Source organism: Hibiscus syriacus, unplaced genomic scaffold (genome assembly GCF_006381635.1).
Source record: "Hibiscus syriacus cultivar Baekdansim isolate YM2019G1 unplaced genomic scaffold, ASM638163v2 tig00110482_pilon, whole genome shotgun sequence".
NCBI classification, from domain to species: Eukaryota; Viridiplantae; Streptophyta; class Magnoliopsida; order Malvales; family Malvaceae; genus Hibiscus; species Hibiscus syriacus.
The window spans coordinates 4937333-5009421 of NW_024062758.1; the positions used below are offsets into that span (position 1 = coordinate 4937333).

General features: G+C 35.8%; 4 protein-coding genes and 3 long non-coding RNA genes across 7 annotated transcripts; 4 read left to right on the top strand and 3 right to left on the bottom strand.

The window, feature by feature from the left end:
* Nucleotides 1-7362: 7362 nt before the first annotated feature.
* On the bottom strand, nt 7363-9059 carry LOC120128861. The gene is made up of 3 exons (XM_039146479.1): nt 8873-9059; nt 7680-7947; nt 7363-7630 (listed from the first exon to the last, which is right to left on the bottom strand). Exons 1-3 carry the CDS (start codon nt 9057-9059, stop codon nt 7363-7365), a joined length of 723 nt encoding a protein of 240 aa, XP_039002410.1.
* A 206-nt stretch (nt 9060-9265) lies between these two features.
* LOC120128862 lies at nt 9266-15736 on the bottom strand. Its single transcript, XM_039146480.1, has 3 exons — nt 15332-15736; nt 9529-9904; nt 9266-9450 (listed from the first exon to the last, which is right to left on the bottom strand). Exons 1-3 carry the CDS (start codon nt 15734-15736, stop codon nt 9266-9268), a joined length of 966 nt encoding a protein of 321 aa, XP_039002411.1.
* LOC120128730 (style cell-cycle inhibitor 1-A-like) lies at nt 14915-19501 on the bottom strand. Its single transcript, XM_039146360.1, has 5 exons — nt 19380-19501; nt 19092-19211; nt 17994-18049; nt 16665-16906; nt 14915-14925 (listed from the first exon to the last, which is right to left on the bottom strand). Exons 1-4 carry the CDS (start codon nt 19444-19446, stop codon nt 16673-16675), a joined length of 477 nt encoding a protein of 158 aa, XP_039002291.1. The 5' UTR covers nt 19447-19501; the 3' UTR covers nt 14915-14925; nt 16665-16672.
* Nucleotides 19502-26084: 6583 nt separating this feature from the next.
* Nucleotides 26085-28862, top strand: LOC120128817. The gene is made up of 3 exons (XR_005516666.1): nt 26085-26308; nt 28290-28499; nt 28748-28862. It is a non-coding gene; the product is annotated as an uncharacterized LOC120128817 (long non-coding RNA).
* A 599-nt stretch (nt 28863-29461) lies between these two features.
* Nucleotides 29462-30052, top strand: LOC120129011. Its single transcript, XR_005516685.1, has 3 exons — nt 29462-29617; nt 29748-29845; nt 29977-30052. It is a non-coding gene; the product is annotated as an uncharacterized LOC120129011 (long non-coding RNA).
* Nucleotides 30053-32785: 2733 nt separating this feature from the next.
* LOC120128863 (myb-related protein 305-like) lies at nt 32786-33585 on the top strand. Its single transcript, XM_039146481.1, has 2 exons — nt 32786-32903; nt 33005-33585. Exons 1-2 carry the CDS (start codon nt 32786-32788, stop codon nt 33583-33585), a joined length of 699 nt encoding a protein of 232 aa, XP_039002412.1.
* An 18967-nt stretch (nt 33586-52552) lies between these two features.
* On the top strand, nt 52553-53284 carry LOC120128727. The gene is made up of 3 exons (XR_005516652.1): nt 52553-52679; nt 52777-53052; nt 53145-53284. It is a non-coding gene; the product is annotated as an uncharacterized LOC120128727 (long non-coding RNA).
* Nucleotides 53285-72089: the final 18805 nt, after the last annotated feature.

Genomic DNA, 72089 nt, shown 5'->3' on the forward strand with positions numbered 1-72089 from the left:
GCATTGAAGGGATGAAAGGTGCTCTTATTGCGTGCCATAATCATCCGGCATGTCCTCAGCCTGAGTTGACCTTAGGCACGTCTAGCCATACTGATGCATCGTTTTTAACTGTACTTTTGGAAGATAATATCATTGGACTCCAAATTGTTCATCAGAATCAGTGGGTTGATGTGCCTCATCTCCATGGATATTTAACTGCAATATTGGTGACATTTTGCAGGTATATATTCAATGAAATGGAAGGTGGATTTCTAAAGATTAATATATATATATATATATATATATATATATATATATATATGTATATATATTGAATAGAAAATGCATTTTGCAGATTGTATCAAACGACAAGTTCAAAAGTGTAACACATAGAGTATTAACCGGAAGAGTGTGAAGGAAATGAAACACTCACACAAACAACTTTTATTTAAATTCAAACAAATATTACAAGAGCACTCTCACTCAAAAACAAGAACTACAACTCACTCTTATAAGATTTTGCTTCTTCACTCACTTAGAAGCTCTTAATTTTTCTTGATGCTTAAACTAAAATGGGGAGAGGTATTTATACTACTTAAGAACAATCATACACCACACAAATAAACCATTAAAAATGAGACATGCCTAACTCTCACCTAACTAAATTGATGTACGCAATGACATCTTCACCTAATTGATGTAAGCAATGACATCAACTTAGTTTGGGTTTGGGTTTAGGCTCCCATAATGGATCAAGTTTATGATCCAACACCCTCCCTTAAACTTGATCTTGTGACCCCTAGTAAGTTCCTTAATCTTATGAAGTCTTCGCTTGTCAGTGGCTTGGTAAAAACGGTAACTTGATCTTGTGACTTCATGTATTCAACTTCCACATTGTTTCTTGCAATACACTCCCTTATATAGTGGTAGCGAATATCGATGTGCTTACTTCGATCATGGAATACTGGATTCTTTGCTAAGGCAATGAATGACTTGTTGTCGACACAAACCTTGGTAGGCTCTTCTTGTATCAAACCTATCTCCTTCAATAGATTTCTAAGCCAAATTGCATGACAAACGCATGAGGTAGTAACAACATATTCCGCTTCACAAGTGGACAATGTGACAATCGGTTATTTCTTTGACATCCATGTGAAAGCAGTATCTCCCATGAAAAATACGAATCTCGTAGTGCTCCTTAGATTATCTATGTCTCCACCCCAATCACTGTCCCTATATCCAACAAGCTTGTAATCATTAGAAACTAAATAGAACAAGCCAAAGTCAATTGTACCTTTCAGATAGCGAAGAATTCTCTTTGCGTCTTTAAAATGGGTGGTTGTTGGAGATTCCATGTAGCGACTAATCAATTCAACTGCGTGAAGAATATCGGGCCTCGTGCAAGTTAGATAGCGTAGACTTCCCACCAAACTTTTGAAGAATGTTAGATCTATATTTTCGCCTTCTTCATGTTTGGACATCTTGATCCCATATTCTGTCGGTGTGCTTATTGGCTTACAGCTCTCCATCTTGAACTTCTTCAGTATCTTCTTTGCATAACTTCCCTGTGAAATGAAAATTCCATCCTTTTGTTGCTTAACTTCAATGCCAAGGTAGTACGCCATAAGCCCCATGTTTGTCATCTCGAATTCCTTCATCAACACATCCATGCATTCATTATACATCCTTGGGTTGCTTCTGGTGAAGATCGAATCGTCCATGTAGAGGCACACGATCAAAATATCTCCATCTTTGATCTTGATATATAGAGCATGGTCGTAGGGACATTTGTTGAAGTCATTCTCTTGGAAGTACTTGTCGACTATTCGGCTATTCCATGCCCTTGGTGCTTGTTTTAGCCGTAAAGAGCCTTCTTCAACTTCAACACCTTGTCTTCGTGCCCTTTGACTTCGTAGCCTGATGGTTGCTGAATGTAGACTTCCTCTTCAAGAACTCCATTTAGGAAAGCAGACTTTACATCCATATGTTGTATCTTCCACTTGTTTTGAGCTGCCAAAGAAATGATTAGTCTGATAGTCTCTAATCGAGCAACAGGAGCAAATACCTCATCATAGTCAATTCCAGCCTTTTGACTATAGCCTTTAGCAACTAGCCTCGCCTTATGCCTTTCAATCTCTCCTTAGGCATTTTGCTTTGTTTTGTAAACCCATTTGACACCTATCGCCTTATGTTCCTTAGGAAGTGAGGTAAGTTCTCATGTGTCATTCTTCTCGATGACCTTGATTTCTTCGTCCATCGCATCTCTCCATTTCTTTTCTTGTATTGCTTCTTGAAAGCTCACTGGTTCACAATCGACAAACAGACAAAATAATGTAATATTATCTTGTCGTTCAGTTACCACATAAAGATCTCTAAGGCTTCTTGCACGTTGCACAACTCTTTCACTTTGACTCCTACTTGACGATGACGAAGGTGATGAGCCTCCTTGAGTGGTTGATGTTGGTGAAGTGGGTGGGGTTTCAAGCTCTTGTTGAGGTTCACCTAGTAGTTCCCTCATTGTCTGCTCATTTTCTTCAATCTGAGGAAAGAAATTGAAGTCATCTGCATGAGAGTTAAAATTCCATTCTACTTCTTCATTGATAACCACATCTCGACTAATCACAATATTCTTATTGTCTGGATTATACAGCTTATAGCCCTTCGAATTTGCATCATAGGCGATGAAGATAAAACTCTCGCTTTTATCATCAAGTTTCGTTCTTCTCTCGTTCGGTACGTGAACGTGGGTTATACTTCCAAAGATTCTCAAGTGGGAAATGCCAGACTTTCTTCCACTCCATGCCTCTTGCGGTGTCTTTCCCCATACACTTCTTGTTGGAGATCGATTTATCAAGTAGACTGCACACGCTACTGCTTCCGCCCAAAATTCCTTGGGTAGTTTCTTGCTTTTGAGCATGTTTCGTGCCATTTCAAGGATTGTTCTGTTCTTTCTTTCTGCCACACCATTTTGTTGGGGGGATCTAGGAATTGTCATTGGTCGACAAATTCCATTTGCTTCACAGAACTCTTGAAAATCACTGGAAGTAAATTCTCTACCTTAGTCGGATCTCATGGCTTTGATCTTTCTACCGTTTTCTCTCTCCACTGCTGCTTTGAACTTCTTGAAGACTTCAAAAACTTCTGACTTTTGTTTCAAGAAATACACCCAGGTTTTTCTTGAAGAATCATCAATGAAGAGAAGAAAATAGTTATTGTTACCGAGAGAACTTGGCTTTATCGGTTCACACACATCGGTGTGGATGAGCTCAAGTGATTTTTTGGCTCTTGTCTCTGACTCCTTTAGAAAGATTTTCCTGAATTATTTTCCGACTAGACACCCTTCACAAAGCTGGTAAGGATGGTTTATATGAGGTAGTCCCTTCATCATCTCCTTCTTAGATAGCAGCTTTAGACCTCCAAAATTGAGATGCCCAAATCGAAGATGCTAAAGCCATGATGCATCTTTGTAGCAAGCTTTTAGGCACTTTGCAACATCATTTTGTATGTTGATCAATAACATTCTATTCTTTGACATCGGCACTTTAGCAATGAAGTTATTCTTATCATCTTTTATATAAAGATTATAATTATTCATATGAATATCATAACCTTTTTCTACCAGTTGCCCTAAACTTAAGATGTTACTTTTCATATTGTGCACATAGTAGACATTTGAAATAAATTGATGTCTCCCATATTTCAAACGGATAAGAACGTTACCTCTCCCTTTCACTGCTATTGTGGAATCATCTCCAAACGAAACATTTTCGCTTACTGACTCGTCTAGCTCCACGAACATATCTTTCCTTCCACACATGCGATTGCTTGCACCACTGTCAAGATACCAGGAATTTGCTTGGCCACCATCAGTTTCCTTTCGTTCTAGAAGAATAGCTTTTTTTCATCTGTCTTTTCCTCCACGTAGTTGACCTTCTCCTCAATTTTGTTTTTGGGAGCTCTACATTATGAAGCATAATGCCCAAACTTCTGAAAATTATAACATCGAACTTGAGATTTGTCATACTTTGAGTTCGGGTTGATTTTTCCACGGCTTCGTGTTGAGGTTTCTCCTTTCTCATAGTTGTTTTTGGAATTGTTGTTGTTGTAATTCCAGCTTCGTCCACGACCTCGACTTTCACCTCGTCCATGACCTCTACCTCCGCCTAGGCCACGTTGGTTTCTATCATTGCGTTGGCTTTCATGCATATCCTTGAGTTGCAGCTTGAGGAGTTACTCAATAAACCCATGCTTATTCTTATTCTTCTCTTCGTATGCTTGCAATAATCATTGGAGTTTCTCGATCGTCATTTCTTCCAAGTCTTTAGTTTCTTCAATCGTCACGACGATGTGCTCAAATTTGGGATCCAACGAACGGAGTATCTTCTCTATTATCCTCACATCTTCTAACTTTTCACCATTTCTTTTTAATTGATTAGAAACAACTATTACTCTTGAGAAATAATCTAAAATAGACTCATATACTTTCATGTGTAAGGATTCGAATTCACCTCTTAATGTTTGGAGACTTCTTCACTTGCTCGGATCCTTTGTAAGAGGTTTGAAGCTTCTCCCATGCTTCCTTGCTAGAGCTTGCACTCGAAATCTTTTCAAAACCATCATCATCTAATGCTTGATAGATGAGGTAGAGAACCTTCTTGTCTCTATTTCTTGAGTCCTTCAAAGTTGTCTTTTGATCTGGTGTAAGAGTAGCAAAAGCATCATCATCCGCAGGCTCGTTATAGTCTTTCTCTATGATATCCCACACATCTTGTGATCCAAGAAGTGCCTTCATTTTGATACTCCAATTGTTGTAGTTGTTGTTATTGAGTGTCGGAACTTGGAATGGTGTCATACCACTTGCCATATCTCTCAATATAATGAGAATTTGGAAAATCCAATTGCACTGATGAATCCGGAATGCCGAAAAACCTTGGGAGGGACTTGGACAACTCGGTCAAGGGGCTCCAACTCGGCTGACTCGACTCAACTCGGTGAGTCAACTCGATTTTTTGGCAGCAGTCTTCTGGTGGTGCGTGGCGGTGCGTCAGAACTCAGATTGAGAAAATTCTGGCGGCGACAGATTCCTCTCGTCGAGACCTTCGATCTCAGATTCCTCTCGTCGAGACCTTCGATCTTTCCAACTCACTCTAATGCCACTTTATTGGAAATGAAACACTCACATAAACAACTTTTATTTAAACTAAAACAAATATTACAAGAGTACTCTCATTCAAAAACAAGAACTACAACTCACTCTTATAGGATTTTGTTTCTTCACTCACTTAGAAGCTCTTAATTTTTCTTGATGCTTAAACTAAAATGGGGAGGGGTATTTATACTACTTAAGAACAATCCTACACTACACAAATAAACCATTAAAAAAATGAGATATGCCTAACTCTCAATTAACTAAATTGATGTAAGAAATGACATCTTCACCTAATTGATGTAAGCAATAACATGAACTTAGTTTGGGTTTGGGTTTAGGCTCCCATAATGGATCAAGTTTATGATCCGAGGCATTAGGGCTGAGGAGAGATTACTTGGGAAGCATTGAAGGGATGAAAGGTGCTCTTATTGCGTGCCATTATCATCCACCATGTCCTTAGCCTGAGTTGACCTTAGGCACGTCCAGCCATACTGATGCATCGTTTTTAACTGTACTTTTGGAAGATAATATACTCCAAATTGTTCATCAGAATCAGTGGGTTGATGTGCCTCATCACCATAGATATTTAACTGCCAATATTGGTGACTTTTTGCAGGTATATATTCATTGAAATGGAAGGTGGGTTTCTAAAGATTAGCACATATATATATATATATTGAATAGAATATGCTTTTTGCAGATTGTATCAAACGACAAGTTCAAAAGTGTAACACATAGAGTATTAGCCGGAAGAGTGGGTCCAAGAATCTCAGCCGCATGTTTCTTTGCTCCTACACATGCTCTTAGAGATAAACCATATGAAGCAGCCGAAGAACTTTTATCGGACGAGAATCCACCCATTTATAGAGAAACGAGCTTCCACCATTATGTTTCTTATTTCAGGTTGAATGGAAGAGATGGCCGACTAGTCCTTCCTCATTTTAGGATTTCCTAAATGCTACTACTTACATGATCCTTGTGTTTTTCACTTTGCTATTTTATGTGAAAATTCCATGCATGAAATAAACAAATTAATTAGATATCACTCTCTTCCCTAAAAGTATTCATTGGGACACACTGTGGGAGATAAAGTTTGGTACTAGATGTTGAAAAGGAATCACTATTTGATAAGGCTATCCAGTTGATGGATGAGTAAATTGTGTGTTCATGGATTGCTTCCACTGATTTGATTACGAGTAATCATTGGTGCATTCCTCGAAAAAAAATATCGTTGATTTTACAATACTCACTCTTTGACCAGAGGCCTTGCCGAATTGAGTCAGAACATTATGGATGATATCTCCTTGTGTCGGTGAAGCTTCCGAAAAGAGGAGCATATCGTCAGCGAAGAAAAGATGGGAAATCCCAACACCAGTAGTCGACGTGCAAAACGGAATCCAATGTTTCCTCTCAATTGATTGCGCCAAACGTTCCATACAAAGAATGAAGATATAAGGGGATAGTGGATCACCTTGGCAAATCCTTCTAGAAGGCGAGAATGACCTCGTCGGTCTTCCATTCCACAAGATGCTAGTAGAAACCGACGAAATACATCATATGATCACTCTAAACAAGGATTCAGGAATACCCAGATCCTGAAGTATGTTCTCAATAAAATCCATTCAAGCCGATTGTAGACCTTTTCCAAGTCAATTTTCATGGCCATCCACTCCCTGCCACTCGATTTCTACTTCATTGAGTGAATAACCTCCTTTGTAATAATAATGATATTTTTGATCGACCTTCCTGGGACAAATAGGAAGATACGACTTTAGCCTTGTTGACGAAAACGGGTAAAGAAAACGAAAGAACACGAGAATTTTACGAGGTTCGGCAATGTGCTTACGTCCTCGGTGCCTAGGCGGCGCTAGAAGTTTTATTCAATGATTTTTTAGGTCTAGGTTATATCTCTATTTATAATAGAAAACCCTGGTACATAATTACAAAATTAACCATGTACCGTACCGCGGGGGCTACGCCCCCGCACCCTCAACCCACATAATTTGTAACCCCACAACGAGACTTTCTTTGTAAGGACAGTTGATGTTCACTGCATTCGCTCACTCCGCTCCATCTCCTGTCCTCTTTACTGGTATATTTATGAGCCATACCTAACAAGCCTATTGACAATTTCGTTAAAGCCTTGTAGATAACAGTGCAGAGTCCTATTAGTTGATATTGAGTAATTGATTCCGGAATCGACACTTTCGGTATCAACACCAAAATGGTTCTATTCATCTCGTCATTCTACATATCCCTTTCGAAAATTCTGCGTAAGTAGTCACAAGTTGATTTTCCCACAACAGCCCAATTCCGCTGATAGAACGCGGCATGGATTCAATCAACCCCGGTGATTTAAACGGAGCCATCATATCAAAAGCAAGTTTTACTTCTTTATCCATGAGGGGTCGCTCAAGCTCTTGAAGATGATCACCTGAAACTTTTGGAAACAACCCGCTCGGATAGTTAGAATTTGCTCCTCCTTCATTTCGAAATAGATTCCTGAAAAAAATTGACTATCAGCTCCTGAAGTTCATCCTCCTCAGAGCACCAATCGTCATTCTTCAATTTAAAGGCAGTTATCTTGTTCCTTCGTCTTTTGGCCATAACCGATGCATGGAAAAATCTAGAGTTACGATCACCGTGAATAACCCAATTCGAACACGCTTTTTGACGCCAAAAGCTTTCTTCTTGCTCTAAAACAACATCCAGCTCTTCCCGTAATTTACTTTCCAAATCACTGAGATAGTCTGAGTGGTACAAATTCAAAGCTTTCTCAATTCCCCTAATTCGAACAAGTAATGCTTTCTTCTTCTTGCCTATGTGTCCGAAAACATCTTTGTTCCACTCTTTAACTTTAATTTTAAAAATCCTGTAGATTTTCATTGAAATTTCTTTCTTCCTTCCACACTAACTTCAGGAATTCAATAAATTGCGGATGATCATTTCAGGCTGCAATGAATCGGAAAGGCTTGTCGTGATTCGTATTTTCCACAATATTACTGCAGAACAGAATAGGTCTATAGTCTGATCCTAGCCTATCGAGGTGCATAACTCGGGCGTTCGGCCACAAACCATGAAGATCTCTGTTAGCTAAGTACCTATCCAACCGCTGACTGAGACTACCTCTCGTCCAAGTAAACGGTGGTCCGTGAAAATTCAAATCTATCAGACTTGTCGTATTAATAAATTCTCTAAACTAGGTATTGACTCGGCCATGTCTTCGTGATCCCCTAGATCTTTCTTCCATGCAAATAATCAAGTTGAAATCCCCACCTAACATCCACAACTCATTATCTCCAGGATCAAGAGAGCGTAACGAGGACCACAAGAATTTTCGTTAAGAACGATTAGGGCATGCATATACCACTGTGATTGTGAAGGCAACCTGATTATCGACTAATTTACCCGACCATGCGGAAAGTGATTCGAGATTGATAGCACTTCCAATTCAGTAGTGTCGTTCCACAACACCCAAATCCCACCGCTATAGCCATGTGTCTCGACCCGGAATGAGTGTGAATAATTCAACTTAGCCACCACTTTATCTGCTTTTGTACCACTAATCCGAGGTTCCAGAAGCGCAACTATATTGGGCCGATGTTCCTGTACAAAATTCTGAAAAATTCTGTGGAAAGTAGGGCTAACCGCTTCTTGGCAATTCCAAAACATACAAATCATTAAAATAATTAAAGGATTAAAGGAGCACCAAGAATCACGTGTGAACCCGGTTACTTAGCTTACCCTCCGTGTCAGATACTTTCATCGCTTCATCCTCACTTAAGAGTCCCACTTCAAAAAGCGGAGTTTTAATTTGAGCCTGTATATCCGGATCTTGCACGTTATTAAGTTCCTCCAGTTGGTGTGAAAACATCTCCAGCCATTCTTTGGCTGTCGGACCTGGGTCAACTTCCTCCTTGCCAGTGAACATTCCTTTCTTGGCTCTCTTGAATCGGTTTGGAGATAATTTTTTGGGAAGACCTTATCCTAACGCCTGAGTTGTTGTTACTGCCTTGACCTTGTTCCTTAATGGAAACTGCCCTATGTTCACCCTGCACGTGATTGATTGCATGCATTCTTGCCCTTGTGGGCTGTCCCTCCTGTGTCGGTAAGATATTAATTACTTTTATGTTCTCATCAGCTGTCTTCTTCTTTTTTTCCCGGGTTAGAAGCTATGTAAGCATTATTGAGTGTGTAACCTGCTTGAATTTCTCCATTATTTCCATCTATGACCGTTTGCTTTCTTTTCTGGTCCTTTTTATCCCTACCAGTTTTCTTAGCATCAGATGCAATAGTACCTTGAACTCCTTGCTCTTCTTCCCCTTGTAATTATGTTAATATTGCAAAACGAGAATTGCTTACTCCCTTCTGTGTGCTTGCCACTTTCGACTTATCAGAACCTTCAACCCTTGGTTTACGCTTTCGCTTCTTCACCACCATCCAGGGACCATATAACTCCTCTCCCTTCGCCTCCAAAGATGGACCTTTTCTAGTATCCACACTATGAATCTCCGCTTCTGCTTCCATAGAGGTTCCTTTCGATTTACCACGTACTTCACTTGAATGGCCATTCGTGCCACACGTAAAACAAATATTGTTCAAACCTTCGTATTCAAGCTGTTGTATGAAGTTATCTATTCCAATGCAAGATTTTAGAGGTTTGTTTAAATCCGCAATGATTACCAGAAGAGTAAATTTGCCGCACCCTCCTGCTTGAGTATTATAATCAATCTTCACAACTCTCCCTACTGCTTCAGCAATGCGTCGAAATAACGCCTTCCAATAGTATCGATTGTTAGATTTGTCTAGAAATTAAGTTGACAAGTTGGAAATTTCATCTTGGTTGGTGGCCAACTTATTGGAAATTTCATCTTAGTTGGTGGCCAAACTTTGAACATGTGAATTTCATATTTGGTGGCTAACTTGTACACATTGGAAAATTCTTTGGTAGGTGGCCAAACTTTGAACATATTGTTCTTGAAACTCAACTATAAATAGGACTAAGTATTTTCATTAGAAAACATTCCAAAAACAAGTTCTCTCTTCCTCTTGTATTCTTCATTCTCCCACTTTGGGAATTCCAAAGAATTCCATTTGTTGTAATATTGGCGATATAGTGAAGTTATCATCCGGTGTAGTGCCCGAGGAGTAGACGATATTCTCGTCGAACCTCGTAAATTTGGTGTGTTCTCTCCTTTATTGTTTTTTATTCGATTCTTTTCCATTGTGTTTCAATATTCAATAGTTTGACAGGTTTATCCGCTGTGCAACTTTTGGTGGTTTTAATCTTGACATTTTAGGTCAATTTTAAAACTACGTTCGTGTGGGAAATAACCCGTTTTCCCCAACAATTGGTATCAGAGCTTCTGTTGAGGTTATCCTGGTGGTTCCGTTGCTGAAAAGATACAGTTCGTGATATTGAATATTGTTCGTTAGAATTAAAATGCCAAAATACGGATCAGTTGAGACATCAAGCTCTTCATCTGGACCGGTGAGGAGGGTGATGTCAAATGCAAATTTCTCGGTGGAGTTGTTCGATGGATCCGATCATTTTGGCATGTGGCAAGGCGAGGTGTTAGACTCTTTATTCCAACAAGGTCTAGACATCGTCATTGAGGAAGAAAAGCCCGAATATATGGAGGAGAAAAAATGGGGAACAATCAATCGTTTGGCGTGCAGCACGATTCGATCTTGTCTTTCCAGGGAGCAGAAGTATGGCTATAAGAACGAGACTTCTGCAAGTAAGATGTGGAAAGCATTAAAGGAAAAATTCCTAAAGAAAAGCTCTCAGAATCGTCTCCACATGAAGAAAAGATTGTTCAGATTTGATTATCAACCAGTCACCAGTATGAATGAACACATCACTGCGTTCAATGAACTAGTGGCAGACTTATTGGGCATGGATGAAACCTTCAAAGATGAGGATTTGGCCTTGATGTTGTTGTCATCTCTTCCAGATGAATTTGAGCACCTTGAGACAACGTTACTTCATGGTAAGGATAATGTTACCCTTAAAGATGTAACTGTTGCTTTGTATAGTTATGAGCTCAGGAAGAAAACTAAGAAGGAAAGCAAGTACGAAGCAGCGGAGGCCATGGTGGTAAGAGGTCGCTCGAAAAGTCAAAAGCCAAAGTGGAGAGGGAGATCAAAGTCGAAGTCCAGACTGGAAAAAGATGAATGTGCCTTTTGTCATGAGAAAGGCCATTGAAAGAAAGATTGTCCGAAGTTGAAGAAGAAAGGAAAAGCTGCTCCAGATGCATGTGTTGCAGAGCATGATGCAAATGACTCTGACATATCATTGGTTGCTTCATCAACAACATTTCATTCAGATGAATGGATATTAGATTCGGGTTGCACCTATCATATGTCCCCTAATCGGGAGTGGTTCTCCGATTTAGTGGAACTAAATGCAGGAGTTGTTTATATAGGCAATGACAATGCCTGTAAAACTGTTGGGATAGGTTCAATTCGATTGAAGAATCAAGATGGATCAACCAGAGTTCTGACGGATGTCCGATACGTGCCCAGTTTGAAGAAAAATCTCATCTCGTTGGGAGCCTTAGAATCCAAAGGCTCAGTAGTCACTATGAGAGATGGAGTTTTAAAAGTCACATATGGCGCACTTGTGATGATGAAGGGCATCAGGAAAAATAATTTGTATTACTACCAAGGTAGTACAATTATTGGAGCAGTTGCAGCAGCTTCCGGAGGTGATGATTTAGACGCAACCCATTTGTGGCATATGCGGTTGGGACATGCTGGAGAGAAATCCTTGCAAATTCTGGCAAAGAAATGATTGTTGAAAGGTGCAAAGGCTTGCAAATTGAACTTTTACGAGCATTGTGTTCTGGGAAAGCAGAAGAAAGTGAAGTTTGGCACCACTATACATAATACAAAAGGTATTGTAGATTATATTCACTCAGATGTATGGGGTCCTTCAAAGACATCGTCTTTGGGAGGAAACCATTATTTTGTAACTTTTGTAGATGACTTTTCCAGAAGAGTTTGGGTGTATCCGATGAAGTCTAAAGATAAATTGCTTCAAATTTTCCTGAAATGGAAAAATATGATCGAGAACCAGACTGGTAGAAAGATCAAACGTCTTAGGACGGACAATGGAGGGGAATATAAAAGTGAGTCATTCTTTGACGTTTTCCATGAGTATGGTATTGTTCGACACTTCACTGTTAGACATACACCACAACAGAATGGGGTGGCAGAGCGTATGAATCGAACACTATTGAAGAAAGTTCGATGTATGTTGTCTAATGCTGGGTTAGGCAAGGCATTTTGGGCTGAGGCTGTGACATATGCTGGCCATCTCATTAATCGTCTGCCGTCATCAGCGATAGGAGGAAAAACACCATTGGAGGTATGGTCTGGAAAACCTGCTACTGATTATGATTCCTTACATGTATTTGGATCCACTGCTTATTATCATGTGAAGGAATCCAAGCTTGATCCGAGAGCAAAGAAGGCTCTCTTTATGGGAATCACCCATGGAGTGAAGGGATTCCGCCTTTGGTGTTTAGACACCAAGAAGATAATTTGTAGCAGAGATGTTACCTTTGATGAATCTGCCCTAGTAAAGAAGGTAACAAGTGAAGCTGTCCAGACAAGTAGTACTCCGCAGCAGGTGGAGCATACTCCAAAACAGGTAGAGTTTCAGCAGATGATGATCCCAGAAGTTGATGCAACTGATTCTTCAACTCCAATAGAAGAATCAGAAGATGAAGAGGTTCAAACCCAAGAACCATTTGAGACACCAGAACCACTTGCAGTTACAAGGCCAATGAGAGAAATTCGTAGACCTGCTCGATTTGTTGATATGGTGGCCTATGCTCTTCCAGTTGTTGATGATGATATCCCTATCACTTACCAAGAAGCAATACAAAGCTTGGAAAGTGATAAGTGGAAAAGTGTCATGGATGAAGAAATGCAATCTCTCCAAAAGAACAACACTTGGAAACTGGAACAATTACCGAAAGGTAAAAGAGCCATTGGATGTAAGTGGGTATTTGCAAAGAAAGATGGATCTCATAGCAAGAAAGATGTTCGCTACAAGGCACGGTTGGTAGCTAAAGGCTACGCTCAAAAGGAGGGAATCGACTACAATGAAGTATTTTCCCCTGTTGTGAAGCATTCCTCCATTAGAATATTGTTGGCCTTGGTAGCACAGTTGAATTTGGAGCTAGTTCAACTTGATGTAAAGACGGCTTTCTTCCACGGTGATTTAGAAGAGAAGATCTATATGACTCAGCCAGAAGGATACAAAGATAGTGGTTGTGAGAAATCGGTTTGTAAGCTAAACAAATCGCTATATGGATTGAAGCAATCTCCGAGGCAGTGGTACAAGCGATTTGATAGCTTTATGAGGAGGCAAAAGTATACTAGAAGCAAATATGATCATTGTGTGTATTTGCAAAAGCTCAAAGATGGATCTTTCATTTATCTTCTCTTGTACGTTGACGATATGTTGATCGCTTCGAAGAGTCAAAAGGAGATAGACAAATTAAAGGCTCAGTTGAATCAAGAGTTTGAGATGAAAGATCTAGGTGAGGCCAAGAAGATTCTTGGTATGGAGATAAGCAGAGATAGACAAAGAGGGAAACTTTGTTTAACATAGAAGCAGTATCTGAGAAAGGTATTACAATGTTTTGGCATGAATGAAAATACCAAACATGTAAGTATCCCATTGGCTTCTCATTTGAAACTTAGTTCTCAATTATCTCCTAAAACTAACGGAGAACGAGTGTATATGGCAAAAGTTCCATATGTTAATGCAGTTGGGAGCTTGATGTATGCAATGGTGTATATGCGTCCTGACATTTCACAAGCAGTTGGAGTTGTGAGCATGTATATGCATGATCCTGGAGAAGGACATTGGCAAGCTGTGAAATGGATTCTACGGTATCTCCAACAAACTGTGGATGTTGGTTTAGTTTTTGAACAGGATGAAGCACTTGGTCAGTGTATGGTTGGATATGTTGATTCCGATTATGCTGGTGATTTGGATAAGCGTCGATCAACTACTGGGTATTTGTTTACTCTTGCTAAAGCCCCAGTAAGTTGGAAGTCTACATTGCAATCTACGGTGGTCTTGTCTACTACAGAGGTAGAATACATGGCAGTTTCAGAGGCTGTAAAGGAAGCAATTTGGCTTAACGGGTTGATAGAAGACTTGGGAGTTGTTCAAAGTCACATTAGTCTCTATTGTGACAGTCAGAGTGCTATTCACTTAGCGAAAAATCAAGTCTACCATTCAAGGACTAAGCATATCGACGTGAGGTATCACTTTGTGCGGGAGATCTTTGAAGAAGGAAAGATTTTACTTCAGAAAATTGCGACATCAGAAAATCCTGCAGATATGATGACCAAGGTGGTAACAGTAATCAAGTTCAATCATTGTTTGAACTTGATTAACATCCTGAAAGTATGAACACCTTCGGGTGTGTGGCGCTTGTGAGCGCAATTAGAGGCACTACAAATTTGGGGAGTTGAAGAAGTTGAGTAGGCTTGGTAATTTCAAGTCAAGGTGGAGATTTGTTAGATTTGTCTAGAAATTAAGTTGACAAGTTGGAAATTTCATCTTGGTTGGTGGCCAACTTATTGGAAATTTCATCTTAGTTGGTGGCCAAACTTTGAACATGTGAATTTCATATTTGGTGGCTAACTTGTACACATTGGAAAATTCTTTGGTAGGTGGCCAAACTTTGAACATATTGTTCTTGAAACTCAACTATAAATAGGTCTAAGTATTTTCATTAGAAAACATCCCAAAAACAAGTTCTCTCTTCCTCTTGTATTCTTCATTCTCCCACTTTGGGAATTCCAAAGAATTCCATTTGTTGTAATATTGGCAATATAGTGAAGTTATCATCTGGTGTGGTGCCCGAGGAGTAGACGATATTCTCGTCGAACATCGTAAATTTGGTGTGTTCTCTCCTTTATTGTTTTTTATTCGATTCTTTTCCATTATATTTCAATATTCAATAGTTTGACAGATTTATCCGCTGTGCAACTTTTGGTGGTTTTAATCTTGACATTTTAGGTCAATTTTAAAACTACGTTCGTGTGGGAAATAACCCGTTTTACCCAACATCGAACCTGTGAAGGGTGCTTTTCCGAGGCCGAGAATGAGCGGCTCCAAGGCTGAACTGTTAAATAACTACCATAAATTGTCTAAGGACCTTCGGTTAATACCTTGACATAATTCTCCTCAACAGTAAATATTGCCAGATAATAGTTATTCTCCATATCCACTAGCTGTAGTTCCCCCTTCAGTTTCCATAGTGTGAGAACTCTAGTTAATAATGTTTTACACCCCATCGATCTATCCAGCAGACGGATGATGAGCACCTGCTTCATACATTGGTTAATTTGGTCATGCACACGCTCTGAAAAACTTATCTTGGTGATAGGACCTGAACTATCAATACTGCAATCCTCGTCACGCACAACAATAGAATCAGTTTCCTGTGCTATAATAAGTGACGGAGTTTCCTTGCTGATGCCCACTACCATGTTGGCATATGATGGTCTCTCCTCATTCGAACGCCAAAGAGATGAACTGGGGCTAGCAAGTATCTCACCCTCTCCTCCAACCATATCTCCTCCATCGGCCTCGATCGCTATGACTTCCTCTACAAGCAGAGTCTGATTAATCTCCTCTACATTCCGCTGTTTTTAGCGTTTCATGACTCTTCCAGCAGGGACCCCGGTCTCTCCAGTGCCGAAACACTGGAGATCTGATTGATCTCTTCCGGCGGACGATCGTTGTGGTCAACAGTATGCTCTATAGACGGACACACACTAGGGTTCACAGGCGAGAGCATATTAGGTGTTTTTAGAAACTACAATCCTATTAACTTTCAGAGATATTCGCGAGTACCAGCTTATTCTAACATTGAATATTTGTTGTAGATAACATTTTATTTTTATAATATTCTTAAACAAGGGAGCTTGACATTTAAGTAATTATATTTTTTAAAAATGTAATGTATGTTCCATTTTTTAATGTACAAAAGAGGCAATCATTTCAACGTCCATACAATGAAAACCTTTCTAGGCAAAATCTGCATCTGAAATAGGATTATAATGTTAGAAAAAAAGTTCACAAAATATATAGAATTCTGAAAATGAAAAAGGAGAAATGTGGGGTATCCATTGGCCATGGCTGCCACCTTCTCCCAAGCCCCCAGTAAGCAATCTGTTTACTGCTTCTCTAGTGAGTACATCTCTCACGTCGACTGATTACCCAGCAAAGCCAAGGGAGACAAGGTCTTGGAGCTTTAATATCATCATGTGGTTTCTTAACTGATTAAGAGGGGGAGCGCATCAATGTGATGTGTATATTGCACAATGCAGGATAAAATAGCTTCTTTTCCATACTACCATTTTCCATGGGATAACTGAGCAAAATATCAAATATATTTCTTTTGCTGCACGTCCATAAACTACAACATTTATCCGATACTACACTGCAAATCCGTACATATAAAAGGAGTGAGAAAAATAAACAAAAAGTAGGGATCACTTCCCTTCCTACTGTCTAATTTTCCAGTTATGTGCAGTCCGTGGCCCACTTGCAATGCCTTCATAGAATTCAGATTCAAGTTTCTGGTTATTCCAATCTTTAACAAAGTCGGCAAAAAATTCCCGAGCAGACTCAGACGAAAGATCAGAGAAAAACACACGTTTCTCTTCTTTCAGCCACGTAGCAAACTCATTGTTCTTTGAAAAATAGTCATCACTGGAGATCTCTTGGAACCCATGTTTCTGCAGGAATGGAGACAAGAACATCAGCAAATTACAAATTTCACGTAAACCCTGCGTGTGTTTAAAATGACATTTTAAACACAACCACCACCAACTGCACAGGCAGTCAAATGATATATAGGGCTTAGAGACTCGTGTGTGTCTGCCTAGTTGTCATTCTAAGATTTCAAAAGTTGAACTCAACACCGCTTGGTTTCATATTTAATAGCCAAACCGCATGAATCCAATATATAAGAAAAGTGGAAAGGTTGAATGAAAATTTTAACCCCAAGTTGATAACTTATTTCTTTTGTCATTGTTGTACATGTATAAAATATTTTTGTACATTCTTAAAGGGGTATTGTAACATGATTACATCATTCTTGTACAACAAGTTAAACTATATGCACACTTAGGACCAATGAAATAAAGATGACAAGTATGATAAATGAAACATGTGAAACCCAAAAGTTCACTGATGAGAAGGCAAATTTGCACTTTAAAGTTCGGCAACTAATGTCATTTTGCCAACATATTTCAACAAAGCAAAATAAAACAGGCTACAATGTAGAGTTATCTCAGTCAATAAGATATGTTTCTCGATTTACCCGGGGAAGGTATGAACTAGCAGCACAACACAATAACACATATGACAAAACAGAACTAACAAGACATCCAGTGAGTGAGCTGATTTCAAAGTATCCACCATTTCAAACCTACCAGAATTCCTTATAAGTTCACAGAATCTGTGCTTTCAATATCCCTCAAAAACGGAAGGCAATTATCCAAAAAAAAAAAAAAAAGCGGAAGGCAAATACTCCAAAATCATAAATGTTCATCAGAATTCTCAATGCTTTAATAGAGACTATGGACCTTGTTTTGAAAAAAATGAACACAAGAATCTCCCCTCACCCCCCCCCCCCCCCAAAAAAAAAGCTATGAACTATTACACCAATACTTCCAAGCTATAAAGACTGCATTCCACGTCCAATTTCACATCATGTGCCTCAAGAAGTAACCTAATTCTTAGAAACATCAGTTAAAGGAAACTATGACTTACAATTAGATATGCAGGTTGATTTCTACAAAGCAGAATAAGAAGACTCACCGAGTGGCGGTCACCTTTGTGATGTTTACTTTTGTGTTTTTCCTTTGACTTCTTCTCTGAGTCAAACAAAGTAAATCAACGTGTTATAACTATTTTGCAAAAAGCAGGAGACACAGAATGTGGAAATTGTAGTTTTCTAGAATTATACCAAAAGCATATCCCAAACAAGTGGTATTAAGAAATCCAACAAAAAGACCTTAAACCTTCAGATATAATAAAGAGATGTTGGATATTCAATACAATTCTCAAATAATAAATTTATCAGAATTTTATAACTTATATATATAACTATAAAAGAGTACAAGTAAAAACTAATTTTCAAATTCAAGCACTGGAATTATATTACTATGGTTGTTTCTTGTTGTTAACTTACACTTCAATTCATGAATCTAACAAAAAGTCAAAAATTTTGGTTAGCGTACTTTTCTTTTAAGTAGCACTATATCTATCCATACTCTCTCAACTCTGAGTACTTCACTAATCATATATTATCCAACTCTCAGCAGGCACAAGCATAGACTCCAAAAAGCATGTAAAAAAAATAATGCAGATGAACAGATCTATCAAGCCATCTTAAGAGTAAATATAGTTAATATATCAAGTTATCAACAGTTTCACAACCGAAGTTTTAAGAAACTATTTCGGTGACTAACTAGTGAGTATTTGCACGTGTATTGCTATCTCAATAGAAGTAGAATTTTAGAAACACCGGGGGATATCTACCACTCTCATTACAAAGAATCTCCACAAATCCTACAACCATAAAAGCAGAAAACTGAACCATCCGACACATAAAGTAAAATAATAGCTACTAGAAGCTCATTAAAACAGACATATAAACACCTCAATTCACAATGGAATACATATTGTTCCTTCAATTTTCCCCTCCTAAGTATCGCTTTTCTGTTCCACAAATTTCAAAATCTTAAGTTCACAAATGCTCATCAGTTGATAAAACAGACAGCAATATAGAGCTATCTAAGTTAATAAAATCTTAAGTATCCCTTTGCCGTTCTCGAAATTTCAACAAAGACTCGATAACTTCAAACAAAATAAAAAGGAGAAATAACAATGAACTTATAAGCTTAAAATTAAAACCTTTATCGGAAGAGTGCTTGTGAGATTTCTTGTCTTTCCTTTTCTCTTTCTTATCATCCTTCTTCCTGCTTTTCCTCTGCTCGTCCTCGCCTCTCCTTTGCCTTTTTTCCCTTCCTTCATCTGCAGTTTTACAGTAAACCACACATAAAAGACCAAAACTTTCGTTAAGCTAAATTAATTTCAAATCAATCTTGCTTGAAACGCTAAGCAATTTAAATTAGGGTTCTAGCTTTTTCCCCGAAAATTAAATAAAAAATTAGTCACCGGCAATGGAAAATTAAAACTAACCTTCAGACCCAGAAGAATAAGAATTTGATCGTTTCTTACTTCTCTTTTCCTTCCTATCGCTCCCCATTTCTCTTCAGAGCTCTCTTTTTCCTTTTGGCCATATTTTTATGTTATATACCGTACGTGTCAATAGACATTATTTAACGACTAACACACACCCTTGTACTATAATGTTATTTTTCAAGATAAATTATTGAAATTGAACTCCCGATATATCACCGTTCATCGTTTTTTTTTATCAGGTACCGTTCAGATTATATTTCTCGATCTAATACCCTTTGCAGAAAGGCGCGTCCTCTGCAGCGCGCTCCCTACAGCGCACTTAATGTTGATTTGGCGTCACGTGGGATAAGGCGCGCCCCTTGAGACGATCTTATGTTGTAATGGGATACACATGTGTATAGCGTAGCCCCTGGGGTGCGCCTTAGGCCACGTAGAGTATAGCGCAGGGCAAGGGCCGCGCCTTATCTGTGAATCTGCCACGTGTCAGTAAGGCACGCCCCTTGCGGCACGCCTTAGGTATAATTACCCACCTACCCCGACGTTTCACACCCTCATCCCTCCCTATAAATACCCCATCTTCAATCACTTTCATCACATCAAATTCTCTCAACTTCTTTCAAATACTCTTATAAGTATATTTTATTATATTTTTAATATTTTGTATTTAATTTATTTAAGTATTTAAGTTATTTAATATTTTACTTAATTAATTTTTTTACAGATATAAAATGGAAGACGGTCTACTTCGTTTGGATGGAAATCATATATCTCAACACTTTGCTGATACGGTAACATTTTAACGTTTTAATTTAATTAAAATTATTAGTAATAATTTGTTGATTTATTTAATGCATGATTATTAGATTAAGAATTAATTTTTGTAATTATTTAATTTTAGGAGAATGGTTGTGTATTAGATCCTTTTATTAGGAACCTTAAGTTAGTGATACCTAGTCGTGTCTTACCGTATTTAGTACAGGTTGGATTCGGTTACATAGGTAGATATCAATGTCACTGTAAGATAGAACTAGACATTGTTTCTGCCTTAGTAGAGCGGTGGAGGCTGGAGACCCACACATTCTATCTTCCGTGCGGAGAGTGCACGATTACACTTCAGGATGTTTTTATGCACCTGGGGCTTCCGGTGGATGGAGATAGAATCAACCATCATTTCAACATCATCATTGTTCGATAGTTCGAACGATGTATAAGTTAATGACAACAATGATGTTGGAAATCTGTACTGCAATGATGACATTCTTCTACTACTTCCAACATGAATCTTCCTCGAAATCTTCGTTAGCAGCTCCTCAAGAGTTATGTTTCTCTTCAATGATATTTTAACACGCTCATTTCATACGAAAACAACGCCGGTTTCATCTTCTCAAATTTCACCATCATAATAAACAATAGTTGAAAGTCGCGTCATTCTTTGAGTTTAAAAGTGCGACAATATGATATCTGCAAAAAAAAAAAAACAACTGAAACAAAGCTGATTAAATAAATAATATATGAACGAAAATATAACACAATAAATTTTTTACACATAAACGTAAATAATTTAAATAATATAATTTTATATTATTACATGTACCGCAAAACTATTTCGACGTATGCTCCCGTTTTCTAATTTTACAAACACAGAAATTAATTGACAACAATTAGTATAATATTTTTTCAAATAATCATAATAAACAATAAGTATAATAAAAAAAATTATCACAAAATTACCTAATAATGAAAAATCGCACAAACTTCTGAATCAAATATGAAAAGATTGTCGGATTGTTTTATTAATTTTTTTATAATCGAGAGGAGATGTGAGGAGTTACCGGGGGAAAGGGTATTTACAGTCGGGAAAAGCTACAAGACGTGGTACATGCACCGCGCCTTAAATAATTATATCATATAAAGCTAAGGCGCGACCCCTGGTCCACGCCTAACATAATTGTGTTAAAGGTAAGGCGCGGTCCCTGTCCCGCGCTATACCCTACGTGGCCGAAGGCGCGCATCAGGGGCCGCGCTATACACACGTGTATCCCATGTCAGCATAAGGCGCGCCTCAAGATGCACGTCTTACCCCACGTAGTGTCAAATCAGCATTAAGCGCGTTGCAGGGGGCGCGTCTTTCTGCAAAGGGTGTTAGATCGGGAAATATAGTCTGAACGGTGCCTGATCGGGAAATATAATCTGAACGATGTCTGATCGGAAAAAAAAATGATGGACGGTGATATATCGGGAAAATTGCCCCCAATGTTATTTATTTATAAATATTTTTATTATGTTACTTCTTAATTTTTAAAGTTTGACAAGGATTATACTAATAAAGAATATTAGTAGATAATATATATGAATTCAATATTAATATAAAATATAATATTATAAATATAAATAATTTAAATAATTTGAGTCATGAATGACAATAACTAATAAATTTATATATAGATATTAGGAAAACTTTACATTAAATATAATTATAACACGAATCAAATTCCAAAATCTTAAAACAAAAATAACAGTTTAGTTAAATAAGGGTTAAATAAGGGGAAGTCATCACAAATGCTATAAATTCATGAAATCCCATATTCTCTAGAAATTCAGATAAAAACCAAAAACCTTTAGAATTTCAGTATCTCTCTATAGTATATACATTGCTCTGCCTCTATCAAACTATCGAGGCGAAACCCTTTTCTCCGGTAACAACCCGGAAAAACGAAAAAAATAATAATTTATATTTATGTAATTTGGTGAAATTTAGAGATTAAATTAAAAATTTTCAAAATTTATAGGCTATTTCAGAAATTGAAAGAAATTCAAATATCAAGCCCTAAATTTCTCCACTGAGTGTCGACAGTCTTTTGTTTTAAATGCGTGCAATTGTTCTGATTTTAAAATCAGAACATTTGCTTAAACTTTCCTCTTCCCGCACCCCTACTTTCAAATCAGATCACGATGTCGTTCGACCACCGATCATCGATCTAAAATCATCATCGTGTTCGTCGTTGACAGGTGAACAAAACCCCGTAAACCAATCGTAGCAAAACGCTATCAAACACCAAGAATTTCGATTTAAAGTTTTGACTTTTTTAACATAATCGTCGTGAAAATCGTCAATTCATCGCCGATCATTACTCCATTTTCGACACCTCCTACACCATCGTGTTACTTGCATCGTTCCGAGTCCACCGGTGTCCATCGCGTCTTCGGCGGCGCGTGAGGGAGGTGAAGTAGTCAAAGTTTCCGACATGTTGAAATCGAGCTCTCCACCGTTCAAAATTTTGAACCGAACTTGGTAAGTGTCTCAAAATCGCTTAAAATAATTTTTGGATTTTTTTGGGAATTTTTAGGACACCAGAGGAGGGCTCACACGTCTCCACGCGCCATCTCTGCGCGTGGGGGAGGTTCGAAATCAGTTGGGCAATTGACCGGTCTGACCCGGTGTGACCCGTTGACCCGGTTTGGCCCGTTAACCCGACCCGTTGACCGTTGACTGACCATTGACCATTGACCGACCGTTGACTGGCCATTGACTTTGACCAAAAAGTCAAATTTTTCAAAAAGTCATATTTTATGATTTTTGACGTCTTTAGTCCAAATCTGAAGTTCGTTTTTTCAAATTCGAACCCGAAAGCCTCGAAATCGTCAGTCAAACCCGTTGACTTTGACCAAAAAGTCAATTTTTGAAAATACATATTTTATGTTTTTCAACGTCCTGATTCGGATTCCGCAATTCGCTTTGCCAAATTCGAAGCCGAAAGCCTATAAAGTGACAGTCAAACCCGAAAAATGCATATGCACTTAAGAGTTTTAGCTTTTGAATGATTAAAGTAAGACTTGGGACTGATAAATTATAATTTTTTGAAGGTACAAGAGACTCTCATGATCGCTCGACAGCTCGACCCAGCTCTTCTAAATATGTTAGACCGCGTGTGTCAGTATTTACTCGAATGAGTCGTAAATCTTACTGTTTCACAAATTAATTATGTTACCCACTAGTAATGTAGTGTTATTATGAATTAGGTTCGAAAACTGTAGCAGAGTGTGGCGAGGCCAGTACTCAATAGATCTACAGTTTGACCCTATTATCGAGGTGTGTTCCCTATGTACTACTTAATTGTTTTATCTATTTTGAAATATAGTACATTGAAATCTATGGTTTACTGTTTTATTGATGCACCGAATTACTGGTGATGGTTTATGGACTATGAATGATATATGATTATTGGTTTTCACTTATATATGATAACGATGATTACGGATTTATGGAAATTATGCTTACTGTATAAATTGTATTTTTGAGATATTGATTTTGGGTTGGACTGATGTACGGAGGTACAGCTCTGATCAAGCTGGTATCCCTTACGGACCTAATACGACTCTTGGGTAGGCTCTCGGGCTCCAAGATGCTCCATTAGGTTGGCTCCCTTTGCTGTGTGCTTAGGGTAAGCCCTACGGACCTAAGGATACAGACCCCAAAGCCTATCCTTAGGTTGGCTTCCTTTTTGCTGTGCGCTTAAGGTAAGTCCTACGGACGCAGTTCTGGAGAACTGCGGATGGTGTACAGGAGAAGGGTTTAAACTACGAGTTTCAAAAGTTAAACTTCATTATGATTTTAAGATGATTTACTGAACTATTACTCGTTTATTGTACCTACTATGATTTGATCGTACTGTTGGGACACACTGAGCTCTAGTTCACTTTGCAAAATATTTTTTTCCCTTTCAGGTACTGTTGGTTAGACATCCCGGATCAAACACTTGGAGGATCAACACATCTTTTGAAGTACATCTGATTATAATGATTTTATCTTTCAAGTTGACTTTATTTTGATAGCATGAGTCTTTATTTCGAAGTATTTGTTTCAGACGACTATGGCTTTTGCTACTGATATTTGGATTATTGTAAACCAAATTTTACGACATGTTTTAAATTAAATTTTTAACTTTTTAGTTTTATATTCATGAGTTGGGTTTTTATTGTTAAATTATTATACTTTATAAATGTCATTTGTAACAAGTTTTTAATTATCGAATAATGTTTTTGAAAAATATGTTTAAGAATCATAAATGTATTATGCTAGACTTAGTCAAAACGCATAGACTGAGTCTGGGGTTACATCTCCTCCTTGTAAAACGATGAACGAGGAGTCCGAAGAAAACAAGTCAAAAGCCATTGATGACGACAATAACGGAGAGGTTTGGAATTGGAGGGCGATGATGAATCCTCTATTTCTGAAGCTATTTTTTCTCTCGGTATCTTGTAGGACGACCCCCACATCCTCCGGCAGTCCCTCTGGTCGGCCTCATTGGGAGCTGCAGCAAACCGTACCAGAAAAAGGTGACGAGAACCGATGTGGACGTGAACGAAGCAAGGCTTTGTTTGAGCAACCACGTCCAGGAATTCATGCTACACTTGTTGAAAGAAGATGAGAACGTGGAACAAGGAATCCCGGTCATCACTTACGATCCGGAAGGAAACCAGTAGGGCATGAGGTTCAGGCTATGGGCTCAAAAGATGTACGTGCTTACTTCGGGATGGAATCTGTTTTGCCAACAACATGGACTGGAAGAGACCGATGTTGCCTTCGTTTGGATGTTTCGCCATAGGGTAACTATGAAACTTTGCTTTGTAATTTATTACTAGCTAGAGAAGGGCCATGCATGCATGCAGCGGATTGTTTGTTTGCTGGTGATGATAGACGAGTAGCTCTCTCTGCTCAAATCACTTTGTAATTTGATTATATTTCGCTCGACTGAGCCTGTTTTTCGTCAGTCAAAATAAAATTACATGAACCTTTGTTAAGCCTTTTTATGACAGCTCCACTAGATATATTTTGGTATTTCTTTTGCAGTTACATTACAAAATCATCTTCGAAGCAATCCTCTTCCAAGAAAAAGAATATTCCAAAAGCTAAAACATTCCAAGAAACCATGGAGAAAGACTGCGATGCAAACAAGTCCAAAGCCGTCGAGGCGAAGAACCAAGTTTTTATTGCAGGCCAAGACAAGCAAGGAGAAGAACCAATGGGGAAGAAGACCACGCCACTAGGTTCGTGTAATGTCCTAATTACTACTATTGAGGAATTTTTTGGATAAATAATGAAGCAGATGCGGAGTTACCAAGACCCCTATAATCTTTTTTAAAACTAGTATGAAATCATAATTCAGTGGTATACAACAAAACCAGAACTGAATCAAATTGGCTTCGTAATTCGTCTCTGCTGATTCTATTGCCAATGCTACTGCTGCTGTTAAGACAATGGTTGTTTGGTTCACTACAACAAAATGGGTTGTTAGCGGCATTTTTTGAATAAACGCCGGTAAATACTTGTACTTTAGTGGCGTTTTTATATAAACGCAGCTAAATACTAAACTTTAGTGGCGTTTTTGTACAAACGCCGCTAAAACTCGTACGTTAGTGGCGTTTTAAGCACAAACGCCGCTAAATAATGTACTTTAGTGGCGTTTCTGCTTAAAACACCGCCAAAGACTAATATTTTAGTGGCGTTTTAACCACAAACGCCGCCAAATACTTATACTTTAGTGGCGTATTTATATAAACGCCACTAAATAAATAAAGCCAACAGAGTCTTATTAGTCTTCAATTCTTATTTGAAGGGTTCTTATTCATAGCTAATTAAATATAAAAATTATAAATAGTAACATATCTGAATTCATTGGATTCTCATCCATAGGAACTCACTCAGGAAAGGATTCTTTACTCTAAACCCTAAATATCGCTAGAAAATTTTAGGCAAAAAAAGATTGGGGAATAAGATGTTGAATTTCGAAGAACAGTGTAACATATTGAACTTGTTGAAATCGTCATCTGAGAAAAAATCAATCGAAGAAACAGTCAATGAATTCTTCAGCAATTCCAAGCTCCGTCATTTCAATGTCTGCTATTCTCTTTCTTTTTTATTGCAGGTCAGGCTTCTCCTCCTAGTTTTTTATTTTTTTCCCCTAATGTTTTCATTTCTCTCACTCTCTCGTACACTTTAGGGTTTTCAGATTTGAATTTCACTTTCCTCATACGCTTTATTATGACTTTTAGGGTTCATTTATGAATTTTGTTATAGCTGTTGTTTAGTTGTTTTTTAATATATTTTAAGTTTTATTTGTCATTTAAAATGGAAAAGCTGTCGAGCTATTGTAAATTTTGTATGCATAGTCGTATTGGTTTTGGGTTGGAATTCAGTAATATAGTATATAGAAGTACTCTTCGCTGAAGGTGATTTGTGGTTTGAACCAACGTTTGGTGAGAACATAGGAGGTCTGAGACTCGTGCTCGAAACTTAGAACCAGCAATTAATTACCTTCACAAGTTGGTAATCGAATAGGGTTACACATTTCCACTGGAACTTAGACACAGGAAACAAAGAATTGAGGGAAATACATCAAATGTATGAAAGAATTAAAATGAAAGAAAATTTAAGTTAACAGAATTTAGAATTTTTTTTCTATAAAGCAATGTTGATTTGGGTCGGCAATGATTACAGACAAATATCATTACGACCTTCACTCCAACTCTACTGGTTTATATCATCTAAATAACATGAATTTCTGGGCTCATTGTTTACATGTCCTACATTTATGCAACAGTTGATTTCCGATTTATCCCACGGCAGTCCTTTTCTTTTTTGTTTTCTGAAGTACATCTTACCCAAATCATACGAGGATTCTATTGTTCTTTTGAATGTCTGTTGGATGTTAGTACCTGAAATATCAGACTCTGGGTGGTTTCCATCAACTATGCTTGGAATGCTTTCAACGGGATAACTGGTGACTGGTCGACGACTGTCCTGTTGCCCTTCTTTTACTTCGGCACTCGTGTCGATAGATTTAGCAGAAGAAGTGGGTTGAATGTTTTTATTATCAGGGGGACATGGAGGCAAAGGCAGAAATGGGTGGAAAGGCATGCCAGGGGCTAACCTCCAAGTTTCTAAACTTTCATCTTGTGGTGATCCAAACTGCTACAGAAAAGGGAGTGGTATTCCATATGAAACCGGCAAACGGGAAATGAATCTCTTCTGCTGATGAACAACAACCACATCGGGAAACTTCGATGGACAAACTTTTGGTTGAGGAAACCTGTAGCAGTTGGAGCGGCAAAACTTTCGAGATAATGTTCTGGAAAAAATTAATTCACGAGATAAAGCACTCCCAAGATTAATTGCTTAAATAAGGTGAAATCCACAGTGTTGGCCGTAGGTCGTCATGCCTTCCGAGCGACCTACTAGGTCGCCATGTCTTCCCGGCGAGCTACAAGAGATTGCATGTGCCATGCACGTCCCAACACGCTGGGCATCTGAGGCCATCCGAACGAGTTATGCGAGGGCATCCGAGGGTAACCGAGCGAGCTATGCGAGGGAATCCGAGCGAGGGTAGGTCGCCCGGAGTGCATGGCGACCTACAAGGTCGCCCGGAGGGCTTGGCGACCTATGTGTTGGGACGTGCATGTGCCATGCAACACGTTCATTCTCTCTGTTTGAGCAAGGGTAGGTCGCCCGGAGTGCATGGCGACCTACAAGGTCGCCAGGAGTGCATGGCGACCTACAAGGTCGCCCGAAGTGCATGGCGACCTACGGCCAACACTGTGGATTTCACCCTATTTGAGCAATTAATCTTGGGAGTACATTAGCTCGTGAATTAATTTATTTCAGAATATTATCTCGAAAGTTTTGCCCAGTTGGAGCAGCAGGTGAAACCAAAGATGTATTTAGAGGAAAGGAGAACCCTAGTGGAGCATCCTGCTGAAAACTTTGATTCGCATTATCAATATTAGTAGCTTCACCTTTGCAAAAATTTACTTTGTTATCCCCACTTTTCATCTTCTCTGTATGATCTGATATTGCTTGAAATGCACAAATGATATCTGATTTCTATCTTGTATTTCTCTGATTTTCAGGTGATACACTTGGTTCTTTTGTATATGTTCCATGTGAAGTGATTAAGCAACACATGCAGGTTCAAGGCTTAGGAAACTCTTGGAATTCGGCTATCATGAATGACCAATTGCGAATGAAATCTGGTGAACAAATGTATGGTTATTACACTGGAATGTTCCAAGTTGGATGTTCAATATGGAAAGAGCAAGGACTAAAGGGATTATATGTTGGTATATGTATTTCTTTCAATTAATGAATATTAATAGAGTTAGTTGTTTTCCTTTTATTTATGATTTTACTCCTTTTTAGGAATTTTCATCTCTTCGATGAAGTTTTATCTGAGTTGTTTTGCATTAAACGTGGATGCTTGTTGGTTTAGCAAAAGAAATAATGTTGATGACAAGTGTTTTTGCGATGTCTGGTTGCTATTTTTGCTATATCAGCATACTGATACCATGTGATTTCATGTCCGTGACAGAGTCAAGGTCGTCGATTCTTGGTGAGCCGTTATTACAAAAGGTTAAAGAGAGCTGCACTCGTCGCACAATGTGCTTGGAGAGCAAAACTTGCGCGTAGAGAATTACGCAAACTAAAAATGGTGATTTCTCAATTTTTTTTCATTTTATTAAATTAGTTTAAGCTCATGATGTCTTGCATACACATGTTCTCAATTTCCTTCAACAAGTTCTTAATAGATGGTGGTTTTGACTAATGTACTCTACTGCCATGTGATATTAAATCCATGGTTTAGTCCTTGTTCAGTCAATTGAATTGGTAATCGATAGGAAAATAACCATTCAAAGTTAATCCTAATTCTCCACGTCCAATCAATAGGAAAATTTCAATAACTGATGGTTCAATCACCATAGTAGCAGGAATAGGATGTAGATTATAGATCCCTAAATAATTAGTTAGTTAGTTAGTTAATCCACCTTTTGGTTCCAAAAAAATGTTCTCTCTTCTTATCTGTTGGTTCAGTTAACTCTTTTCTTCACTAAAACTGCTAACTTCCATTCTGGATGATCAAGAGATTCCAGTACAGTTTTCCAGTGTATTCACCTGTTTGATGTGATGATCTCATAGGCTTATCCATGAGGTGAAAGTATGTGCATAATTGTTACAATTGATTATCCATGATTGTCGGCAGGCTGCCCAGAAACCGAATCCCTGCTACAGGCCAACTGGAAAGCAAGTTGAAGAACTTACTTGGCAGTTGCAGAAGTTGCAACGTGAGAAGGAAAATTGGGGCACAAACAAAACTTTTGGACAAGTTCCTGTCACTCAAGGGGTCACGGTAGTTGACAACGAAACGATGAATAAACTTACAGCTGAAAATGAACAGCTTAAGGTATTGTTAAATATTTGTTACTTCCGAATAAAGGACCTTACTTGGACTACAGGCTTGTTAAATGTCATTTAAAGTTAGTGATTTTTCATTTATGTCTTGAAATAATTTTTTTACCAAACTTCCATTTCAGGCTCAGGTAGCTACACTAGAACAGATTTGCGAAGTGCGGCTAAAGCAGGCTACAGAGGCTGAGATGAGGATAATTGACTTAAAAACTGCGATGCAAAGGTTTTATCCTGATTTTGTGTTGTACTAATAGATGTTTGATGTTTAAGTTAGTAAGAATGTTAAGTCAATTGGATTGTTCATTCTTCACTTGAACTGCTTATCTTCCATGCAGTCTATATCTTTTAACTGAGAAGACAAGATTTCAGACATGGAAACCGAGGATAAGGTTTTGAGACAGCAAGCTTTGCTGAGTGCACCTAGTAGAAAATGTCATCTCAATTGTCATTTACAACCTGCATTAAGCTATGTTTAAACTCGATGTTCATATCTTTCTTGAGTTGGTTTGTTGATTGTGATTATTTTTCACTGCTTATTTTTCTTTGTTGGTCCTTTATTTCACTGTGCAAATGCTGTAAGTGAAGATTGAATAGACTGGATAATTAACTCTACTTCAGTGAATTCTGGTCCTCAATTAGGTTCGGTAGAGAAGATAGTAAAATGAGGATCCAACTGAAGTGCCACAAGTATGAATCCAGACGATATGGAACTCATTTTTACATTCCTACTTTTGTTTTCAAGATTTTGTGGTGGATGGAATTTCCGGGGATTAATTTTTGATGTATGTATCACCTAGACTAAATTATAGAGAACAATGTCAATTACATTACATTTAATTTTAATGTTTATAAATTTTAATCTATTTTGTTGTTAAGTATTTTTCTGCATAACTTGTTTTGTTAATTAGATAAAGCTACATGCTATTAAATTTAGGTGATGTAGAGCAGAAATAAAATATGCAAAATCAATTAATCTTAGCTAAATAAAGGTAATTAGCGGCGTTTGTTCCAAAAACGCCGCTATAAATATGACCTTTTGCGGCGTTTGCTCCAAAAAAATGCCACTATAGATCTCACATTTTACGGCGTTTGTTCAAAAAATGCCGCTAAAGATCTCGACATTTTGCGGCGTTTGTTACAAAAAACGCCGCTAAATGTGACACATTTTGCGGCGTTTGTTTCAAAAACGCCGCTATAGATATTGACCTATTGCGGCGTTTTTTGTTCTCAAACGCCACTAACTTTAGCGACACTGGTATTGCCGGCGCTTTTTGCGGCGTTTTTCCTATCGCCGCAATTGCTTTTAGCGGCGCTTAAAAACGCCGCTATAGAACTAAAAAAACGCCGCTAAATCTCTGTTTTGCTGTAGTGACGTTTTTGTATTTTGATTGAGAATGAGAATTTTTTTATTGGCTTTTAGTTTTTTATTCAGTTAAACTACTCTTTTAGTACTTAAACTATTATTTTTATTCTATTTTAGTAATTAAATTTTATTGTTTTTCAAAACTATATATATTTACGGCGCACACATTCTAAAATCATAGTTGCTCAAATTTAGAATTTCTAACAAAGTTAACCTTCTCTTTTATCATTGACGTATCACTAAACTAATTTGATGAGTTACGTATATTTTTTTTATTAATTTCTTCAGGGTTCATTTAATGGATAAAGTACATAAAAGATTTTTTTTATATTTATTTTTCATGTAAATTACTTAGCTTCATTAGAATGTCCAAGCAATATATGCATATTTATTATGTTGGAATGAATAATATAAAATTTGATTTAAGTGTTAAAAAAAGTCCATGGCAGAAGTTAAAGTAATCATGTATGTATCAAAAGCAAATTACTTGGTCCCTCCTTTAAGGAAAATAGTAATTGATTATTTTGATTTGTTAACAAGGTAATGTCTTATTTTACATATATAACAAGAAGCAAGGAAAATTAATCTAGGGAACAAAATTCAACGAGAGTTGTTAAAATATGTGGAGACTTTGAGAAAGAAAGATCACACGCACCTGCAACGCCAAATCATAGTAGGCAAAATTAGAGAAATATTGCACGCAAAAAAAATTAAGAGAAATATGGACCATGATTTTTTTAAGGATCTAAAATGATCGTTATAGTTAATGGCAGATTAAGAGGGAAAAAAGCATATATATGCTAATTAATAATATAAGTATTTTATAATTAATTGGATACAATAAAATTTTAAGGTAGACACCATAAAATTTTAGAGTGGACCTACATATATTAATAAAAAATTAAGTTTTATAAAAGAAAATTCGAATTTCATAAAATTTCAGGATGGACATTAACGTACACCCGTCATTGGTTGTAGTGAATTGAGAACTTGTCACGTGAATATAATGAATTTTATAAAATTTAATTTATTTTTGAAATTCGTCTCATGGACATGACGAGTTTCGAATTTCATAAAATATATGTTTTATTAGAACTCATCAGGTCCACACGACAAATTCCAATAAAAAATATATTTTATAAAACTTGTCATGTTCACGTGACGAATTTCTAATCCACAATAATAAATCTCACAAATCCTTAAATAATTTTTCATCAATCATATATCTTCAAATAATTTTGACGAAAAAATTATTCTACCAAATTTGCCAGGCATATTATTAAGCTTGGTTACAATTTGGAAATTATATGACCTACCCGTCCGATTTTCCCATTCCCAGGATCCTAGAAACTAGTAAGTATACCATATAGATCGAGTCAACCTTAAATCTAATTAGTTCCAAGAATAAAAGAAATTAATATTTGATTTTATCTATCGTAGCCCCCAAATTTAGACAAAACATGATTGATATTCACACGTCAGAAAATCATATATTTTTTTGTTTCGTTTCCTAACGGTTGCATGGAATGTACACTTGTCCCATGACATTTCCGCATACAAAACTATATATATAGACTTACCAACCCGCATATTATTTAAGGGATAAAAAAGGACTTGAGGATCCATTTTTTCCAAGTAAACTCCGTTAAAGGTGATTCAAACATAAGTCACATTCTAGGAAATTAATCGGATGATTACAACCCTCGGATCACTATCCTCAATCGATATAAATATACAAGGAACTAAGAGTTCAAGTTCCATAACTGGTTGAAAAACTCAAGTGCTGGAGCAGTTTCAGAGATGGTGAGACACCCTTACCTAAAGAAAGGAACGTGGACTGCTGGTGAAGACCAGAAGCTGACTGCTTATATCATGAGATATGGCATTTGGAACTGGAATCAAATGCCCAAATTTGCTGGTATGATTATTTTATGAACAAGATGTAATGAAAAAACTTGTATTTCGTCAAGATTATCTTAGTAGAGTGATGATAACACGCAGCTTATTTTGATTTTTTAGGGTTGCAAAGATCAGGGAAGAGCTGCAGACTTCGTTGGATGAATTACTTGAGACCCAATATAAGGCGAGGAAACTTCACCAGGGAAGAAGAAGAAACCATAATCCAGCTGCAAAAAAAGCTGGGGAATCGATGGTCAGCTATAGCAGCAAGGCTTCCTCAAAGAACAGACAACGATATCAAAAACTACTGGAACACTTGCTTGAAGAGAAGATCAGTAATATCAGCGAACAACAGCTCAGCATCGGCAACCACAGAAACCAGTTCCAATATTGAGGAGAATTCGTGTGACGCCGAGTCCTCGAACTTGCTGCTGAGTATTCATGCAATGGACGAGTCCCCAGAACCATTCGATTACGGCGCTACTTTCTCTCTATCAGGTTGCCACCGAACTGTGGAAGTTGACTACACTTATAGCATGATCAGTGAACATGTTGTTTCATCTGAAAACTATTGGGGAATACAGAGTTTTGTGGAGCAGCCACTGATGACAGAGGATTTCGATTGTGAAGCATGGTGGCACAGTCACCATCAACACTACTGTGATTCTCTGGACGATTTCTGGTTCAATCCATTAGTTTAGTAATAGTACCGCATAAACTAGAGTTTCTTATTTTATTGGGCCTACTACTTCACACGTCACTAGAGTTTGTATCGGTTTTATCGCTAAACTTAAAATACTTTTATGTTAATATTAAACTTTGATTTTTGTTTTAATATAAACATTAAGTTGTTAAATCGTTAAAAGTGTGATGATATGATCATTCTTTTCCTGTGAACATTAGTTTGAGTATAATTTTTTTCACTTGACTTTAAAATGTTTCATTTTTAGGTATTGCACTTTAGTTTGTATATTATTTTGATCCCTACATACAATCGTTAACTCGTGCGGTCACTATTCCGTCCATCATTGGACATCATTCGTGACAAGATCAATATCGAAAAGTTCACATTTTAATCCCCTTTCTTTTCCTTAGATTTGTTTTTTCACAAACACTACAACAAAACAGGTTTTTAGCGGCGTTTTTTTAATCCTATAGCGACGTTTTTAAGCGCCGCTAAAAACACTACCGGCGCTAGTATGAGCGCCGCTAAAACAAGCGCCACAAAATATTGCGGCGTTTGTGAACCTAAAACGCCGCAAAAGGTCTAGTTATAAAGCGGCGTTTGTGGCTAAAAACGCCACTAATTCTCTTACCTTTAGTGGTATTTTACCACAAACGCTGCTAATACTATTGGTTTTAGTGGCGTTTTTTCCACAAACGCTGCTAATGCTATTGATTTTAGTGGCGTTGTTTTACCACAAACGCCGCTAATGCTATTGGTTTTAGTGGTGTTTGTATAAAAATGCCGCTAAAATACTACTTTTTCATGGCGTTTGTTGAGAAACGCCACTATAAATGAACCTATTGCAGCGTTTGTATAAATACACCACTAAAGTACTACTCTTTGCGGCATTTGTTGAATAAACGCCACTATCGATGAACCCAATTGTGGTATTTTTGTATACAAACGCCGCTAAAGTTACCATTTTGTGGCGTTTGGATTGTAACCGTCGCTAGATGTTTGAAGTTAGTGGCGTTTACTCTCAGAACGCCGCTATAAAACAGTTTTGCTTAGCGAAAACTTACTCTATATTGATGAAAATACATTTTAAGGTTATATGTTCTAATACTCCATCCTCAAACGGTCATTCGATGAGACTAATTTCAAGTTTTTTGTTCGTCTTCTCGAAAGAAAGATTATATTCATTTGAAATTTTTAGTAAATATCACAAATTTATCAAATCTGAGAAAGTTTTTAAACCCCCAAAATAATTATTTTATTTTATTTTACTTTTGTGAGTTTTAAAAAGGTATTAAAAATATAAACTGATAAAATAATACGGAATAACATAACGAATTCATTTGCGTCTAAGATGATCTCAAAAAATCTTAAAAAATACGATTTTTTACGGTGATTAAAAATAGGTGAAAACCCCTAATTTTAATGTAAAATATTATAAAGTGATTAAACTTTTAGCTCTTATATCTGGACACATCAACGCTAGACTATCACATCATTTAGTTGTTAATGGGTTAATGCTGAGCGCTTGCATTGAAATCAAAATTGAAATTTAATATTAAAATTGAAACATTTTAAATTTTAAAGTTAAATGATACAATTGATATAAACCCTAAAATTAAATAAATTCCAACGGATATCCTAGTTTAGGTCGTTATTTATATTTTAGTCATATATTTCATAATTATTTGATTATATGATTAAATTTGTTAAATTAAATTAAAATTAAGATTAAATTAATAGTACGAGTAAATAACATGGAGTAAATATGTAATTATATTAATTTTATTAACTGTCACATTGCCTACTTCATCAAATGTTAACCTTAATTGTCTTAATTGACATTGTTTAAATAGTTTAAATTGTTTGATTGATAAAATTAAAAGGCTTATACTCATTAAAAATTTCTGTAGTTAAATGGTTATAGGTGTAATTTACCCTAAAAACAAAGTGTAAAAATGACTAAAGTTATTGCTTATATTATGAGACGAGGTACTTGGAATTGGAATAAAATGCCCTAATTTGCTGATACGATCATCATTTTAAGGAACAAGAGCAGACAACGATATTGAAAACTACTGGTACACTCCCTTGAAGAAAAGGGTATTAATAATGGAGAACAAATCAGCATCAGCAACTGCATCAGCTATAGAAATCAACTCTACTATAGAACCGAAAAAAGAAAACCAGTGTAGTGCTGATTCCTCAACCATGCTGAATCTTCCTACACTTCTTCTCCACCAGGCTGCTGCCACCGATCTGTGGAAGTTAATAACAGTTATAGCATGAGGGAAACTTCTATTTCATCTGATAACTATTAGGAAATCCAGAGTATAGTTCTTTTGGAGCATGCTTCGATGATGGAAGGAGGAGGAAGATTGTCAAGCAGTGTCACCAAATTCTCAGCTTTGGCACCTTATATGCAACTGCTTCATACTATGATACCCTGCTTGATTTATGGGTCCATCCGTTTATTTAGTACTACATACACTCAAACTGATGTTTTGATGTCAATTAGTGTTAGTATTAAATTCAATCATATGTGAATTTAAAATATAATTTTGAATTCAATTAAATTGATAAATTATTAATAATTAAATAATATGACAGTTTGAATATTGATGCAGTGCTGAAATAAAAAAATATTTTATTTTATCAAAAATTAATTTTTTTCATTTAATTTTAACTGTTGTAATTTTTTTAACTCTTTGACGTCTTTTACCATCACTCTAGACATTCGTAAATTTGTTTTCTTGTATTTTATCATTTTAGAATTTTTTTTCAACATCTCTTTAAAACTCATCAAATTAGGCACATAAAATATATTATTTTTAAAGATTTGAGATTTAATTTTGATAGACTATTTAATGTGTTTTAGACTCTATCTTTTTCCGTTAAAAATTAACGATTATTTAAGCTGAACATTAACATGATGACTGGATATGATAGTCGTTTAAGATTTTGGTATCAGATTTTATCATATCACAGTTAACAAGTTAACGTCTAGCTCAGAATATCGTTCATTTTTTAACGAAAAATGATGAGTTTGAAACATAATGAATTGTCGAGTGATCATTTTGTAAATTTTAATATTCGAGACACTCAATAAAGCAACACTTTATAGTCAAAGGACCATCTTATAACTTTTAATAGTTGAGGGACTTATAAAATAGTACCCTCTAGTTGAGGAACCATTTGTGTTCTTTACACAAAAATTAATAGTCGAGAAAAACTAAGTTATTCTCTCACTTTCTTTTGTTCTTTTGTGAGACATTTTATTTTTAAAATTATGTTAGCTTCCGCTCTTTTGTCTAAGTGTTTTTACTTAATTTGTTCAGATTGACTTAGTCGTTTTCACTCACAAAAAACGTCTAAGACCGCACGGTTTCTAGTTCGAGATTTTAGGGACGCGACAAGAGAAAATGCTAAAACATTAAATCATCGAATCTTTAGATGAATTTTTGTTGATTTTGAACGAGTCTTGTGAAAAATATTTTAATACTAACCTTAACCTTGTCATAGATGATTATTAGTGATGAGCGACAATTGACCGACAATAATAATCGAAGGAGTTGTTAAATTTCAACAAAGACTAAATTAATACACAAACTAAAATTTAATATCTAAACTAGCATGTTTTAATTGTTTAATAACAAAATCAATATGCAAATTATAAATCATGGGAAAGATGAAACAACTATATCATTACATCCTTGAGGATTTTAGAATTTAATACCCTAATTGAATTCAAAATTAAAATTTAATATTAAATTAAAATAATTGAAAATTTAATAATAAAATTAATATAGCCTAAATTTCAATAATATTCTATATAGTTAATCCTAACAATAATATACTATTGATAGTATAACTATAAGAACATTTCATAGCATATTATTTTAATACATATTTCATAGAATATTATTTTAATACATATTTCATGGCATTTAAGATACAATAATATATGAATCAGTTCTCGATTAAATTTTATGTGTACTGATAAGAAAAATTTGATAAAGAATAAGTATATTTGATTGATTGGTTAATTTATTTTTATTTATAGATTTATAGATTATGAGAGAGAGACATATTATATTTTTTTTCTTCTTTAGAATCGTTCTTCTTCTTCATCTCCAATAAGATTAAGATTAGATTTAGAGTATGTGTATAGAAAAAAGAAAGGCAAAAGCGAAATTCATTATTAAGGGATGCAAATGAAAAACATGAAAAAAAGCAAATGCTCTGTTTTTATTGCGAAAACAGAAACCATTTATCAAACATGGCAATAGAAACAGCAAATAGCATAGCCAGAAAACTTTAAAAGCCAAGAAGGGAAGAAAGATTCTACCTCAACTGAGAAATTTTCTTGTGTTAGGGATTTGCAGAACAGACGAAGATTGTTTCATGTCTGCATGAAAGGGAAGTGAACCGAAAGTTGGACAGAGATTATTCATTGGAATATGGATGAGCAGTGCAAGCAGAGCTGATAGCAGAATCAATGAACCCCAAGAAGCTCAAACGCAAATCTTGGAGACCTTAAGCTCAAACATGACCATCACTTCCTTCACTGGAATCTCCAACCGCCATAATCATATTTACAGTTTAAGGCTTCCAAGATTTTGCTGGGAGCTCCCTGGGTTGATTTTGCTCTCAGTTCTCCGCTCGCACTGCACCGCCATCCCTTGTTGAGAAAAGCGAAGGAATTTTCCAATATGGGAAACTTTCGGTGCAATTTCCTTGCTTGCAAAAATGAATCTGATAATTGAGATGACAAGATTACTGAAACTTCGGTAACAAAACTTGAGATCTTTTATAGGAGCACTGAAATGCAATATTGTGGATAAAATCAACCAAGGAACACGTACGTGTTCTTATAGCTTATACGGAATCTACTGGGTTGATGTGATAATACCAAAATAATAAGAAAAGAAAGGGACAAGATACCGGTGCTAAAGCTGATGCTAATATATTTTATGCGGTCAATTCATTTAAATTATCGCGCGGTTTTTGACTATTAAACAAATTGGGTTGTAAGTGGTTGTAGACTTTGTAGGAAGTGTTTGTGTTGTACTCTTATTTGAATTTTCATAAAAAAGTACCCTAGACAACCAACATTTTCTTATAGCAAGCTAAAGAAAAATAATGGAATTACTCCATTAGTCCTTATGTTCTTTAGGGTTTACAGTTTAAAATTCAAAGTTCATTATGTGTTTAATTAATCTCTCTCATCATCAAAATTTAAAATGTGAAATAAATAAAAGGAAAAGGGAAACCAAATAAACGAATTTAAAAGAGTTAAATGAACTAAATGGACCTTTGTTCGTATAAATTGAAATAATTTGATAGTGGATGGGTAAAGAGTTGATATTAAAATCTACAAATACTCGTACACTTTACCATGAGAGAGACTTGCCAAAATTTTCTTATCTAAGGAGGTAAAATGTATAACTTAGAAACCAAGTTAAGTAGGACCTCAGATGGATACTAACGTATATAACAAAATTTTCTGGTAAAGGTTTTATTCAATGAAGAAACAGAGAAAAAAATGTTACTGATATTTGTCATCGTTTTCTTTCTTAATCTTTCCTTTGATAAGGGTATAAACAGACACAGAAATACGCTGATGATGATAATGAAAAGGAATTTATTTTCTTTTAATTTAATTATTTTTATCCTCTCATTGGTTATGATTTTATTCTTCTCGTAAAGGCCTGCTAGAAAGATGAGTTCCCCTGTTCACGCATTTTGGAGAATTTGGATTCAATTTCCTGGAATATTTGCTGCACTTCTCTTTGCCCGTCTCCTAGCCTGTTTTGTTCTTCACAAATCATAGCCATCTCTGCTTTCAATTCTGTAATACTTATCTTTCTTTTGCCCCTTCGTTTTCCTCCCTGCTACCCCTGAGTAACCAACAACAGAAAGCAAAAAGAAAAGAAAAACAAATTTCTAATTAGAATATCACATGATGACTACATCAGTTTATAGACAAAGAAATCGAGAAAACAAAGGATCAACCTTTGGGTTTTCCCTCAAATACCATTTGCTTCGTGTTTTTTTTGGTGTGGCGGTGCTATCTCTATCCATTTTTATTTATTTTTCTCACCTGAAGAACTTATGAGTGTCGTCTCCTCCATATTTTGGTAGCCCCTGTAATAAATTTAAGGCATAGAGTCAAATTTGTATGGGTGAAGTCGAAATTGCCAAGAGTCGCACGATTTTATTCCCTGCTTATAAATAAGACCGGCCGAGTCGCACTGATTTTATTTTTTTCGCATCACGCGAGGTAGGTGGACTCTGTTTTATTTATTTTTGGTTACAGGCTGAAAATAAAATTAACCAAGATCAAGTTTTGTTCCCAATAATAAATTTATCCTTAGCAAGGATGGCCTACACTTCCATGGAAGGCTGGAGAAGAATCGGAAGTCCAAAGTCAATTCTTCAGCCAATTTGAGTCAGAGCGTCAGCTAGTTTATTAGAGTCGCGATGGGCGAACATGAATCTCCACTGACGGTGAATATAGCTTTGGATTCGTTAGAATATGGTGATGTCGTTTGTTTGGATCGGAGAATTAATTCGTCGGATTACTTTAAGATTATCCATCTCCACTACCAAATGACTAACTCCTTGTTTCCAAGCGATGTCCTACAGGCCATCGAGAAGCACCCAAAGTTCGACATAGTAAACCGAGCAACGACCAATGCTTCTTATATACCCGTGTTCCATTCTCCTTTATCGTCTCTGAACAGTCCACTGCCCGAGGCCTCCATTGAGCTTGGGTTCACAACTCCATCGATGCTAAGAAGGAAAAAGAATTTGAAAAAAAAAAAACAAAGTGTTTGAACAAACACAAAAAAATCAGAAAAACAACAAAGGAAATCAAAAAAAGAGAGGAAAATTTTGATTGTTTGATTACACTTCTTTAAGTGTGTTTACATTTTTGAAATCGTGGCTTAAATTCATACATTTTGCATCTCTTATCTAGACACTTAAACTCCTTTTTTCGGCCTTATTACTACCCTTACCTAAGCCTCGTGATTAAATGCATCTTCTTCGACCCATGATTAAATGCATCTTCTTCGAACGAGTGGTGGAGACTTGATTTTCTTACAATCCTATGGTAATGTCTTTATTTTTTTTTGGATAATTCGATTTTATTACCCAAATAACAGAACCTGCTACAAAAACATCAGAGTTCTGATTACATTAGATCAACCTACTTACAAAAAGAATCTAAGATCAAAATATAACACTAGCATTTCTATTTATATTCCTATCCCTAAATTGTAATCCAACAACATCCTTAATGGCATGAAACAACTCTTGTACATTTCTAGATCGGCCTTGAAACAACCTTTTGTTTCTTTCTTCCCACAGAAAGTAGATAAGGGCATTAAGAGCAAGCTTCATAATCGAAGTTAGTAGTGATTTTCCTTTCAGGTAGAACATGCCCACACTAAAAAAGCATCCCAAGAACGAATAGTAAACTGCAGACCAGAATGGGAGAAGATTGTGTTCCATAAGTAATCTGCCACAGGACATTGGAGGAACAAGTGTTCTCTAGTTTCCAGAGGATCATTACAGAACAGGCATTGGCAATCATTAATAAGCCCCATACGGTGAAGCCTATCCTTTGCAAGAAGTCTATCAAGTAAAGCCATCCATGCAATCAAACTATGTTTAGGGATATGAAGAGGGAACCATAATGATTCTCTGCCAAGGGACTTGAGGTCTCTTATCCGAATAACATCCCAGATGCCAGTCACTTGCTTTGCTCCACAGATAGGATAAAGTAAGCCTAAGATCTCAGTTTAAGTAATCGCTTAAGCTCCAACTATTAGAGGATCGAATTTCAACATTCCAGAAATCATTATCTTTGAGAACATGGCTTTTAATCCAAGCCACCCATAATGAACCTTCTCCTGCAAGGATATTTTTAATTAGAAGGATCATACAAGCTTTGTTCCAAGTCTTCATATCTTTAATTCCTAGCCCTCCCTCATATTTCAGGAGACAAATATTCCGCCAACTCACTCTAGCTCCAATAGCTGTTTTATCTGCTTCTTTCCAGAAAAATCGTGAACAAAGTTGTTCAACCTTATTTAAAACAGAATGATGCAGGGATATTTGTCTACACAGTAGTTAGTGATACTAAATACAGCTCTGATTAATTCCAGTCTTCCAGCATAACTTAGAGATTTAGCATACCAATGGTTCAACCTTCTTCTAATATTATCAATGAGTGTCACACAATCCTTGTTTAAGATTTCCTAGTGACCAGAGGGATTCCTAAGTACCTCACAGGCAGACTGCCAGTTTTAAAACCATGAGCATCTTAATTTCCTCCAGAGTAGAATAGGGCATTCCAGTAGCAAATAAATCACATTTAGAGGCATTGAGTTTGAGGCCATACATCTCATAAAACAAATCTAAGACACGTGTAACCCAATAACAGATTCAATAGTTCTTTTGCAAAATATTAAAAGATCATCAGCAAAAGAAAGATGAGTACGACCTATTTTTTTTTACATTTAGGATGAAAACCAAAGATACCTCTTGCAGCTGCTAAATTTATAAGTCTTGAGATGACATTCATAGAGAGAAAAAATAACAAAGGGGATGAGGGTCTCCTTGTCTAATACCTTTAGCCCTTATAGAAGCCAATTAAACTCCCATTGAAGGAGGCAAGTATCTTGCTGTAGAATAACAGAGTTCAATCCAATTAATAAAGATCCTTGGCATATCAATGGCTTTCAAAATGTTAGAAATGAATTCCCAATTAAGAGTATCAAAGGCTTTGAGTAATGTTTTATTGATCTTGGCTTTGACGATTTTTTTACCCTAAACACTTTGAGTAATAATGTGTGAATCCTTGTGAGGTATTGAGTCGTGTTATATTGAAATTGATGGATAATTGGGATATCTTGGTTTTTACTTCAAACTTGCAACTGATTGTGCCTATTTGCTTGATTATCACCTTGTTTCCGATGATTGATGTGATTGTTAGCTCGTTCATTTTCCTTGATATATTGTTAGATGAAAGATTGATAATTTGAGATTTTAATAATTGATTAAGGCATGATTGAGGACAAGCATTGAATAAGTGAGGGGGATTTAGTGAGTGTTTTATTTGGTTATTTTATAGTGCTAATTTGTGTTAGAGCATAAGACTATTTTCCCGAAAACAACAATTAAAGTGTGAATAAAAACAAATTTATACTCTAATTTAGAGACCAACTTGGGCACCAACTTTAATAAAATAATCCAAATAGCAAGATCAAAGGAGAAAAGCAAGGCGAAACAAAATTCTTTAAGAATTAAACATTGCAATTAAATTCAAATACTTTTAGATTTTATTATTTAATTAATTAAGATTTTAGTTTGGTAAGAATTTTTATTAGGATATTATTTTCTAGGTTTTCTCAAGCTATAAATACCCATAAAGGTGAAGTTTGAAAGATGTACAATACAAATTTAGAATTCAGTAAAGAACTGATTCTGATTTTTCTTTTGTTTTAGGTTTTCAATTTAATAAAAGTGTTTTCTTTCTTTATCTTCATTTTTTCTATCTTTATCTTCCTTTTTTTCTACACGCCAAACATAATTTCTACCGTGCTTGGCTAAAGTTTTCATTAGCTGACTCATCCTCCTTTACGATGACGAAACTACACGAGTCGCTCGAAAAGAGAGCGAATATCGAATTACAGCGTAGTTGAAAAGTGCATGGTATTTTAAATGCCCGCCTGCAAATTCCAAAACAGTCGGCACAAAGTTATTGGTTAAGTTGATATAGACGTTGGTAAACATAAATAATCACAATGGCCAGTCATTATTGGTTACAGACGTCGGTAAACGCGTATGCAATTTGAAGTGGTTATAGATTTGGTGAGCATGTTAGCAATTTGATCTGTAAAGGCAAATGGGAGACAACCAAAGTCTTATTTCATGTGTACAAGCTCATTGGCGTAAATAATTGTGTCGGTAAACGGATACGCAATTTCATTTGTAAAAACAAATGCAATATTGAAGTGGTTATACATTTGGTAAACATTTATGCAATTATTCACAGATTATTATAAATATTTAAGTCAATACATTGTTGTACACTGCAAATAAAAGAACAAAATTATAAAATTAAAGAGATTAGTAGTATGTTATGAATTTACTAAATTTCAGATTTGTTCGCCTATTTAGAGAAGAATTACTCATGTCGATTCTAGATACAGTCAAAGATACTTAAGCGACTAATTTCATTTATTTATTACATTAACAGGGAATTATTGAATTACAAATAAAAGAAAAGTAAAAATATTATAATATTTTATTTTTATATTTAACAGATTTGGGATGGTGGAATAACAATGCAAACAACAAACCACGTGACCAATACCGAAAGCAGTCACAACACCAAACTTTTAAAGAGATATCGTCTCGACATCCTACTTTTTGTCAAACAATCAACCAACACTTTGCAAGACCTTGAAACAAAGAGTCGAGCCTTTCCAATCTTGATCATGCCCCTCACTTGAAGGAAAGAATATCATATGAACTCAAGGCCGTCCAAGGCCTCCAAAAACACGAGTGATAACATTATAACATCATGATCTTATTTCGCATTAATTATATCTCAATATTCTCCCTACCAGTCTCTAACTCCAGAAATAATAATAATAATAAAAAAAAATAAAGTGCTAATAAAAACCTACAATGCTGAAATAAAAAGACCACGTATTTCCTACCTATTGGTAGGGGTGAACAAAACTTTACTCAACTCGAAATTGTTGAAATTTAACCAATTATTCGGTGCATTGACAACGATGAAACGATGAGAGGGAGATCAACAGAACGTAGCCAAAGCAGCAGTTACAAATATGGTAGATCGAAGTCGAGGAGCAAGAAGAATTTAAAGTGTTACAATTGTGGAAAGAATGATCATTTGAAGAAGGATTGTTGGAGTCTAAATAAAAACTCCAATCCACAAGGCAATACCGCAAACACTTCAGATGATGGAGATGCTCTATGTTGTGAAGCGTCAACCACCGTGGAAGGTAGAAAGAGATATGCAGACATATGGCTCATTGATTCGGGAGCAACATATCACATGACCTCAAGAAGAGAATGGTTCCATCATTATGAACCTGTCTCAGAGGATCTGTGTATAGTTGCAATGATCATGCCTTAGATCATTGGCGTGGGAACCATCAAATTGAAGATGTATGATGGAACAATTAAAGTTGTTCAAGATGTGCGGCACGTGAAAGGCCTGAAGAAAAATTTCTTATCCTACGGATTGTTGGATAATAATGCAAGCAAGATTGAAACACGGAAAGGAATCATGAAGGTGTTCCGTGGAGCGCTTGTGGCGCTGAAAGGTGAAAAGATAGCTGCAAACTTGTACATGCTGAAGGGAGAGACTTTGGTAGAAGCAGAAGCCTCTGTTGCCTCATGTAGTTCAGATTCAGCAATGCTATGGCATCAGAAACTTGGACACATGTCAGAACAAGGAATGAAAGTCCTTGTGGAGCAAAAGCTACTTCCAGGCTTAACAAAGGTATAACTTCCTTTATGTGAGCATTGCATAACAAGTAAGAAGCACCGGTTGAAATTCAACACATCAAATTCTAGAGGCAAAAGTGTTCTAGAATTGGTTCACTCTGACGTATGGCAAGCACCAGTTACATCCCTAGGCGGAGCAAAATACTTTGTCTCATTTATTGATGACTACTCCAAGAGATGTTGGGTGTACCCTATTAAGAAGAAGTCAGATGTGTTTTCCACTTTCAAAAACTTCAAAGCGTGGGTGGAACTTGATTCTGGAAATAAGATCAAGTGTTTCAGAACAGATAATGGAGGAGAATACACAAGCGAAGAATTTGATGACTTTTGCAGGAAAGAATGCATCAAAAGATAGTTCACAGTAGCGAACACTCCTCAACAAAATGGAGTGGCATAGCGGATGAATAGAACCTTGTTAGAAAGAACAAGAGCAATGTTGAGGGATGCAGGCCTAGAAAAATCATTCTGGGCAGAAGCAGTCAATACCGCCTGTTATTTGGTGAATCGAGCTCCATCAACTGCAATAGAGCTGAAGACACCAATGGAGATGTGGACTGGTAAACCAGCTGATTATTCAAACTTTCCGTATATTTGGAAGTATTGTGTACGTGATGTACAACTCCAAAGAAATCTCAAAGCTGGATCCAAAATCCAGGAAATGCAAATTCTTGGGGTATGCTGATGGAGTCAAGGGGTATCGCTTGTGGGATCCCACTGCCCGTAAAGTGATCATCAGCAGGGATATTATCTTTGTAGAAGATAAACTACAGAGAAAAGAAGATGATGATAGCACTAAAAAGTTAGAGACTACACAGATACATGTGGAAAAGGAGGTTGAGGAAGGAGATTCTTCTGAAGCAGAACCAACACATGATGACCAAGAACCAGAGAGTTCCGAAGCTCCAACAACTCGTCAATCAGATCGTGTGAGAAGACGTCCCAATTGGCACTCAGATTATGTTATAGAAGGTAATATTGCATATTGTCTTTTAACATAGGACGGTGAGCAATCAACATACCAGGAGGCAATAAACAGCTCAGATGCTTCACTGTGGATGATGGCGATGCAAGAAGAAATCGAAGCCCTTCATAAAAATAATACATGGGACCTTGTGCCACTACCACAAGGAAGGAAGCCAATTGGTAACAAATGGGTCTTCAAAATCAAGCGAAATGGTGACGATCAAGTTGAGAGGTATCGTGCAAGACTGGTAGTCAAAGGATATGCTCAAAAAGAAGGTATTGATTTTAATGAAATATTTTCTCCTGTGGTTCGACTAACAACAGTTCGAGTAGTTTTGGAAATGTGTGCTACATTGGACTTACATCTAGAGCAGCTAGATGTTAAAACAACTTTTCTTCATGAAATCTTGAAGAAGAAATTTATATGCTCCAGCCTGAAGGTTTTGAAGAAAAAGAAAAGAAGAACTTGGTTTGCAGGTTGAACAAATCTCTGTACGGTCTAAAGCAGGTGCCGAGGTGTTGGTATAAGAGATTTGATTCCTTCATTATGTGTCTTAGATACAACAGACTTAATGCTGACCCTTGTGCTTATTTCAAGAGGTCTGGTGATAACGATTTTGTTATATTGTTGTTGTATGTGGATGACATGTTGGTTGCAGGACCCAACAAAGATCATATTGAAGAATTGAAGGCACAACTGGCTAGGGAATTTGAAATGAAGGACTTGGGATCGACAAACAAGATTCTAGGATGCAAATTCACCGAGACAGAAGTAATAGGAAGATTTGGCTTTCACAAAAGAATTATTTGAAGAAAATCTTGTCACAATTCAGCATGCAAGATTGTAAGCCAATTTCTACCCCTCTTCCTATTAACTTCAAATTATCCTCCAGTATGAGTCCTAGCAGTGAAGAAGAGAGGATGGAGATGTCTCGAGTACCGTATGCATCAACAGTGGGAAGTTTAATGTTTGTTATGATATGCACAAGACCAGACATTGCACAAGCAGTGGGAGTGATTAGTCAGTACATGGCGAATTCGGGCAAAGAGCATTGGAATATTGTAAAGAGGATCCTAAGATACATTAAAGGGACCTCAAATGTTGCATTATGTTACGGAGGATCAAACTTACTTATAAATGGGTATGTCGATTTTGACTATGCAGGGGATTTGGATAAAAGCAAATCTACTACAGGATATGTGTTCAAAGTTGATGGTGGAGCTATAAGCTGGGTTTTAAAATTGCAGTCAGTTGTGGCTACATCCACAACAGAAGCAGAATATGTAGCAGCTACACAAGCCAGTAAAGAAGCAATTTGGTTGAAGATGCTATTGGAGGAGCTTGGGCACAATCAAGAGTATGTCTCTCTGTTTTGTGACAGTCAAAGCGCCTTGCATCTAGCAAGAAATCCAACATTTCATTCAAGGACAAAGAACATACGAGTTCAGTACCATTTCATTCGTGAAAAGGTGGAAGAAGGGACGGTAGATATGCAGAAGATCCATACCAAAGACAACATAGCAGATTTCATGACGAAGGCGATCAACACTGATAAATTTACATGGTGTCGATCCTCTTGTGGCCTGTCAGAGACGTAAGCAACATGATGGTACAAGGTAGAAAGAATGGTGTGAAGATATGATTGTTCCAATCAAATCTTCAAGTGGGAGATTGTTGAAATTTAACCAATTATTTGGTGCATTAATGCACCAAATGTGCAAGTGTGCAAGTGGAATTGTGGAGTCAATAAAGTAGATGCAAATTGTTGAAATAATAAAGACATAACTACCAAATTGAGTCCCTAAACTTTAGGGTATTTATAAGATTAGTCCTCAAGTTTCAACTATAAATACCCTAGCTCATTTAGCTTCAAAACCATCCCAAAGCATTCTAGCTTTCTTCCAATACTAGAGAGAATTTAGAGAGTTTCTTGAGAGTTGTTTTCTCCTTTTTTTTATCAAGAGAGAATTATCATTGTTTTCTCCTTGGTAGATCGAGAGAAGTTGTAATTCCTATTTTCTCATAGTGAAATTCTTCTACCGTTGCCCGTGGTTTTTACCCTATTTTATTTAGGAGTTTTCCACGTAAATTTTGTGTCTCTTTTTATCATCATTTTTATTTTCTCAAATTATCAGTTGCGATTTTGCTCTATCCGATAGCCGTCTTCCGCAACAGAAATATCGATTTTTTTTTAATTTCGAGTTATTCGAGTCAACTCGAATTATCAATTCGGTTTTCGAGTTCGAGTTACTCGAAAAACAAAAATTTTGACAGTTTTACGATTTAGTCCCAGATTTCATTATTTCTTCAATTCTCCTTCATTTTAAGTCCATTTTTTACCAAATTTGAACAACATGCTCATAAATCATCGTAAAATATATATGTACTTTTCATTTCTCTTTTTGATAACAAATTTTTATTTTTCAATTTAATCTCTCAAAGTTTCATAATTTCCTTATTTCTTTAATTCATCCTTTATTTAAGTCAATTTTTATCAAATTTGAACCGCATGCTCAACTACCACAATAGAATATATGTAACTTCAATTCTTATTTTTTACTAAAAATGTACTCTCTTTTTATTTAGTTCCTTAACTTTGAATTTTACTCAATTTGGTCTTTTGACTATAATTGTTTGCAAATTATTTCCTCTCATCAATTATTTGTCTCCTTTATACTCTTATCAATATTTTACCCTCAAAATACTTTCTCTAAAATATAATATTATGAATATATTTTATAATTTTAGATTTTATTTGATATATTAAATAACATTATAATGTGAAAATAATATATCTATATATATATATTTCTTATATAGTTTGAGAAAGTAAAAATATTGGAACAAATCCTTTTTATAATACTCGAATTTAATAAACTCGGCTCGATTCGAAAAAATTTTAAGTTAAGTTCGAGTTGTAAAATACGACTCGTCAACTCAAATAACTCAATTTTTTTTGATTTGACTCAACTCGACTCGATCGAATGCTCAGTCCTACCCATCGGCCATTACAACTCTTTGAAGCCGACACTAGTGAAGTATTTCATTCCAAACACTTTTAACAAATCTAAATCAGAGAATAAGCGATCCCTATTATTCATTTACCTTTGACACATCAAACATATATCATCAAGATTCATTATACTCTATCTTGGCAAACATAGATATAAAATTTTATATTAAAGAAATAAATTTTTTAATTTTTTAAAAAATATAAATTTATAAAATTTAACAAAACAAAAATATATAATCAATTAATCTAAATGATTATTTAAAATTTTTAAGAAGGGTCCTAACCATCCTTCAATCCATCCTGTATCTGATGAGCCTATCTTTAGTAGGCGATTTATTTAACATATACATACATGTAACAAAAGATATTTTGGGATATGCTTGGGAACCAAACTATCACCTGTCACCCAAATTTCGGTTCTTCACTCGTACCCGCATTCCAAACTCTGGTAGCTGTCAGATTACGATCAACAGCAGGTTATTGGAATATGCATTCTGGAATATACATTCTGGAATATACATTTGCATTCTAGAATATGCATTGTTAACGTGTAATGTGTGCATGCACTGTTAATGTGTGCATTGAGTGTGTGTGCGTGAGTTGTTATGGTTGTTAAGGATAGGGACGTTTTGGATTCTGTTATGAATGTTGTTATAGGAAGCTAAGAGATTGAGTAAGTTTGAAGTCATAGCTGCTATATAAGCTAGTTGTGATGTAGTTGCACGTGAAGCATAATAGTAATATCAGATGTTATTCATTTGATCTTAATTCTCAACATGGTATCAGTTGCTAAAGATCCTGAAGCCTTTCTTCCGCCGCACCTTTCTTTCGCCACTGTTATCTCCATTACCTTTTTTCAAGTTGTTTTTCTTCATCCGTGTTTTTCTTCATCTTCTGCTCTTCATTGAATGATGTTGCTGTCATCGCTAGCACCACCTATTTCTTCTTCTTTTTCTGCCGCAAGTATCGCATCATGAGGTGATTGTCTCTTTTATCACCAGTTTTTCTTTAACATCAGTATTGAAGAATTTTGAGTTAAACAATGATGGCTCTGTCGTGCATTTATCATTTATGATCTTATTTGGAATCATCTACTACCTGTTCGACGTTTTGTTTGTGAGAGTTTGGTAGTGACAATGTTTTCTCCCGCTGCTTGGAATTCGTTGGTGCTATCGTGACTGTTTCCAGCGCTGTTAATGATTGTATCCACCTGCTATTCTCTTGCCGCTCTTGTTGATGATGCCTTTATCATCACTGTTACAAAATTATTCTCAAATATCTTGTCTGTTTTTCGGGTTCATCGGATCTCTAATTGTTTGTTATCTTCATCGATTCACCAGTCAAACTTCCTCTATTTCATATCAGAATCTCATATCTGAATCTGGTTTCTTGATGCCAGTTGGTTGTTCATTGGCAGTGTTACAAATTTGATGGTTTGCTACGTCAGAGTTTCATCGTCATCGCTTCATGTTTTCTGGCGACTGTTGCAATTCTACAATGAGATATGTTGAGTTTGTTTTTCAGGTTCTATCTAAATGCATGCTGCCTCCTCTATCATTCGTGTTTGATTACTGATTCATGTCTCAGTCACTATCATTTCTTAGTTTTAGATGGTAATTGATTTTGGAATATCAGTTGTTGTCTGTCTACTGCTTATGCTTTATTGAGATTAGTTTTGTGTTGGTGATTCAAAGTGGTTAATCAAATCTGGTTTGGTGATTGGATTCTTGCATTTGGGACGTTATTCAAGTAAGAAATCAAAGTTAGCGTGAATTTGAGCAGAGTAGCAACCTGTCACATGTGAGAATTCTGATGTAGTGATTTAGTTGTTGCATAGACGTGCATACTCCTCCTTCTGAGTCTTGTTCTATTGACTTTTACTGAATTGGTTACTGCTGATGGTTGGCCGAATACTTGTTCATTGGTATAAGCGAGTTAATTTGGTTGAGAACAATGGTATTGTTTTGGTGATCTCTTCAATAGTCATGGTCTGTTTAAAAACAACTTATTGTTGTGGTATCTTTTCATCATTTGTTACTTTTTCTCCAAAGAAATCATGGGACTTGAAAGCTTCACAGAAAATCTAAAGGCACATTGGGTAAAAGGATGAAGGAAGAAAATAAAGGTGAATAAAGTAGAACGAAGGGAAGCATCGCACTTTTGATTCTCGTCTATAGTAGAACGAAGGGAGGCATCACACTTTCGATTCAAGAACGGAAGGAAGCATCGCACTTTCGATTCAATTCGAACGGAATGAAGCATCGCACTTTCGATTCAACTAGAACGGATGATTTACTAAATCATTGTCCAAATATTCGTTTGAGCAATTTCGACCCAAAGTGCAGATTTTCTCATTTACTCAAGGAGAAGGAAAAGAGTATGGAGAATATTGGAATATGCATTATGGAATATACATTCTGGAATATACATTTGCATTCTAGAATATGCATTGTTAACGTGTAATGTGTGAATGCACTGTTAATGTGTGCATTGAGTGTGTGTGTGTGAGTTGTTATGATTGTTAAGGATAGGGACGTTTTGGATTCTGTTATGAATGTTGTTATAGGAAGCTAAGAGATTGAGTAAGTTTGAAGTCATAGCTGCTACATAAGCTGGTTGTGATGTAGTTGCACGTGAAGCATAATAGTAATATCAGATGTTATTCATTTGATCTTAATTCTCAACACAGGTCAAGTGTGAACCAAAATAGTTGCTGCAACACCTCTCGTCTTCAATATCTTCCTCCAGAAACGGCTAGAACTACTATGCAGGCTTTATTCCGTGGTATCCACGGTGAACCTCGATTAGCCACGAGATTCATGATTGTTTACACCAATAGTGATGCAAATTAAATGTAACTGATTGGATCAATTCTAACCTTCCTGCAAAACTAAGATGTCTAATACCCAATTAGAGCTTCTTTAGTGGATAACAGTCCTTTTCAGTCAATCTTTTTGACACCAGGGGCAACCCTAAGTACCTAACTGGAAGCTTGCCTAACTTTAAGCTAGCTATAAGTTGTATTGTATCCTCTTCAAATCGTCTTGTGAGGTACCAAAAGCTAAAATATTAAATTGTAGGATTACGTGTCCCATTTCCTTTTATGAAACAAGTCAGGATAAGAGTAGGAACACACCCACCGCCCCTCTCCTCTGCCTTCTTCAACAAGTTAAAAAAAAAGAGAGAAAAGGACAAGTAATCATTAAGTTTTGGAATAAAAAGTCTACAAATTTAAAACAATACAACCGATATACAAATATGTGAAATGAATTTGTCAAAAAATACGAATTAAAAATCCTTGTTGTAGTTGGATTTGGAGTCAATACGGACGTTCGATTAGGAACATTGACTTTCGTTTAGAGCAGACAAGTCATTCGAGCTCGCTCGAAAACCCGCGCCATCGGCCGATATAAACTCCACAATAGTATAAATTAAGCGCGGAGGAAAAAAGGTTAACGCACTGGTGAAGCGATTCGGCAGTCGGAAATAATTCACGATGAATACTTTAAGCCGACACAGATCTCCCCTTGCTTTTCCTTTGAATAAACCCCATTGTCGCATTGCCCTCAAAAATCATCACCAGGTATGAACGAGACTTTCGACTTGAATCGAAAAGTCAAAAGGAATGAAGTTATGTTTAAGTTTATCTCCTTCCATAAAATTCTGCGTCCTACTTGCAGAAAGAAAAGTCGAAACATCTTCGCAAGCGCATGAAGAGGCTGCGATCGGAGATGGAAGAAATAAGTCAAGAGCAGGAACAGATCAAAAAGGGGCAAAGACAAGTGAGGGAAAATTTGAAGCCTTGGAAATGGAATGCGAACTGCTTCGGAGGGAGACTAACATCATAATGCAGAAGAGTATGAGCACTCAACTCCGCCTTGCTTTCATGTTCCAGATTCTGAAAGCAAGAGAAAACCAGGATTTAGACCATGCCACCCAACTCACTTCAGCTCTCGGTTGTTTTCGATATCCATTGCTATATAAAGATCATCATTGATTTTGCTAATGCCTCTACTGACATTTCTTCTTCCTTTGTTATTTATCACAGGGAGCTGATAGCCAGAGAGAATCGGAATGAAGCAGATGGCTGAACACTTTTTATCAAATGAACATGAATAAGATCTTGTTTCCTATAACGTGTCTGTGTTTTGTGCCTTGTTTACAGGTGGCGTTTGGTTCATCGTTTTACGTTCCTTGTGCTCGTCAGTGTGGTCAAGATCAAGACACATAATTTTAGGTTAGAAATAAACTTTTAAAATTAAAAAAAAATTGAATTCATAAAAATTTTAAAAGTAAGAATAGATTTTTAATATAAAATATAATTCTAAATTTATAAGAAATAATTGTTCCTACCGTCTATTCGACCTATGTCCGATCAAGATTGATCTGCTTACTTATTTGAGTGGTTTGTTGTTGTTGTTGTGAGTTTTTCTATTGAGATTCCAATAATTTCCAATGTATTACGTATTTAACTGTTGTTCATCATGTACTATTAGAAATTTTTTGGACTGGGTAAGGTTACGTTCAAGTTTATAATAGATGAATCAAGGGTAAACTACATAAATAACCATATAACTAAGGGTCGGGTCGGGTCGCGAAATGACTACTATTTTTAAATTTGTATTAATATGACAACTGGACTATTTAAATGATTTAATATAGCCACCTGTCGTTAACATTTAACGTAAGTATTTATAGGGTAGTTAACAAAATTGATATAATTAGGGCGCGAGTCCTTGTAAAGTTACGTATTCGTGGCGATGCACCCTTCTTTGTTTCCTTTCATTTTAGTCATTATCTGTATATGATTTGTTTCCTTGAATTTTCATTTAATGCAATTTGATATTGATTATGTTTTTAATTTGTTTAATGCCTTAATTTGAGCATTAACTTTAAAATCTTTTATTCTAATCATGTATTAAATCTATAGATTATAGTTAATATTTTTTTATATATTTAGGAATCAAATAAAATACTTTTTTATATATTATATATTATAGTTAATAATAAAAATAAAAATAGACAAGTGAGAACTTAAATCTAGGCCAATAGAGAATATAATAACACTTAAATTGCTAAAAAAATTAATATATTATTTATAATCAATTTAAGATTTTAATATTTTTAAATTAAATTTGCACAAACCAACTTACCTCAATCATTGTTGTTCCTAGAGGTCATGGGTTCGAGCACCAGCGACTACAGAGGGTGATTTAACGTTCAATATCAAATGGATAATATTTAGAACAAATACTACTTTGTAATCACCTTAGTTTAATAAAAAATTATTTTATATTTATTTATTAATTATTATATATATGAAATTATATTTAAAATTAAATTAAAAATTTATTTAACATACATGAATAGGGATGGACATGGGTCAGGTCCGGTTAAATTTTTGGTCCACCCGACTTGACCCAAAAATTATAAATCATCCACCCAACTCAAACCCGACCCGATATTTTGAGATAAAATTCGAACCTGACTCGAACCAAAATAATATATTTATTTAAATACATTATTTTTATTCAATAAAAATAAGAATTTAATTGAAAGAAAATAATATATAGAGGGGCATTATTGTAATTATCCTTAAATATATAAGGTAAAATTATAATTTTTTCGGGTTAGGTCGGATCGAGTATTTTTCACCCTAAACCCGAACCTAACCCAACCTGAACATAACCTTAAAAAATCCGACCTGAACCCATTTTTTTAAAAAAAAAACCTACCCGATCGAATCTGGTTATGTCAGAACCCATTGGGTTTGTGTCCCATGTCTATCCCTATACCCAAACTCATGAGCACAATTTAAAATCAAAAGATAAATTTATGATTTGAATCTTAAATATTTTTTCTAATGATTATAATTTGAATATTAAATTATATATATATATATATAATCATTAAAAAATGCATATGAAAACAATAAATTTAGTTTAAAAATATTAAAAAAATATTAAATCAATTATAAATAAACTATTAGATTTTTTAGTGATTTAAGTGTTATCATATTTTCAATTGATTTAGATGTAAGTTTTCATCTATTCGTTTTTATTTTTTTATCATTAACAATAATATATATATATATATATATATATAATTCTGCCTAAACCTAAACAAGTTATGTAATATATATATTATCTCAATAAAAAGTGTGAGAATTAAAAATTTATCAAAACTCATATTCATTTATTTTCACTTCAATTCAAATGGTGACATGTGTCACCTTTTGATTGGATTGAATTTTTTTAAATTAATTAAATTGAATTATACAAAAGGTGAAATGTGTCACAATTTGATTGGAGAAATTAATTTATTAAATTAAATTGAAATTAGGACCTAATTAAAAGTTAAGAATTCAAGTTAATCTTGGTGATCAAATTGATTAATTCTAAAATCTAGGGGATTTAATCTATAAATTTAATACATGGCTAGAATAAAAGATTTTAAAGAGGCTTCATACAAATTAAAAATAGAATCAGGATCGAATTGCATTAAATAAAAATCTAAGGAAACAAATCATATACAAGTAGTGGCCAAAATGGAAGAAAACAAAGCAGGGTGCCAGCGTCATAAATACGTAACTTTATAAGGACTCATGCCCTAATTATATCAATTTTATTAACTTCCACATAAACACTTCTATTAAATGTTAACAACAGCGACTATATTGAAGCCATTTAAATAGTTCAGTAGTTATATTGGCGCAAATTTGAAAATGGTGGTCATTCCGTGACCCGACCCTTATTATGTGGTCAATTATGTAGCTTATCCATTAATCAAATATGCATGTATTGAATGGTAGTTTACCCCCAAAGTCGTCGTCCTTTGCTACTCTAAAAATATCATTTCTTTATAATTGAAGTTGTTTATTTTCCATTTGTCAAATTTGTTATATAAATATTAACATCAAGAAAATGTTTAATTATTATGAGTTTTAAGATATATAGATTCTCGTAATATAAATAAAAACTAGTATAAATTTAAATTTCAAGTTAAAAAGATGAATAAAAACTTAATTGAAATACTACATCTTCAATATGATATATATATATATATATATATTAGAGATTAAATTATATGAATGATAAAGTTATTATGTGAAATTATTTATTACTAAATCGTGTATTAAACTATAAAGAAAAATAAAATTTTTACTAAACATAACATTAGGCCATTACTTAGCTTCATTATAATATGAAAATTATAAACGTGTATGTTAAATGGTAGTTTTTTTGGGGTGTGTTTGGGGGGGGGGTTGCTTTGGATCAATGGCACAATCCTTACTGATTAATGCCTCTTTAAGTACACTAGTTTGAATCTAATCAGACTCAACTTTTGATTCTTTTTGATGCCCAATTAATGAGCTTTCCGAACAATATTCTTTTAAACAGTTTAAGTCATACAATACAAGAAACTTTTGACATCATTTTAAAGGTTGAGATACAAAGTCATCAGATTAAAACCATATAAAAGTACCTCAGAAACATACTACTTAACTGTTATGAGTTTTTTTCTTCTTCTAAACAAAGCAGTTTTATTAGGGGAGGATAAATTACATCCGATTCGATTGTACGCTTCATTAAAAATCTCCCTACATATAATCTTAATGTCTTTCTTACATGTGAACAATAAGTGAGTAATTATTTAAAAATTATTTTAGAATAAATGAATCTTATCTACCAATGTACATGTTTCACGTTAACACTGTAAAATAACGTGGACACTTTTAGTCGCTCTCAGATTCCAAATTATGAAAATCCTTTTCTAAAAGAAATACTTTTTTTTTTGGCGTAACGTGGCAGTGCGTTTTCCATGCATTTTCCTTGACGCATCACTTACCTCCAACAATATTGGCGTGACTAAGATGGAATTAGCAGTGCCTCGCATGATTATCGGCATGACTCGTAACATCGTCTGTTTTTTTGTAGAATTTGGTTAAAATTATGATGTGAATTGTCATAATAAATCATCACACGATTTGACTTCAACGATTAATTTCAATTATTATGGAGTATGTTTTCTATTTTCTAAAAGAAATAATTTATTTAGAGAATATAAAGAAAACACGTTCACATCATTAATGCTTGATTCAGACAGTTGTAATTTAGACCAAGGATTATTTGTGAAGTTTCTACAATATTAAAAAAAGTTGAATAAGAGAATAATCATAGCAAATTGATCGCTAGAATGTGCGAATATTAGACAGAAATCGCTCGACCAATCGCGCGATTATTTTCTCTTTTTTATTGTTTTCCCCAAAAGATATTGTTTCAAGGAAAACTTAATTTATATTCCTTATTTTAAATGTATGTTAAAATGTGGATATACAGTTATGAGCGAGGAAGTTCAATTCATGTCAAATTTTAAATTTTATTTTCCATACTAATGAAGAATAGGAAACTTAAATTGAGTAGATTTCTTTCTATTTTGTAAAAATGAAGTATAACCCTATAAATATATAAGGAATTAGGATTTGAAAGTAAGTTCGTTAAATCTTAAATCACGTTTACATGGGAAAAAATTTATATTCTTTTTCGCTATTGTAAATTTTTCCTCATTTGCCTGTGATTTTTTACATATACTTTATATCTCAAAAATTAATTTTTTCTTTTGCAATAAAACTAATTTTTATTAAAATAAACGTAAGGTACAATAAAGACAACATGAAGATGCAAAGGTGTGAAAAAAGATAAAACCAAAACCTTCCCTTAAATACATGCTTCATCTTTCACAAAAACATAGCAATTATCTATAACCTCTCTGTCTCTGTTTGAACCTAGATGCAAAATTGATGTAGGCATAGAGATTGATAGAACCAATCTGATAGATTGTTTCGCGAATGGTTTTAAATGCATCGATAATTATACGAGACCGTAAAACTTTTTTTTATAGGGAGATGGGCTGTGATGAATACAACACGAAATGTCAAATTATCATAACGATAGTAAAAATCGTATTATAAAAGTAGATAAAAATCAACACTTTAAGAATATGAGAAAATATGAGAAAAGGAAGATCAAAATAGGGAACATGTCAAGATCGATCCACACTGATTTAATTTAATAGCACACATTACACTCCCAGCTTCATGTATTAGCTTAATGATAAATAGCTTGGTTAAAGTACAAGATGAGCTGAGCTACATTTGTAGCATAAACAATACTATATAGCTGTTAGACAATAAATCGAAGAGAGTGAGTGAGGTTATCAGCTTTGGAAAAGTTTCCATGTTTGCGTGCTGTTATGATCTGGAAGATGAGACGAGCCCTAATTTGGTTGGTAGTTGCTTCCCTGGAAATAAGATTAATCTCCTCCCTGAACCCCTCACATTGTTGTTTAACAATGGCAAACCTTTGTCTCACTCTCGTTTGTTCCTCTCTTATGCGCTGTTGATTCATTCTTATCTTCCCCATGTTTCGTTTCAACCATCGGATCTTCTGCTTCATATGCTTACTGCTTCGCGACTTCGCCATCATTCTTTTCAACTCGATAAACAATTGAAGAGATGTAGGATTTCTATTGCTATGAAAATTTATGGGATTAAAAACCAATTTATAGAGTTAGCTTTCTACTATTCGTTGGATCATATCCTTGAGTTTACCTAGAAAATCATAAGAAGATGATCGTGTTGGAGGTGCTGTGACCGATTCATTAGTTTGCATTGCAGTCGTTTGAATTTGTGTATGCTTTTTTTTATCGCGCGGTTTTGATTATGGATTGTGACGTTGAATGCATTTTTTTCATCCGAGGACCGAGTCATGATCGGGAATGTATTTGTGAGAGCCTCTTCCACGTTTGTCAATGTTTCTATAATACTCTTGGAAGTTCACTAATCTTTCATATTCATCTTGTTGGGCGGTTCTGGACTAAATATTGATTATACACCTTAACCCAAAACATCAAAATAACAGTAATAATTTAAAAGAAAAAATAAATAATCAGAAGAAATCATATTAAATTATTAATTAAACTGATAATCAATTGATCTAATAAGATGAAATATTTAGGGTTTTGTAAATATTCGGGGTTTGAATTATGACGTAATAAATGAAGAAATTTACATTACAGGAATTGATTCATAATATACCTCTATAATATTCAATAGAAGATTGATAAACTAATGAAACATATATTGATATATCTACCACGTTCTCTAAACTTCAAACATCGTTTTTTGGATATTACTTTCTAAAGAAAAATTAGTGTGTTTTTTATAATTTATCATTTGTTAAATATTTAAACTTCTACTATTTTTATTTATACTAATTATTTATGCTTCGACCAAGTTTAGTGATACATTTTAATTGAATATCATTTTCATTTTTTTAATAGTATGAGATAATTATAATGTCATATTTATATATAATCTTTTTCAATTATTACACTCACTTCCATTACTAAGGTCACTCAATTAGAATTGATTGAATCTAATAAACATATTTTTCATAATATAAATTATAAGAATATTTTCACTTTTTATACTCTTATATAATTTTTAAACAATATAATATAAAAAATCAAACACAAAACAAAAAAAATATATATCCAACTATTTTTTCTTTGAATAGAGGTCATTACATAAAGTTGTTCCAAGGGAGTAAGAGATCTCTGAGAAGAATAGCTTGCAGTGAAGACGGTGGCGGGTCAACTACAATCAGTGTAAAGGTCGAGCTTGGCTAAAATGTCCGCTGCCTCATTTGCTTCTGTAACAAACCAGAAATTGAAAAAAAAATATAATTGTAATTTGAGGTTTTAATTAAGTAATTTGGTGAAATTTGAGGACTAAATTAAAAGATTATAAAAATTTGTAGCTTGTTTTAGAGTTAAAGAAAATTCAGGGATCAAACCTGAATTTATCCAAGAAAAGTTGGTGAATTTGGTATTATATACGGCAATTGGTTTATAAAAAATCAGAAACCAATTGCTCTTAAATTGAGCCTAAACTTTCTTCCCCAACGTCAACTTCTGACAATGATCCCGACGCCGTCCGAATTCCGATCGTCGTTTTGAAACCATCATCGTGTTCATCATCGAGCGAGGAACAAAACCCTTAAATTAATTGAAGCGAAACGCTGCAAACGCTGGGAATTTCCAGTCAAAGTCTCGACATTTTTTTAGCTCAATCGCTGAGAAAATCTTAAATTCATCGCCGATCGTTGCTCCGTTTACGACATCTCCCGCACCATGTGTTCCTTGTGTCGTTCCGAGTCCTCCAGTGTCATCCTCGTCTCCGTCGACGGCGGCGCGTGTGGAGGTGAAGCGGTCAAAGTTTCCGATTTGTTGAAATCGAGCTCTTCGCCGTTCAAAAATTTGAACCGAGCTTTGTAAGTATCTTGAAATCGCTCAAAAACGATCGATTTGATCGGTTTTTCAAAGGGTTTGACCAGTTTTGACTTGACCCGACCCGACCGTTGACCGTTGATCGTTAACCAGGTGCTATTTTGGGAATTAATTCGAAATGGGTGCTATTTTGATAATTATTTAAAAAAGGTGTTATTTCTGTAAAATGTTTGACATGTTGTTGACCTCCTTTACCAGAACTTTGATCGGCTTTGACCGGCTATTAAACGACCGTTAATTTTTCCGAATATACCTATCCTAATAGTTTTGACGTTCCGAATCCGTTTTTGGGGTCCGTTTCGCTAAATTCGAACCCGAAAGTCTCCAAATCGTCAGTCAAACCCGTTGACTTTGATTTTGACCACATTTAAAATTTCAGAAAGTATACTTTAGTTTTTCGACATCCTGAATCTAATTCCGAAGTCCGTTTCGCCAAATTATGACCCGAAATTCCCGAATCGAGCTTGTAAACCCAAAAGGCTTAATATTTCAATATTTTAATTATTTATTTGAGATTTGGTTAATGAATTGATTCAATAAAAATATTTTATTGAAGGTACTCGTGTTTCACCTGAGCAATGATCAATTAGGTCCGGTGTTGTCCGTTCGTTAGATTAGCCTGAACCGCGTACTACGAGAATTACCCGTAGGTTTCCTTATATTATTTAAATAATATTCAAATTATTTATATTAGGTTTCCAATATGGATTTTTCCAATTCGTAGATCTAGCGCTGCAGCAGAGCGTGATCGACAAAACCAGTAATAAGCTTCCCTATCTGATTTCTCAGACTGTTACAGGTGTGTTTCCCGACAATGTTACATTAGTAATGTTTTAAAATATATATCTGAATATTGTGTATCTGATATCTGATTTACTGTATATTTTTATATGATTTATGGCTATGGTATTTTATACCGATTCTCTGAATACTGATTATCCGATATCTGAATTTCTGTATACTTCTAAATTGTCTTCTGATTTCTGTATTTCTGTATATGATTTCCAAATATGAACACTTTTATATTTTAAAGAATTAATCATGGTTTTCATTCAAATACATTCATGAACATTTCTATCATTGGGGGAAATATTGTTGAAGGAAGTATATCTGCAGGTTCCTTGGCTGTGTGCTCAGGGCCTTACTGGTTGTGTGGGATGGGTGTATGGTTCTGGGGAACCTACACAAACAGATTGTGAAAGGATGGGGGTAGTGTTCATGTTTTCAAAACATATTGCATAAACAAAAATTTTATTGTAATATTTTAATTGTATATTTTTATACACTGTATGGAGCACACTGGGCTTTTTAGCTCATTCTGTAGTTTTTACCCTTTTTCAGATAACAGAGGACCATAAACTATCAGATTTGGCATCAGGGGAGATCAACTACTTATTTTGTACGAACTTATATCTCTATATGTTTTTCAATTATGTTTGGTGACATGTATTTGCTATCGTTTTGGATATATATGTATTAATACATTTTGTTCTGTATTATATCTAATGTATTGTAATATATTAAAAAAAATCTCTGAATGGGATATGTGACCACTTAGGCTTGTGTCTAAATTATAGACCGGGTCTGGGGGTTACATTTGGTGGTATCAGAGCTTTCGGTTTTAAACACTCGGACTGTATATGGGTCATAACTTCGGATTTTTAAGAAATTTTGAAGAAAAAATGTCACTTTATTTTATAATTTAAAATTTTCTTGAGATCCCTGATGCTAATCTGACATATGTTTCAAATTCTTTCTGTAGAGCCTTATAGATCCAACGATGAGTGTTGCTAGAGGTTGTAGGACAGGACGTGACCGTGGTCGAGGACGAGTCACTCGACCTTCTGTTACGATAGACGATCCGATGTCACCACGTGATCCTCCTGTTCCGCAAGTAGATCCGACTCTTTCTCATGATGATCAGTTTACTCCTATAAGAGACCCTCCCATCACTGGAGACGAGGATACTGACATAAATGAAGATGCCCTTAATAGTGCTATATTTCGGATGTTTCAGAGAGCTGCCAGAGCCCCTAGTAATATGACTGCAGTTGAGATTTCAAATTCCTTGGTAGCTGCTGGTGTAGTTCCATTCGAGGGTATTACTGTTGGATCTCCAACAGACGCTGAGTACTGGCTAGAGGACACAGAGAGGATTATGGATGAGATGGATCTCAGACCTGAGCAGAAGTTGAAAGGGAGCCTAACTATGATGAAGAAAGAGAGCTTCAGATGGTGGCAATCGATTTCTGTAGTATCCCGAGAAACTAGTTAACATGGGATCTTTTTAAGACACGTTTTCGGAGTCGCTATATTAGGGAGAGATATCTACAGGAGCGACACCAAGAGTTTCAGGATCTGGAGCAGGGTAATATGTCTGTTATGGACTACGAGGTGGAATTCATCTGATTGAGTCGATATGCCCCTGGACTTGTTAACACAGAGGTAGATAGATGCTTAAAGTTTGAGAATGGACTCAGGTATGAAATCAGGAGCCAAGTTGCTACCCACCGGGAGAGAAATTTTATTCATTGTTTGAGATAGCCAAGACTACTGAGGAAATAGAGCGATTGGGTATGGAACACATGAGAGACAGTGATCGAGCTCAAACCCGATTCAGGAGGCCTTCTGGTTCTATTGATTCTTCTGCACATCCTAGCAAGAGAGGCAGGAGTGATTCCTTTCAGAGAGGCGGTACGAGTATCAGACCTGTTGCATCTGGTTCTTCAGCTATTCAGCCTTCTAGACATGGTGGATCTTCTAGGTCGCAACCTTTGCAGATATGTAAGCATTGTGGGAAATCTCATTTTGGGGAATGCAGGAAGAAATTGGGTACATGTTTTAGATGTGGTTCAGGTGACCATATGGTAAAGGATTGTCCAGAGCTAGCTTATACAGTTCAGACACCAGCTCTTATTCCCGCTCGTACTCAGAGTATTGTTCAGACTCCTACAGGTGGTCGTACTCAGGAGAGATCATCGGGATCGGCTAGTAGAGGCCGTGTATCTCAGAATAGGGATCCCGTCAGAGCTGAGGCCAGACAGCCTGCACTGGTTTACACTGCTAGACTTCGACAAGATCGTGATGGGCCTAATGTGATTTCAGGTACTGTTACTATTCATTCAGTTCCATACTTTGCATTGTTTGATAGTAGTTTCACCAATTCCTATGTATCACATTCCGTTTCTGAGGGACTAAATATTCCTGTTGAGAATACCGAGCATTCAGTGATAGTTCAAAGTCCCTTAGGCAAGTCCATAGTGTTGGATCGTATTTTTAGAGAATGTCCTATAGAGATCAATGGGGAGATTTTTCTGGCTGACCTGATGGAGTTACCCTTTGAAGAGTTTGATTTGATTCTCGGCGTAGATTGGTTGGACAAACATCGAGTAAATATTGATTTCGAGACCAAGAGAGCTGTTCTGAAAACCCCAGATAATCGAAAGATTGTAATGATCGGAGAACGCCGTGGATTTCTGACAAATGTTTGTCTGCTTTGGTAGCTGAGAAGATGATCATGAAGGGTTCTGAGGTGTTTCTTGCTTATATTTTGGATACTAGGAGTTCTCAATCTGATATTGAAGGTATCCGGATTGTCAAGGAATTTCCTAATATTTTTCCCGAGGAATTGCCTGGATTACCTCCGGATAGAGAAGTTGAGTTTGAGATTGAAGTTTATTCTGGTTCCACCCCGGTTTCAATGGCTCCTTATCGTATGGCCCCAAAGGATCTTAAGGAACTGAAAGTCCAACTCCAGGAGTTATTGGACAGGGGATTTATCCGACCCATGTATCACCGTGGGGAGCCCCAGTTCTCTTTGTCAAGAAGAAAGATGGGACATTGAGACTCTGTATTGATTATAGGAAACTGAACAAGCTCACGGTTAAAAACAAATATCCTCTACCCAGGATTGATGATCTATTTGACCAATTTCGAGGGGCTTCTATCTTTTCAAAAATAGACTTGAGGTCTGGTTATTATCAACTCAAAGTGAAAGATTCGGATATTCGAAGACTACTTTCCGTACTCGGTATGGGTACTATGAGTTTTTAGTGATGTCATTTGGGTTAACAAATGCCCCTGCTGCTTTTATGGATTTGATACATCGGGTGTTTCGACCTTATTTGGATCAGTTTGTAGTTGTGTTCATTGATGACATACTGGTGTATTCTAGAAGTGAAGCAGAACATGAGAACATTTAAGGATTGTTCTACAGATTCTCAGGGAGAATAACCTTTATGCTAAGTTGAGCAAGTGTGAGTTTTGGCTCAGCGAAGTGACCTTTCTTGGACATATCATTTCTGCTGATGGCATTCAAGTGGATCCGAGCAAAGTGGAGGCTATTCTGAACTGGAAGTAACCCAGGAACGTCTCGGAGATCCGTAGTTTCTTGGGCTTAGCTGGTTACTACCGTCGTTTCGTTGAGGGGTTCTCCCTTATTGCAGCTCCTCTGACAAAACTATTGAGGAAAGATGTTCCATTTGTCTGGTCTGAGAATCAACAAGCTAGTTTTGAGAAATTGAAGACTGTTCTAACCCAAGCCCTAGTGCTGATTCAGCCTGAATCTGGAAAGGATTTTTCTGTTTACAGTGATGCTTCTCACTCTGGATTAGGATGTGTTTTGATGAAAGATGGGAAGGTCGTCGCTTATGCATCTCGTCAGTTAAAGCCGCATGAGCGTAACTATCCTGTTCACGATCTGGAGTTAGCTGCCGTGGTTTTTTCTTTAAAGATCTGGAGACACTACCTATATGGAGAAAAGTGTTATATTTATAATGATCATAAGAGTCTGAAGTATTTGCTTACTCAGAAAGAATTGAATTTGAGACAGCGTCGCTGGTTAGAGCTTCTAAAGGACTATGATTTAGAGATAGAATATCATCCAGGGAAGGCTAATGTAGTGGCAGACGCCTTGAGCCGTAAGGCGATATCAGATCTCAGAGCCTTATTCGCCAACTTGAGTTTATTTGATGATAATAGTTTGTTAGCAGAGTTGCAGGTTAAGCCTAATTTGGCCGAGGAGATTAAGACCAAACAACTTCTGGATAGCTCATTGCTCTCCATTATTGAGCAAGTTAAGCAAGGATCGAGTTCAGAGTATACTGTGGATCAGGATGATATTTTGTGTTTTCACGGTCATTATTGCGTTCCTAAAGATGATGAATTGAGACGAGTTATTCTTTAAGAGGCTCATAGTAGTCCTTATGATATGCATCCTGGAGGGGACAAAATGTACAATAATCTCAAAGAGCGCTACTTCTGGACTGGTATGAAAAAGAATATTTCAGATTTCGTGGCGAGGTGTTTGACTTGTCAGCAAGTTAAGGCAGAACACCAGCATCCATCTGGATTGTTACAGTCAATTAAGATTCCTGAGTGGAAATGGGAGCACCTTACAATGGACTTTATTACTGGTCTTCCTCTGACTCCTTCTAAAAAGGATTCTATTTGGGTGATTGTTGATCGACTCACCAAGTCAGTGCACTTTATTCCTATCCGGATTAATTATTCTCTGGACAAACTGGCTAAGTTGTACATTTCTGAGATCATTAGACTTCATGGTGTTCCATTGTCTATCATATCTGATCGAGATCCGAGGTTCACTTCCAGGTTCTGGAAGGCTTTGCATGAGGCTTTGGGTACTCGTTTGAATTTCAGTACATCTTTTCATCCTCAGACTGATGGACAGTCTGAGCGAGTAATTCAGGTGTTAGAGGATATGTTACGGGGTTGTGTGATTGATTTTCATGGTAGTTGGGAAGATTTCTTGCCATTAGGTGAGTTTGATTACAATAATAGTTACCAGGCAAGTATTCGCATGGCATCGTACGAGGCTCTGTATGGACGTAGATGTCGTACTCCTATATGTTGGACATAGTTGCATGATAGAAAAACTTTGGGTCGAGACTTGGTTAAGGAGACTGAAGACACTGTCAGATTGATCCGTGATCGCTTAAAAGAGGCATTCGATAGGCAGAAGTCATATGCAGATAAGCGACGTAAGGATATCAAGTTTGAGGTTGGAGATTAGGTTTTTCTCAAGGTATCCCCATGGAATAATGTATTGAGATTTGGATGTAAGGGTAAACTGAGTCCGCGATTTATTGGGCCGTATCGTATTTTGAAGAAAGTTGGACCTGTTGCTTATCAGCTTAAGTTGCCTCCTCAGATCAGTCGTATTCATGATGTTTTTCATGTGTCTATGTTGAGGCGATACCATCCAGATCCGGATCACATCATTCAGGTCGATGAGGTAGAGCTGAGACCTGATTTGTCATATGAGGAAGAGCCTATTCAGGTTTTAGAGAGGGATGAACGAGTTCTTCGGAATATGCGTATTCCAATGGTCAAAGTTCAGTGGAGTAATCGTAGCCCCTCAGAAGCTACTTGGGAGACTTTGGAATCAATGGAGGCTCAATTTCCTCATCTATTTGCATAAGGGAAATTTCGAGGACGAAATTTCTTGTAGAGGGAGAGAATTGTAACAAACCGGAAATTGAAAAAAAATATAATTGTAATTTGAGGTTTTAATTAAGTAATTTGGTGAAATTTGAGGACTAAATTAAAAGATTATAAAAATTTGTAGCTTGTTTTAGAGTTAAAGAAAATTCGGAGACCAAGACCTGAATTTACCCAAGAAAAGTTGTTGAAGTTTGGTATTATATACGGCAATTGGTTTCTGAAAAATCAGAAACCAATTACTCCTAAATTGAGCCTAAACTTCATTCCCCAACGTCAACTTCCGACAACGATCCGGACGCCGTCCGAATTCCGATCGTCGTTTTGAAACCACCATCATGTTCATCATCGAGCGAGGAACAAACCCCTTAAATTAATTGAAGCGAAACGCTGCCAAACGCCAGGAATTTTCGGTCATATTCTCGACGTTTTTTTTAGCTCAATCGCCGAGAAAATCTTAAATTCATCGTCGATCGTTGCTCCGTTTACGACACCTCCCGCACCATCGTGTTCCTTGTGCCGTTCCAAGTCCGCCGGTGTCATCCTCGGTCTCCGTCGACGGCGGCGCGTGTGGAGGTGAAGCGATCAAAGTTTTCGATTTGTTGAAATCGAGCTCTCCGCCGTTCAAAAATTTAAACCGAGCTTTGTAAGTATCTCAAAATCGCTCAAAATAATTTTTAAGAATTTTCCCGTGAATTTTACGCTTCCAGAATAGCTCTCACGCGCCACCACTGCGCGTGGGGAAGGCAAAAACGACCGGTTTGATCGATTTTTCAAAGGGTTTGACGGGTTTTGACCCGACCCGACCCGTTGACCCGACCCGACCCGACCGTTGATCGGGTGCTATTTTGGGAATTAATTCGAAATGGGTGCTATTTTGGTAATTATTTTAAAAAAATGCTATTTCTGTAAAATGTTTGACAGGTTGTTGACCTCCTTTGACCAGAACTTTGACCGGCTTTGACCGGCTATTAAATAACCGTTAATCTTTTCCGAGTATACCTATCCTGATAGTTTTCGACGTTCCGAATCCGTTTTTTGGGTCCGTTTTGCTAAATTCGAACCCTAAAGTCTCCAAATCGTCAATCAAAACCGTTGACTTTGATTTTGACCAAGAATTTAAATTTTGACCAAATCGTCAGTCAAAACCGTTTCGCCAAATTATGACCCGAAATTCCCGAATCGAGCTTGTAAACCCAAAAGGCTTAATATTTCAATATTTTGATTATTTATTTGAGATTTGGTTAATGAATTGATTCAATAAAAATATTTTATGAAGGTACTCGTGTTTCACCTGAGCAATGATCAATTAGGTCTGGTGTTGTCCGTTCGTTAGATCAGCCTGAACCGCGTACTACGAAAATTACCCGTAGGTTTCCGTATATTATTTAAATAATATTTAGATTTTTTATATTAGGTTTCCAATATGGATTTTTTTAATTCGTAGGATCTAGCGCTGCAGCAGAGCGTGATCGACAAAACCAGTAATAAGCTTCCCTATCTAATTTCTCAGACTGTTACAGGTGTGTTTTTTGACAATGTTACATTAGTAATGTTTTAAAATATATATTTGAATATTGTGTATCTGATATCTGATTTACTGTATATTTTTTATATGATTTGGCTATGGTATTTATACCGCTTCTCTGAATATGATTATCCGATATCTAATTTCTTATACTTCTAAATTGTCTTCTGATTTCTGTATTTATGTATATGATTTCCAAATATGAACACTTTTATGTTTTAAAGAATTAATCATGGTTTTCATTCAAATACATTCATGAACATTTCTATCATTGGGGGAAATATTGTTGAAGGAAGTATATCTGTAGGTTCCTTGGCTGTGTGCTCAGGGCCTTACTGGTTGTGTGGGATGGGTGTATGGTTCTGGGGAACCTACACAAACAGATTGTGAAAGGATGGGGGTAGTGTTCGTGTTTTCAAAACATATTGCATAAACAAAAATTTTATTGTAATATTTTAATTGTATATTTTTATACAATGTATGGAGCACACTGGGCTTTTTAGCTCATTCTGTAGTTTTTACCCTTTTTCAGATAACAGAGGACCATAAACTATCAGATTTGGCATCAGGGGAGATCAACTACTTATTTTGTACGAACTTATATCTCTATATGTTTTTCAGTTATGTTTGGCGACATGTATTTGCTATCATTTGGATATATCTGTATTAATACATTTTGCTATGTATATCTAATGTATTAAGATATTTAAAAAAAAATCTCTGAATGGGATATGTGACCACTTAGGTTTGGGTCTAAATTACAGACCGGGTCTGGGAGTTACAGCTTCTCTATAAAAAAACCCCAAAACCTAATTTGCTTACCTTTAAAAACTTCCTTAAACTCGTACGGAGGAAAAGAGAGCAACACAACTTGGTAAAAGATACAACTCAACGAGATACAAATCCAACAACCAACTACCAAAACCGACAAGACACCCTAAAAAACTCGACTCAAAGTCTTTGGATTTGTCCACCCCACCTTAGGACTCCATGCTTGTCTCATTTCAACTTTGTAACGAACACTTTGAACATTTACCAAAATAGAATCCAACCTAACCACGGTTTGGAGAAAGGATCCGGCTCCTATACACGAATTCAATTCAAAGGTTCAATGGCGAAAATTGCTAACCCCTTATCTCATCCAAATAAAAAATCTTCAACGAAGCCAACACTTCATCCAACTCATAAAAACCTCGAAACTTGACTACATCCACTAACTAAACAGCACCAACAACAAAACAAGACTTCAAAGACGATTAAAACTGCTCACTTAAGGGCACCCCAGAAGCATGGAAGCAGAACGGATTCCATCTAATGCTTCAATCACTGCCTCTGAAACTCGCAAATCAAACCATATCAACACCACAATCTCGATAAAAGATAAGCATCTAGCATAGAATCTCTATGATTTAATATGGCCCTCCAAACTCAAGAAACATCACACAAGCCCTTGATCAAGGGAAGATAGAGACAGCCCCAAGCCTTAGACGAGACGCTAGATCACCAGCCCCACAAGAACACCCAAACTAGAAAGAAAAAAATAACCCCTTCCTCAATATGTAATATAACTCCATATAATAGTCTTACGAAAGGTACCCGACAAAAACAAAAGACAGCAACTCCAAACTCAAAATTAACAATAAACTTTTGAAATAAAAGGCCTTCAAGCAAATTTACTAAAAATACATGAGTGAAGGCCAATTCAACTTTTTGAATCATACGAAATCTTTTCAAAGCTTCAACCAACATAACTCGAGAGGCACGACAACCCTAAGCTAAAAAGAGAAAACTAGCTACACTAAGAGTCCGATGATCCTGGTATAGCATGACATCATCCAAGGAAATCAACAACAACTTAATCATCATCCTCACTAGCACAAGAATAGAGATATTAATTATAAAGGAAACAAGATATTGTTGAATCTCTATAAATTAATAAACTCTAAAAAATAATAATTTTTCTTGGTTCCAACTTAGGACCAATGTCTAAATTAATAATATTAATAAATTAATAGGATAATAATTTTTCTGAACACAGATAAATTTATGCTCCCTTCAATATTATAAATTAATAATTCTATAAAATTACAAATATAACTATGACAATTTAGAAAAATATGATTTTATTATTGTTTGTTTCTTTTTAAAATTTAAATCTAAATGTATTTCATCTTTAAATTTCATTATTGCAACCAAAGTTTCTACTGTTGCGTTCTCATATTGCAGCAAAATATTATAAAAAGTTGTTGTCGCTATGACTGCTTCTTTCCTCGTAATTGGTTGCAATGGTATTGTATTATCTTAATTAAGCTTCATCCTCAATAGGATTTTCAAGAACAGTAGCTACAAATTTCTTCTAAACTATTGACCTCTGAACATGTATCATTTATATGTTTTATTCATGAAAAATAATGTAAGTTCGTTGAATCGGAAGAATCTTTTTGAATCAATAAATTATTCAGTTATCTATTAATTAATACATATTTAAATTAACAAATTTACGTGATCCCGACATTAGTAATTTATAGAGGTTTTACAATATATAAGTAAATCACATTCTCGTTATGTATACCAATACGATATTGAGTATAATTTTATGGCATTTATAATATATTTATTTTGAATATTATGAAATATTATATATTTATAAGAATTCTAATATATTAATAATAATTTATTTCATATAAGTTTTTATATATTCATGTTCATAAAAGATGATACTAAATTTTATTAATTATAATTATTTTAATATATTTAGATTTTTTATTTGATTGATCAATATTGAATAATTTTGTATACGTTCTTAATATATATCAATAAATATAATGATAACATATACTTAAAAATGAAACTATTTATAATTTAAAATTACTTTAAATATAAATTATTAGTTGATTATTGAAAATGTGTAAAATTTGAGTGCCTAAATGGATATTTAACCTTACTTGCGCCAAAAGACACCCATCAATAACCAAGAAAAAAAAGAATACATAATAATTTGATTATTGTATGAATGGCCTAGTTATTATAAATAATATAAATATAAATACATGAGACATTCAATTTACTCATTGTTTCTTTTCTTCTTCCTTCATTTCTGTATTCTCTCTCTTTTTCTTTCTTTGCTACCATGAGCAGCGAAGGTGGCGGCGGGAGCGGTGGAGATTTTGCAGAAGGATCAGGGTTTCGATCCCCGAAAATACAAAGAAAACGATCCATAGCATAAGGGAGATCACAGGGAAACAACACAACGATTAAGAAATCTATGCAATCCTCTAAGGGAGCTCAATGGATCCCAATGAAACTGTTGGGAAATAAATGAGTAACAAGTAATTTCCCTATAACCAAATTAGTGAGAATGTGAAATAAAAGTGGAAAAATAATACCCGAAAAATTGATAACGGAGTTCAGCCAATTGTGCTTACGTCTTCGGACTACTATAGATCTTTTACTAAAGAAAAAAATTACAGGTGTTTACAAAACACACTTGAGAGAGAACTGGAAGATTTTGGGATGATTTTGAAGCTAAATGAGCTAGGGTATTTATAGTTGAAACTTAGGACTAAACTTGTAAATACCCTAAAGTCCAAAGGGACTAAAATTATGATTATCCCTTTTATTTTCAACAATTAGCCGCCCCATGTGTTGTTTTTATTT

Excerpts from the sequence above, each read along its gene's own strand:
- LOC120128861 (XM_039146479.1), bottom strand. The coding sequence starts at position 9,059 with ATGTTCACTGGCAAGGAGGAAGTTGACCCAGGTCCGACAGCCAAAGAA. Across the intron at positions 7,948-8,872 it reads GAAAGTATCTGACACGGAGG|GCAAGAAGAAGAAAGCATTA; the intron begins GTAAGCTAAGTA and ends TCGGACACATAG. Across the intron at positions 7,631-7,679 it reads AAATTGAAGAATGACGATTG|GAATCTATTTCGAAATGAAG; the intron begins GTGCTCTGAGGA and ends AATTTTTTTCAG.
- LOC120128862 (XM_039146480.1), bottom strand. The coding sequence starts at position 15,736 with ATGGTTGGAGGAGAGGGTGAGATACTTGCTAGCCCCAGTTCATCTCTT. Across the intron at positions 9,905-15,331 it reads TTGAGGAGAATTATGTCAAG|GCGTTATTTCGACGCATTGC; the intron begins GTATTAACCGAA and ends TACTATTGGAAG. Across the intron at positions 9,451-9,528 it reads GCGTAAACCAAGGGTTGAAG|GGGAAGAAGAGCAAGGAGTT; the intron begins GTTCTGATAAGT and ends CATAATTACAAG.
- LOC120128730 (XM_039146360.1), bottom strand. The coding sequence starts at position 19,446 with ATGGGGAGCGATAGGAAGGAAAAGAGAAGTAAGAAACGATCAAATTCT. Across the intron at positions 18,050-19,091 it reads CAAGCACTCTTCCGATAAAG|AGAAGAAGTCAAAGGAAAAA; the intron begins GTTTTAATTTTA and ends TGTTTGACTCAG. Across the intron at positions 16,907-17,993 it reads ACAAAGGTGACCGCCACTCG|AAACATGGGTTCCAAGAGAT; the intron begins GTGAGTCTTCTT and ends CCATTCCTGCAG.
- LOC120128863 (XM_039146481.1), top strand. The coding sequence starts at position 32,786 with ATGGTGAGACACCCTTACCTAAAGAAAGGAACGTGGACTGCTGGTGAA. Across the intron at positions 32,904-33,004 it reads TCAAATGCCCAAATTTGCTG|GGTTGCAAAGATCAGGGAAG; the intron begins GTATGATTATTT and ends TTGATTTTTTAG.